General features: G+C 40.7%; 1 protein-coding gene across 2 annotated transcripts; it reads right to left on the bottom strand.

The window, feature by feature from the left end:
- Positions 1-10,634: 10,634 nt before the first annotated feature.
- On the bottom strand, positions 10,635-52,697 carry LOC115255110 (leucine-rich repeats and immunoglobulin-like domains protein 2). 2 transcript variants are annotated; one of them, XM_062850213.1, is made up of 7 exons: positions 51,877-52,697; positions 51,311-51,800; positions 25,845-25,919; positions 25,074-25,355; positions 24,349-25,000; positions 24,118-24,286; positions 10,635-15,028 (listed from the first exon to the last, which is right to left on the bottom strand). In XM_062850213.1, the coding sequence occupies exons 2-7, from the start codon at positions 51,568-51,570 to the stop codon at positions 13,107-13,109; spliced, it is 3,360 nt and encodes a 1,119-aa protein (XP_062706197.1). In that variant the 5' UTR covers positions 51,571-51,800; positions 51,877-52,697; the 3' UTR covers positions 10,635-13,106. The 2 variants fall into 2 exon arrangements, with proteins under 2 accessions (XP_062706197.1, XP_062706196.1); XM_062850212.1 differs by having other exon boundaries at positions 51,311-52,697.
- Between the last annotated feature and the right edge of the window lie 15,452 nt (positions 52,698-68,149).

Genomic DNA, 68,149 nt, shown 5'->3' with positions numbered 1-68,149 from the left:
ACTATCCTTTCCTATTCCTCAGCAGTCGCAAGGACGTGGCCAGGACAGTGCTCGACCATTGGAGGATTGTGTCAGTCTTGTCTAAGAGTCAGAGATTAGTCCCAAATCTTTGTGCTTTGGTTCAGACGGGAAGGAGGCAACCCTCATAACAGCGGTCTAGGACTGTACCACCTACGAATTTGTGCGACTCGCTTAATGCTAATGCTAATGCTAATGCTAATTTGAACATAACTTAAGCACACCCGGAATTACTTATATTCCTGTTGTACGTTTTGGCGTTTTGGATATTGGTAAGGACAATCAGACTTCTTCATGGATTCCTCCAGAAATACCTCTATCTATTAATACAGTGATTTCTCTATGCTTTCTTTTTGGATTCCTATTAATAATAAGATACTTCTTGGAATTCTTCTAAGGATTCCTGGTGAGATTATTCAAGACAATCTTCCTGGGACCCTTTAAGAAGTTCCTCCAGTTATTCTTCCTGGAATTCCTTCAGAGATGTTATTCAGAGATTCTTTTAGAAATTCCCATGGAATTCCTCCAGGAGCTTATATTGGCCTTCCTCCGGGAGTTGTGACTAGGATTCCTCAAGCAACTCCTGCTGCGATTCTTTCAGCATTTTCTCTCCTCCAAAAGTCCTCACTGTGATACCTTCAGGAATTCTACTAGGGCAGTTCTTCTGGAAATTTTTCCGGAAAATTTCCTAGGATTTAAAGAAAAATCCCTTCGGTGATTCTTACATAAATTTCTTCAAGGTTATATCCAGGACTTCCTCCAGAGGTTCTTCCAGAAATTCCACAAGGTATTCCTCCAAGATCTTCTATTGGCTTTATGAATTCCAGCTGGAATTCTTCAAGCAATTTCCATAAGACTCCTTTAGAATTACTTTCGGGAAATCTTGCTGAAATTCCTCCAGAAATTCCAGCTGCGAGTCCATTAGGTATTCCTTCAGTATATTTCTACTGATTCTTTCAATGAGAATTGTAGGTACTCCTTCAGGCATTTGTTAGAGGAACTTCTCTTAGGATACCCCCGGCATTCCTGATTCTAGGATTTCTCTAGAAATTACTTCTATGATACCGTGATTTCGGGTTAAATTAATCACTTTTCGCAGTTTTTGGCGCCTAACTTTTGAATGTTTGTCGATAAGGTTAAATTCAATGCTTTAAAACATGGTTTTCATCAGTCAGCGTGGTTGAACATTTTACAGCAAAACATTTTATAATAATAAATAACATTTTAAATATAAAATCAAAAATTATACTTTCGGGGTGGAATTGATCAGTCAGTGAAATGCCTTTGTAAGTGCTGAAAATATTTTTTCTATCCGAATTAACCACCCTAGAATGCGAAAAGCTATGCAAAACTGTTACAAATTTTCTAAATGTTTAATTATTTAAGTTTAAAGTTTATTAAATTTGAAGAAAACGCCTGAAAGTATGCAAATTCCTCATTGTTATGTGTATCAATATTGTACTTCCAGAAAAGTACAATTTTATACATAACTTACAATTTTGATGACGTTATCGGGTTTAGCAAATGATTTGCAGCTATAAACATTCAATAGAATATTGTGTGATACAACTACGGTAACAATAGTTTGAAAGTGTCTTTGAACATGCCTAACATGCAGTTCCGGAAAATATTGAATTTCATACCGAAATATGTGACTAATTGGCTGTCAAACATGTTAACTCATCATTCAATAACTCTTGAGCCAGATGATGGTCATTTTCCACAAATTGTTTTAAATTTAAAGCGTTATTTTCAACAAATAAAAATTGCCCTCTCGTTGATCAATTTCATCCCACTGATCAATATCACTTGAAATCACGGTACCTCCCGAGATTCTAGGAATTCCTCCAAATATTCCAGCTGAGATTCCTTGAGAAATTCCTGCAGTTCTTCCAGCTATTCTTCCTCCAGAAATTCTTTTCTGAAGTACCACCAGAAATTATGCTACAGATTCTTCTAGAGCTTCTTCCTGTTTTTTTGCAGGGATCTTTCCATGGACAATCTTTCAGGAATTCTTGCAGATTTTTTTTTTGGTTGCTCTACCACGGGTTTCTCCAAGGACTCAACCAGGAATTCCTCCAGAGATTTTATCCAAAGATTCCTCCAGAAATTCCTCATTGAATTCCTGCAGAAACTCCTTTTCGCCTTATTTCAAACAACTTCTGCGGTTCTTCTTGCTATTCCTCCAGAAATTCTTACTATGATACAAAAGAAATTCTTCTAGTGATCCCTTTACGAATTTATCCTAGCATTGTGACTGGAATTCTTTCGGGCAATCTTCCTGAGATTCATTCAGAAATTCCTCCTGCGGTTCCTTTAGGGCTTACTCTATAGATTCTTCAAGAATATCTCTACCGGTTCTTACAGGGACTACTCTAGGTATTCCAAGGATTTTTTTATTCCTCCATGCATTCCTGATGGGGTTTCTCTAAAAAATTCCTGTATAGTTTCGTCCAGCAATTCCTCCTTGGATTTCTGCTGAGATTTCAACAATGATACATCCCATAATCCTTCTAAGAATACCTCCTGATATTTTTTTCTGTGGCTTCTTCAGAAGCTCTCCGGTGATTCCTCGAGGAATTTTTATCCAAGGATTCTCTCATAAATTTCTCAATGGATTCCTCCAGGAACTCCTATTGACTTTCATCCAGGAACTTCCCCTGGTATTCCATAAGCGATTCCTGCTACTTCTTTTTAATGTTTCAGGAATGTATCCTCCAGAAACTCTTATTGTGATAGCTGCAGGAATCCCTCTAGGGATTTCTCCTTGCATTCTTGCTGGGATTCTTTTAGGCAGTTTTCCAATGATACTTCCAGAAATGCCTGTGATTCTTCTAGAGATTTTTTAAAAAACTGATCCAGAAATTCCTCCTTATTCATGGTTTACTCTTGAAATTAATCATGGTATTACTCCTGGAACACCTCTTGACCTTCTCAAAAGAATTCCAGCTGAAGGAATCCCAATAGAAACCTCTAGAGGAATCCCTAAACGAGTTTCAGGAATAGTTGGAATTTCCAGAGAAATCCTAGAATGTATTACTAGAGAAAAACTTGTAATTAATTAGAAGGCACAGAATGTTGCTAACTGACAAATTGAGAGATGAATTTATGTAAAAAAAACCGCGTTCTGGTGGCATTCAAACCCACAACTCCGTATTCGCTAGACCGCATGGCCATTTTTTGAGGGTTCCTTGGGCATGGTTGTTTTTTAATTGAAGATTACTGCAGTTGTGGAAATAAATCAGCAATTTCCTTGGATTTTTATCTATAATTTCAAAGGCTTTTCCTCTGAAATTGTTCTTGCAATTTTTTTCAGTTATTTTGCAAATTTCTCAGGCAATTTTATTGTGGTTACTTTTGTAATTCTTTATAATTTAATTGTATTTATATTTATTGCTTCCGATTTTATTTTTAATTTTTATTTACGTGTATTTTAACATATGCTAATTCTACACTACTTCCGAAAATTGCTGAACTGGAAATCCAAAAATTCTCTACTGGGCTTGGTCAAAGAAAATCCTATGAAATTCATGAAAAACTTCCTGACAAATTCCCAAATAAATTGCCGGAAAAATTTCCATCAAAATTACCTTCGAACTTTCAAAGTAGTTGGCAATAGAATTCATACAAGAATTACCAGGAGAATTCCTGAAGAAAATCTTAAGGCTTTTTTTTAGGGAATTGCTCAAATCCAATCTCAAAATAAATTGCCGAAATATATTCTATAAGAATTTCCATAAACATTCACAAAAAAAATCTAAAAAATTCTCAAAGAATCTTCCGAAATCATCAAAGGAATTCTGAAGAAAATTTTGTAAGAATTCCTAAAAATAATTGCCGTAGAATCACCGTGACAAAGATTTTTTTTTAAATAAATTGCCGAACAAAATCGCTAAGACATTTGCCGAATCAATTTTCAATGGAATTACAGAAGAAGTTCCCAAAATAATAATCGAAGTTTCCAAAATTTTCCAAGGAATTGGTGTTTGATATTCCTAAACAAATTTTCAATGCAAGTAACATGGGAGTTGCCAAATGTATTCCGAAATCAGCTGCTGCAGGAATTCCGAATTATTGAAGAAAACTAGAAGAAATTGTCAAAAGAGTTTTCACGGTTTACATAAGAATTTCCGAAGAATTTTTCGAAGGAATTGGCGAAGGAATACCGAATAGCATACTTAGATAATAAAAGTCCAAAAAATCTACGAAAATCCCAAAAAAAGAAGAATGACTGTAGAATAAAAAAAATGTGAGGAAGATCCCAGAGCCATTGTCGAATGCATTACCAAAAGCTTAACTAAAAGAATTCCTAAATGAATTGCCTGAAGAGTAATTGGAGAATTTCAAAAACTAAATATTAATAGAACTGCTGACATTAAAAAAAAACATGCTTGAAACACCACTAAAAAATTGGCGAATGATCTCCCGAGAAAACATTTTAAAAGATTTGCCAAAGAAATAAAATAAAAAAAATCCTAGTCCTAATGGAATTGCCGATGAAATTTTCAAAGGATACGCGAAAGCTGTTTAGTATCAAATTCCAAACATATTGCCAAAAAAAAAAATCTTAAAGAAATTGCTGAAATGGATCCAAATATATTATCGAAGAAATTTGCCAAATCCAAGGAATTACTGAGAAATTTCCAAAAAAATGAAATAAATTGCAAAATAATTTCCAAATAAATTGCCGGGAATATTCCCTGAGGAATAACCGAGTGAATGTTTTGCCGAAAACACAAATTTCTTATATTATACGTACAAACCAGACTCAATACAATGTTGGTTCTACGTAAGTCAAAATTTGCGGGCTAATTTTTCCAGCGACGCAGTATATCATTATACTTGGTAGTTGAGGGTGGATCGGTATTTCCCTTTACCAAAAAAAAAAACACAGCAAAACTACCTGAAGCCTTTGAAACTGGCACCCTCTAGGCACCCCCTAGGAAAAAATCCTAGATACGCCAATGAAGGAGTCCCTAATAAATTTCAATATGGCTTTCTTCGGATATTCTTGCTATGTTTCTTTCACAAAATCTTTCAAAAACTCTTTCAGAAATTCATCTATGGGGTTCTTAAAACGTTCTCAAAGATTTTTTCTTAAATACTTACGGAAACTTCTTCAGAAATCCTTTGACAAAATCAAATCAAAAATTCTTCTGGAGATTTATTACGAAATTTCTCGAGGGATTCTCTCAGAAATTCCTCTAAGGCGGCTATCAGGAAGTAATCTAGGAATTATTAAGAAATATTAAAAAATTATCCCTCCGGATGTTTCTCCAAGAATTTTATTAGATTATCTTTCACAAAAAATAAGAAATTTTGATGATGATCAACCTGGACGAGAAATTTCTGCAGATATTCTTTCAAAAGATAATTTTCTTTAAGGATTCCTTCAGAAATTTCTCCCCAGATTCATTCAAAAACCTTCTAGGGGTTGATACTTCTATTTCTCAATACTTATTTCACTATTTTCCTGTGTATCTCCTGGATAATCTTTATTGAATCTCTAAACAAAATTTTCCAAAGTTTTCTTCAGACATTCCTGTAGAGATTCCTGCAAACATATATTTCAGGATTACGGATTAGGATCTGCCATGAATTCCTATAGAAACTCCTGTAGAGATTCGTTTAGAAATCTTTCCAGCGATTCCTTAATAAATTTCTCTGTGAATTCCTTCACAAATTCTTCCAGGATTTTTTTTAAGAAAATCATCTATAGATTATTTTAAAAATTCGACCAGTTTCCTTCAGAAAGTCTTCTACTGCTTTCTTTAGAAAGAAGAAATCTCTCATATCGCTTAAAAAACCTTCCATAGATCCCTTCTCAAATTGGTTCATGTTCATTAGAGATTACTCCATAAATTTCTGCTAGAACTCATCCTCAAAACTTTTCATCCTCTTCAACTCTTCCAAAACATCAATAATTTGGAATCATTTCAGAATTTTCCAGGTATTCCGTTAGAAAATCTGTCATTGGATTCCTACAGGGATTTCTTCATAACACCTTCTAGGGATTTGTTTTAGAAAATCCTCCAGAGATTTCTTAAGAAACTTTTTCAAGGATTACTTCAGAAATTCTTCTTTCAAAAAATCTTCCAATGGTTTCCACAAATTTTTACAGGCAATTTCAGGAATTTCTTCAGAAGTGCCCCAGGAATTCTTGCATGAATTTCATCAGAAATTCTTGCAGAAATGTTTCCCGAGGTTTCATCAGATACACCTCCGGATCTTCCTACAGAAATTACTACAGAAATTCTAGCATAATTTTATTCAGTGATTCAGCAGGATTTTTCCCAGAGATTACAACAATAAGTCATATAGAGATTTCTTCAAGATTTCCTCCTATTATTTCTCCATGTCTATGATTCGTCTAATGTTTACTGAAAATTTTATCTAAGTAATATTTTGATTAAACTTCAGAACAGACCTTTTGTAAAGTTAATGAAAAATGCTGTTAAAACCATGTGAATAAACCATCGAAAATTCGTAAAATAGATCGTTTGATGATCCCTGAAAACCTCTGAAACTCTGTCAAGTGAAAAAACACAGAAAATTAAACAAAATCGAGAGGAATTTGTTTCTTCGAAACAGCAAAATCCAACTAAAGAAACTTAAAAAGAAAAGAACATCATCACATTTTATTGCAAATTGACAATGTTCAATTGTCGTGGGGAGTCAATGGGGATGCTTGCCAAGGGCGCCATTGGACCACGCTACGGCTCTGCTCGTAGGCGTTAGGTAGATTGACACTGTGCTGTGAAAGTTGGAAGGTATGGTAACGGTTTTTTTTAACCCGTTTCAAAAAGTGGGTTCGTTAAACGGAAATGGTGCAAAAAAGTCATAGGATATGATGCCATTTACGCCAAGCGATCTATTAAGAGGTCAGATGCCTCAAAAGTCCAGTACTCTATTTATCAGTAACTTTGCGGTTACGGTGGAGAAATGGATGACTAGTGTCTTCAGCGAAGTTTTTTTCCTCCCGGAAATGCTTCGTAGATGCTTCCTGCAACTTTTTTGGAGATTCCGCTTGGAATTTCTTCGGGGAGTCTTCTTGAAATTCCTTCTGAAATTCCTATAAAATTTGCAATCAGTGATTTCTCTGAGAGAGACTCTTGGTCCACCAGGAATTCCTGTAGAAGCTCCACGAGTTCTTTCAAAGATTCCTTCAGGTGTGTCTTCAGGGATCCCTCCTACAGTTTCTGCAAGGGTTTCTCCCGGAAATCCTTCGGGGCTTTCTCCTTGAGTTTCTTTGGTGATTCTTGCTAGAATTTGTTGCTGGATCTTTTTTCGGGGATTCCTGCTGTATTCTTCCGAGGATTCCTACTGGAATTTTCTCAGGGATTTCTCCTGGGATTTCTTTGGGGACACTTCCTGGAATTTCTTCGGATATTCCTCCTTGATTTCCTTTGGAGATTCCTTTTGGAATTCCTTCGGGGAATCTCCTGCAGTTCCTTTGGGTATTCCTCCTGGATCTTCTTCAAGGATTCCTCCCGGAATTCCTTCAGAGATTCCTCCAGCAACACCTTGGGGGATCCCTCTTGCAAATTCTTCAGGGATTCCTCCTGGAAACTCATTGGGATCATTAGCGTGCGCAGCTTTTCTTTTTTCTCACTCACTTTCGTAAACAAACACAAAAAAGAAACAGATGAAAGAGGGGGCATTTTGCCCCCTCTTTTATCTCACTCTTTCTTTCCTGTATCAAAGAGAACGAGCGAGAAAAATAAGAAGCTGCGCGCGCAAGTGATTGGGATCTCTTTTTGAATTCCTTTGGGGATTGCTGCTTAAAATCCATCGGGGATTCCTGCTGGAATTCTTTCGGGAATTTCTTTGAGGATACTTCCTGGCAATCTTTCGGTGATTCTTTCTGAAATTCCTTTGAGTGTATCTCCTGGAAATCCTTCGGGGATTCCTTTTGAAAATTCCGCGAGGATTTCTTCTTAATTTTCCCCTGCAATTCCTTCGGGGATTTCTCCTGTCATTTCATTGAGGATTACTGTAATTTCTTCAACGACTGCTGGAAATCCTTCGGGGAGTCCTTTTTGAAGTCCTTCGGAGTTTCCTACCGGAAAACCTTTGTAGATTCCTCCTACAAGTCTTTGGGAGAACCCGCTTGGAACCGCATCGAGGATTCTTCCTAGAATTCCTTCGGGGACTCCTCCTGGAATTCTTTCGGGGTTTCTTCCTAGAACTCCTTCTGAAATTCCTTCTTTTTCTTCTTCTTTATGGCTCGACGTTCGCATTGAAACTTTACCTGCCTCTCTTCAACTTAGTGTTCTTGGAGCACTTCCATAGTTATTAATAGAAGGGCTTTCTTTGCCAGCCATTGCATGAATTTGAACATTGTGTGGCAAGTACAATAATACACTATGCCCAGGGAGTCGAGAAAAGTTTCCCGCTCTGATCTGGGAATCGAAATGTTTTTATTTTTCTTCTTAACATAATCATTGTGACAAAGCCTGCTTCACAGCTTAGTGTTCTATGAGCACTTCAAGAGCTATTGACTGAAAGATTCCTCTGCCAATAACCATTAAAAAAGACACTTCACCGTCTTCAACCAGAAGTTGTACAGACTGAATAAACACTAACATAAGACAACGGACAAAACATAGTGACCCAGTGGAGAATTTTCCGTTTGTCGCAAAGTTTTTATCGATTGGAGCAGGAATCGAACCCACACTCCAAGACATACGAAACGCCTAGATGACTGACACCTCTAGCCGCACGGCCACGGCCACACGAATCGTGTGGCAGACACGAAGCTACTCTCAAATAAAATTCAAATAAATGTCCATTACAAGAGATACCGGGCCGACCGGGAATCGAACCCATCACTCTCAGCATGATCAATGGTCAATGGTCATGCTGAATACCTACGCCTTCGCAGCAGTCGCTAATTTATGCAAACATTCTGTGCTGGTTATTAAAATAAACTGATTAGATCACTTTCTCATTCTTTCATCATTCATTCATCAGCTGGTCGTCGGCAACATTCATCATTGAGATCTGAAAAATTCAATTTGACTTTGACCCTATGACTTGATCTATGTGAGAATGCTCTACAAACGCGGAGAACCTTTTTTGAAAATTCTCCATAGTAATTTCCATACCCATTTTGCTCTCTTGGGCCACCATTAAATCACCACCGAAATGGCTGAAAATTTGACAGGACTCTAGTTTTGCACCAAGGATTGCAATGAACATATGGGAGCTCTCAATTTCTAACATGTTTGAAGTCTGAACTGCCCTAGTGTACGTGTAATAAGGTGAGTATACGAACCTCTACTACAAGTAGCCTTCCATAAAACAATATCTTACAGTATTAGACCAAACATTCTGTAGTTCTGATTCTCTTACATTCTTTTTTTTCTTATTCTTCTTGGCGTAACGTTCTCACTGTGACACAGCCTGCTTCTCTGCTTAGTGTTCTATCAGCAGTCGCTTTCACAGTTATTAACAGAGAGCTTCCACTGCCAATGACAATTTTACATGTGTGTATCGTATGGCAGGCAAGAATTTCAAGGAAATTTCCTTAACGAAAAGTCCCTGAACTGAACCCGATCCCGTCATCTTCAGCATGGTCATGCTGAATTCCAACGCCTTCGCTGCTGGGACTATGTTGACCATATTATCTTACATATTTTTTTTTTATTGGAGCACTTTTAGGAATAGCGCTGGAAACTCCAGACCACATTTCAACAGTCATTATAAAAAAAAATGGAAAAATATATAAACATAGCAATACGGATCACTACAGGGCGTTTCGGATAAATCAACTATTTCAAGATCGAAAATTTCGAAGTATTTAATTACTATTTTGTTTTATTTATGTCATTTCCAAGTTACAGTCGACATTTTTATTTTATTTTCAAGACGATTCGAAGAGTAAAACAACTCATTACAGTTAGTTTGTAGCGAATGCTCATCCTTTTCTTCGAACGAACGGTTTGTACAATGTATCTATTTACAAGTAAAGTTTGCTTCCTCTCAATAAATAGTCCTATCAACACACGCAACACGTCATTCAATATTGTATCTTCCATAGTGGATTTTTTGTAATAGTAATAGTTATTAAAAGTTTATCGATTTTTTATAGTAATAGTTTTGGGGGTCGTGCACGAGTGAACAATTGTTGGATACATTTATTTGACTTTTTTGTTTTGTTCAGTTATTGTTCTCTGGTATTTTCATATACTGTTTAGGTATTTTTCTTTATTGTAGTGACTGCTATTTGCTAACTGAAATAAATTACTAAATAAATAGTAGAAAGCTTTGGACAAGTAGAAAACACTGCTATAACTGTTGTACTGAATGGTTTGTGAATGAGATTATTATGTAACCTCTGCTGATTTTTTTTATGTTATTGTTAAGGTTGTAAATTTTAAAACGGACCTTCTATTCTTAAGTAAATGGTCAATACTGATTGTTCCTCAAATTTAAGTGATGCTGCTCCAAAAGGCAAATGTGTGACTTTTAACTGTGTGAAAAGAAGGCAACGTTCCTATAACAGTATGATTTTCAATCAGTCAGCCAATTCTTAACATATATTACGGCACTTTCATGTTTCTGTTTAACAATATAATATTTTCTAAATGATTCTAGCGAATAAAATTTTTGTCAAAAATTTTCTTCAATTCCGAGTTATTAAAAACAACTTAATCAAAGTTGAAACGATGACACTTTAAAGAGAAAAAGCCTCATAGTTAAACCTAGCTTTAGTACATGACTCAGATTTAGAATTAGATTATTTTACAAGGAGAAATCTCTTTGGTTTGAGCCAAGCCTCTGGGAAAATAAGGTGCGAGTTTATAAAAAATCATCTTCATCACTGGGCACTTCGTTACGCTATTACTGATTAGTCTGGTCATTAGGAAGAAAATTGAAATATCTGGTCGAAAAATGTGTTTAAAATTCCGCGTCACCGTTTCCTTTCTGCAAATCATAATAACAACATTTTGGAAAAAAAGAAACTTAAAACTAAACAAGCTTAAGATCTAATTATATAAATCGCTAAAACAAGAAAACAAAATCACAGAGTCAATTCGCATTCGCTTACGAGCTACAGTTTTAGTGAAGAGCGGAGGCATATTTTAGTGGCGTTTGGATTAATCCTTAGTAAAGATTGGTTCGTTTTGCTAGGAAGATGCACTTGTTTGCTTAGAAGCTATAAGGTTTTTTGGGAGCATTTAAAGGGAATTTCACACATACACGCGTAAGGTCTTTCGTTTTTTTTTAACGAGGCACACAGCAAAATATTTTCAGTCCTTTCCCATAAGGCTGTCAGCGACGTTTACCGTCAGTGTACCAGTGGCCGCTCACAAACGTTGAATTGATGTTTATTTGCAAAAATACAATCGTTTTCTCATAGATATTCACAACACTATTGGTGAAGAATATCCGTGTGAAGTAAATTGGACATAATGGTGCCAGAATAGTTTTTTTTAAATGGTGAGCGGCTAATAGTCCCCTGACGGTATTTAAATGGATGGTTTTCATTAGAATGATCCTAATCAAAAAAACTGGCAACTCTTGAAGAATATAAAAAGCAAAGGCACATCATCAGCCTAGATAAGAATCTTCGCCATTCTTCACTGTTACGTCAAGGTTGACAAATATGGATCCAGTATTACTACGATACCGATGAGTATTTGAAAAGTGTTGCCAGCCTTCTCGACATTGACTGTTTCCGAAATATTTATGCATTACCAAATACAATTCTTGAGTTTCCGTACTTTTACTAGTATAAAAATCAAGTCACTATTTATCTACTTGACAATCGATTATCGATTAGAAATCACCTGTTTAAATTTACGGAATAACTACACCATAGTATCGTCAAAAGTTCTTTATCCAAACCTTTCCTAGGGAAAACCGATTTCCATAAAGTATTAAAATATCATACTGCATTGAAACTTTTTTCCACGAGAAAATAATGAGCTTTTCTAGGTTAATCTAGTTACCAAACAATAAACAATACTTCCCGAAAGTACATACCTATTCTAGTATTTGTTTTCGGTTCACACTAACACGCGCACAAAATCACTGCTAAAACTTTTCCCTATGAACGAACACTATGAAACGCATTGACGACGATGACGATGGCGCTTGACCGGGGTGGATCACTTTCAAAATGCTAAATTTTGCATCCGGCTCTTCTCCGTCTCCTTGCAAAATGACTGAAACTGTAGAATGGAAGGTTTGAATCCAATTCTTTCCTGATGAAGACGATACAGGAATTGGCAGCTTGCCGTTCATGTGGTGAGTGTCGAATGAGTTACGTTCAATGGATCACTGAACGTAGTTCATTTGGCACTCATCATATTGAAACAGTGACGTGTCATGACGCTCATCGAACATTTCAAAGTACGGAGAAACGTTTCGTTGCGACGATGAATGGCCAACTGCAGATCACCGTTGTCAATGGTTCAAGTAGTGTTGGGACAAGATCTAACTTCCTGTATAACTCTACTATAGGTTTTAAGAAGGAACTGGTCTTTGTTTGAGACTAACACTAATGCTATGGAAAATTTACACTACTTCTAACTGGGATGGATTTTGGTGATTAAAGACAGAAATCTTGTCTCTGCATTCAGAGCTGTGTCGGTTGTATCGGCGATGAACATAGGTCCATAGTATTATTTTGTTCTTTGACTTATTTCAAAAGGTTGACAGTTTGGAAAAGCTGTGACTGGGTTACCCTTGACCTGATGTTCAAAATATATGGGAGGGTTAGATGAAGTTTCGTATGCATACAAAAGTATTTAAACAAAAATCAATTAGGTATTCCGTATTACCACAAAAGCTCAACTTATTAATCGCAGTGGTTTAATTCTCCCAACAGCGGGGATAAAACAAGTCCGTTAAATTGTGAAAAAGAACTTGCCACACTGGCAAAGAACACCGTAACTATTGAGTTCTTGAAGAAAGTCCCAAACGAACCGAAGCGATGAACAAAATAAAATTAGAGAGTTTTGATTCTGTCAAGACTGAGAAGCCTCCACAAAAATAATGTTATTTCAACAGACCAGCTGTTCCAACTAAACACGTTAACACCGAAACTCCACCTCAATTGCATCCGTTTCATCCTTCATTTACATCACAGCTTCCCGCAAATCTGTCTCACCTACCGACACCTTCTCCCCTTGTACTTCCCTCCCCCGTTCCTCTCCCAATTCCCTATTCAGCGTACTACTACTGCCCCCCGACGCCCCTGGATGCCTTTGCTGCTGCTCCAAAAGTGCCGGGTTCTCGATCAACAGCTGGTACAGCTTGTTGACCTGAATTTGACTAGGCTGCTGCTGGGGTTCGGCATGCTGCTGACCCCCGCTAACCGACGCTTCCATCGAAGACGCCGCCACCAGCGACGAGGCCGACGCCACCGACGACGGATGCACAAAGGTGGGGAACGTCTGCGAGTTGGCCATCCGGGAGATGATCGGCGGTGGCAGATCGTCGCTGAACACGATCTTGTTCGGATCCGTGTTGACCAGAACGGCCGTAGTGGCATTGATGGGAGGAATATGGGGTGGCGGTTCTATCCGCGGGTCCGAGTCCGGATCATGTTCGTCGTAGGGATACGCACTTCCCAGTTCGGCCGTCTTGCGATTGAGCGTTTGGAAGAGACACTTGAGATCGTCGTGGCTGCCGCGATGAGCGTTGGTGGTAGATCCGGTCGCGGAACCACAGTCGCCGCCGGTGCCGGAGTCTTTGGAAGAGAGATCATCATCCATGTCATCGGATTCCGCTCCATTACGACGCGTTTTGGGAGGAACCTTTGGGACAACCGTGTAGTAGCAGCGATTGGAAGGAGGGTTCTGCTCCTCATCGTCTACGTTAGTGGTTTGTTCGTTCTGTACCATGGGGATAAGAAATTCAAAGTATCCAGCTGGTGCCGATCCAATGCCGCTACGAACAATCAGGTTTTGTTGATTAGCCTGTAGATTGTCTGGGTATCCACCGTAATCTTCATTATTCCTCTTCTTTATCCGGAACATGACGACTAACCAAATCAAGGATGTCAGAATACAACAGCATACAAACGTGATCAGGACTATCGCTACAATGTCTCGATCGTTCAACACATGACCATTTACAACCGTCTTCGTGTTGCTGTTTGGAAGATCATCGTGAACCAACTCCGGACCTTCCACAACCGACAATTTCATCAAACCTCTCTGACTTCCAAACTCATTCTCCACCTGACATTCGTAGTCCCCTGCGTCGTCGAAGTCCGTCTTCGCTATTATCATCAACTGGCCTTCGGCTATTATGAAATGTCTTTCAGTATTCACCAGAAGCTCACCAGCTTTAAACCATTGGATCAAAGGCTTCGGATACCCGGATGCGGAACAATCCAACACAATCGAAGTTCCCAACTCCGCCACCTTCGTTTCCAAAGGTTTCAGCAAAATTGGCGATTCCAAGACCAGCACCGAAGCACTAGCTTTGATCACCCCAGCCGCATTCTCCGCCGAGCACGTGTACACTCCCATGTCCACTATTTGCGCGTTCATGATGAAGAAAGCATCCTCGTCGGCCGAGATGTGCATCCGTCGGTCCTTCGCCGCCGGGAAGTCATTGCCTCCATCCTTTTCCCAGGAAATCTGCGGTTTGGGATCCCCGGCAGCTGCGCAATCCAGCCGAGCCATTTTGCCGGCCTGAACGTTGATGTCGGTAGGAGTCTTTTTGAAGAACGGGAAAGTGCCCACCGTCACCTTGATCTTCTGGGAATAGACCACCCCATAGGTGTTGGTGATGATGCACTGGTACTTGCCGGCAGCCCCGTTCTGGATGTAGGGGATGGTGAGTTGGGTTGTTCCTACGGTTCCATTGTCATTGTTGAGCTGCGTCACGACGGAGTCGGAATCGGGCAGTTCTTGATTGTCGTGCTTCCATTTGAAAGTCATGACATCCGGGGCTGTTGAAGTTGCCGTGCATACTAGCGTGACGTTGGTGCCACGGATTCCGAACTGTGTTTTGGGTTCATCAATGAGGTGCGGTTTTGGAGAGTCATCTGGAACGAGAGTAGAATGACATTAGTAGAATAAGTTGTATGAGAAAACTTAAAAGAAATTGGAGTCTAGATTGGAGTAAGTAAAAAAGGAGAGGCCATACGTCAACTCTTCCTTCAAATACAACATCTACCCATAGCGGCGGCGATAAGGCAGCACACGGAGTTGGGTTTAAAGTGATCAGGAGACAGATAAAACGAGTTATTATCAATTTAGTTGAAATCCAGAATTATCGTCGACCGAGATAAGGGCAAGCAAAAATTCCTGCCTAGAGGGTCTCTGTCAAAATGCCAATGAAAATCCGTGGAATGATTCTTACAGGATTGTGATGACCAAGACAGGAGGTGTAATGGCTCCTATACAGAGCAGTTTGCAGAGATGTTGGAGGGTATCTACGAGGGGCTCTTTTCACGTCCTAGTCCTTGGCCTCCTTTTGTAGGACAGCTAGAAAGTGGGGCTGACGATGAGGAGAGAGTCACCGATAAGGGGAGCATTTAGTGTTTTTGAACGTAAGGTACTATGAACAATTCTCAGAAGAAAACGCCTTCAAGCGGTTCCGTATAAATCACGAGCTATACCAATTGTATAAAAAAAAAGGATATTGTCAACCCGTCAGGCTGAGCTGGGAAGGTTACGTCGCAAGGATGTTGGAAGAACCACAAGCGAAGATAATATTCAAAAGGGAATCAGAGAGAGGACCTCAACGTCCAAGAGGGCTGGAAACCTTGGCCCAGGACCGAGTCCAACGGAGAAGGATGCTTCATTCGACTGTCATTGTTCCGGCTTCGTTCATTGCAGGACACTAAATATCAAAGTGCATGCCATCAAACACGTAATAAATACAATCGTTGGATAAACCAGGAATATTTCCATAAATTCTTGTACGAATTCCCATACTCTCTCTCTCTCTTCTTGGTGTAACGTCCTCACTGGGACAAAGCCTGCTTCTCAGCTTAGTGTTCTATGAGCACTTCCACAGTTATTAACTGAGAGCTTCCTCTGCCAATGACCATTTTGCATGTGTATATCTTGTGGCAGGCACGAAGATACCCTATGCCCAAGGAAGTCAAGGAAATTTCCTTTACGAAAAGATCCTGGACTGACCGGGAATCGAACTCGTCACCCTCAGCATGGTCATGCTGAATACCCGTGCGTTTACCGCCTCGGCTATATGGGCCCCGAATTCCCGTACTATTTCTTTTTAGAATACCGTTAAGCATGTTTTCGAAGTACACTAAAACGGTTCCGGGTCATTTGGCCGAATGTCATTTGGCTGAACGTCATTTGGCCGAAAGGGTCATTTGTGTGAACACCGTTTTGCCGCAGTTTGGATCATGCATAAATATTCAAACTTCAACGCCTACCAATCCCTTAATAGTTAAACTAAGGACTGTATCGTTAATTATGAGTACACCTGAAAATTGCTGTATTTGAAAATGTTTTATTTATTTTGTAAATTAAATTCAATTACATTGTTTATAGACTATCAGGAAAGCCCATGACGTCATTGTATATTTAATTATTCGTGGATCTTGCCACCTCTCGCACTTTCTTCTTGGTGTTCTTCATAAGGTTTTGGACAACCGTTCCGACGATGGTTTTGCTTGGGTAGACCCAGTTTTTCTTGAATTTGGTGACGTCCTCTGCTCCTCAATCCTATTTCCGTAGCTTTCCTTTCATAAAAGTTAACTATTTGTCAACGGGCCTTATTTGCGGGCAATTTAGAGGATACATTGCCTTTTCCACAAATTGAACATTGTTTTCTTCATACCAGTCTAAGGTGTCACGCGCATAGTGGCAGGATGCCAAATCCGGCCAAAATAATGTAGGACCTTTGTGCTTTCAGATGAGTGGCAGGATAAGTTTCTGGAGACATTCCTTCCGGTATATTTCGACGTTCATACTAGGGACTGTGAAGAAAGGTGACGATTTCATACCACATTGTCAAATTGCTTGCCAAACCAACACATTTTCCCAATTTTTTCGCAAAAAATCGATTTCTCCTAATTCGGAACATCCGTGCCACGCTTCACAGTGAAAAACTGTGCCCCTGAAAGTGTCTTGCAGTCCAATTGGACATACGTTTCATCATCCATGGTTATGCACATGTAATTTTTGCTCAAAACAGTACAGTTTCCAAGACCGAGTTTTCACATAATCCGTCAGAATTTGACTCCGTTTTGGACATTTCTGTTTTGGATAGTGTACGCGCCAAACGCGTGCAGAAGAGAGAGTTACCACTCATCATCATCAGCCAGCGATGTGACTCCAACGACGTGCTTTGGGTTGTCTTGTGCTCCGAATGGGCGGAGACTATGCTGCAGTCTGCTGTGCGTTGACCGGCTGCCAACCCGAAGGAGAGATATATTTAAGTTCATTCTTTCATGTCATTTCATTCAGTTTCAAATATACCGCCGACGTAAACGGACCAACGGAGCAAAGTGTTTTTCTGAGACGTGTGCCGAAGAGTAGCGATATTGGTGGCTAGCCCGATCAGTGCGAGGATCGGCTGGCATTTTCCTTCTTCCTTCCACCCAGAGCCGGTGGCAAGTGTGCGTGTGTGCCCCTTTGAGTCGGCCTGCGCGTCCAAGGAGACGTGTTGCGTCTTGTTCGTCGTTGTTTTGCGTTGCGGTTCGTTTCGATTGATCGAGGCGATTGGTGCGGCGGTGCAGCTGCATTGAAGCAGAGCTGTTGGGAGCTGTCGTGTATGCCGGTTGTGTGGTGCCCGGAAAGTGACACAAAGAAAGAGTTATTCTTTAATTTTCCTGTTTTTCCTCATTCGGTGTCACTTCCGGCATCCGGTGGCAGTGGCAAGCGAGGCACGACGGTTACGAAAGCAGAATTAGGCGTGTTCGGCATTTGCCGTGGTCCTTCGAGGAGAGAACGCGCTGGTGGCCGTGCGGTGAACGGCTGTCGGCGGTGCAGGAGTAGTAGTCGGTGTCCGGGGCGTGCACGGCTGTCGGGAACCAGAGCCTCCGGTGGTAGCTGCAACGAGCGCAGCTGACGCCCCCCCCTTTTGCTGATGGCTGTTGAGTGAACAGCTGTTGGTGGCTCGATAGCGGGTAAGTTCGACGTGCTAAGGTAAGTGCTACGAACCAACCTCCATTGAGTGTGTACCCAACAGGTAGGTCTTCAGGGAATTACGCTCCTTGGCGCGCTGAACCATACCATGATTCCCGAGACATTTCAGGAATCCCTTCAGTGAGCTTTAGAAGCGTGTCAGGTGCGTAACATGGGGTCTATTTGGGTTTTAGGGCGATTTCAAAGGCATTTCAGAATGTTTCACAAGATTTTCAAAGACTTATTTCAGAGAATTAAACGTGTTCTTGAAAACCTCCTGACCTGAAATTCCTCGAAACGCCCCTGAAACCTCCGTAATCCCATTGAACCGCCTTTTAAATCATCATAATCAATTTTAAAATGCACCTGAGACGCCTTGGGAAACCTTTAATAGGCTCAAGAAACCCCCTGGGCCCATATAGCCGAGGCGGTAAACGCACGGGTATTCAGCATGACCATGCTGAGGGTGACGGGTTCGATTCCCGGTCGGTCCAGGATCTTTTCGTAAAGGAAATTTCCTTGACTTCCTTGGGCATAGAGTATCTTCGTGCCTGCCACACGATATACGCATGCAAAATGGTCATTGGCAGAGGAAGCTCTCAGTTAATAACTGTGGAAGTGCTCATAGAACACTAAGCTGAGAAGCAGGCTTTGTCCCAATGAGGACGTTACGCCAAGAAGAGAGAGAGAGAAACCCCCTGAAACGCACTTGAAACCCCCTTGAAACACCCCTGAAATGCTTTCAAATTCTCTTGCGTCGCCCTTAAAACGTTCCTGAAACCCCCTGAAATGACTCTGAAATGCCTTGAAATGCCCCTGAAACCCCTTGAAACGCCCCTTTACAGGTTCCTGACACCCCCTGAATTGTCCTTAAAGCCCCTTCAAATGTGCCTAATATCCCCTAATACTATTAAAATGCCCCTGAATTCCCCGTAGTCTTATTGCAACTTAACTCCAAAAACTAGACTTTACAAATACTGGCGTGAGTGAGAAACTCACGACTCCTAAACAGTTCGAGTCTCACCGAGAGGACGAGTAACTTTTTCGCAGATTTCACCTCAATTTGTCCATTTCTCTCTCACGCAAGTATGTGTAAAGTCTAGCTTTTGGAATTAAGTAATACTTCCATTCGGCTAATTAGGCCGCAAAAATCGATATTTAATTTATTTAATTATCTCATCGAAGCGTCAACGAAACGCCCTTATAAGGCTCCTGAAAGCTCCTGCAACAACCCCCTGAAATTCCCCTGAAGCCCCTTGAAACCCTCTTTTTGGACTCTTTGGAAACTATTTGAAACTCCCCTTGGCCCCATTTCGAATGCCCAGGAGCAAGACTTGTTCTCACGAACTAGAATCCCTCATTGAAGCCCTAACTCAAATTTCCCTATGCACATTTTTTAATTATGCTCCCCATGGCATGAAAAGAGGTTCCAGTGTATTTGCTGGAACTTTGCATAAAGATTTCATTTACTTGTTCTGACTGAAATTATGCATTGGAACCTCTTTCTATGCCATGGGCTTGGGGTGTATAAATTCAAAAGTGCACAAAAAGATAGAATTCGGTGCATAAATTGTAGAATTCCCTAAAGAAGGTGTAATAAACACCGAAACATCGGATACAGTGTGATAAATAGTCAGTTGATTGCGTTCGGTGACTGCAAAGCCGAAAAACATCCCCGGTTATTAAGCCAGGGCTTTAATGAGGAAACTTAGTTCAAATGCTCCTGGGATTTCGAGATAGGGTCGAAGGTGTTTCCACACAGTTCTCAGAGAGCCTAAAAAAGGAACGTTACGCTTTGAGTGAAAAGGAGTGGGACATATACAAAACGTGTAACATATGAAGAGGGGGGGGGGGGTTAATAAGTCATTTTTTGCGTGGCGTTATTCATGGGCTTTAAGCGTTTTTTCACCGAAAATAATCAACAATCGTAATATATATGTTATTTATGGGCGTTCGCAGATGGGGCTCATGGGGCTTCAGTGGCGTTCCAAAGAGAGGTTTCAAGGGGATTCCGACAGGCTTCTGTGACGTTTTGATGGGACTACGGGGATTTCGGGAGCTTTCAATAGTATTACGGAGGTTTCAGGGATGCTTTCAGGAAGTCTCAGAAATCTTTAAAGAGCGTTACAACAGGTTGCAGAGGCATTTCAAACCATTCTAAAGACGATTCAGAGAGTTTCAGGGAGTTACAGGAACGTTTTAGACGGGTTTCAGGAGCGTTCAGGCGTTCCTAGAAGTTTTCAGTGCTTCAAGGGGTTTCAGGTGTGTTTCAAGCCTTTAAAAGGCATTTTTTTTTTACTATTTCTTTATTTGACAGGCCCATACGCCCGAAGACTTTACGGGGCCAATAGAACCTTTTTTCATTTTGAATTAGACAAACTAACAGAATCACAGGCACTCTGTGACTCTTGAATCCCACACAATTTCTTCTTTTCCTTTCCGCGCTTCGTTGACAGCCACCGTTTATTGGTTCCACAATTGGTCTCACATGGTGAAGATGAGCTATCGGTCTCGCCGTTGTCGCCGTCGTCGTCGTCGTCGTCGCTTCCATTCGTACTCTGTTGATCTGCCTTGTTGGCTTGATTTGTAGGTAGGGGAAAGTGGGGCAATATGCCATTTTTCAAACTTTCATCGTTTTCAATGATATATAGCCTCATTTGTTAGACATTCAAAGTGGTAACAGCAACTAGACAATATTTGCTCGATGCTTCAACAAAAATATTCACTAAATTATTGCATTTTCATCGATTTTTTGCGATTTCAAAAACTGGTTCGTAAAACGGAAGTGGTGCAAAAAGCCCATCTGCCATGGGGTAAGATGCCACTTCATAAAAACATTCAAAAATTACGTCCATCTGTTTTCTGGCATTTTCGACTTACTTTCACCCCTCTGTCACGTTTTTTCGTATACTCAATACAAGGAGTGTCACCCCCTTCCCCGCTAAACGATGGTCGTCATATTTGAATGACCCCCAACATGGATAGCGTAGACTTCAACAACCATGCGCCTCCATGGGTGCCTCAATCTACTTGGAAACACTTGGCTGGTAATAAAATCACCCGAAAACCTTAATTGCAAGCACGAAAAACCGGAAGTTGACAATTTTCATTGGGAAATCAAAAGATTTTCCGTGGGTTTGGCGGCCTAGCTTCTAGAAGAATGTTTAATGCAAACATATCTTGACACCATTCACCTATAGCAATGATCAAGTCCCATTCAGGAATGATTTTATGCGTTGGGCCATTTTACCCCATCTTGGCATTTTGGGCTCTGTTCCCCTACGGTATTGTTTTCGCGTTCGATAATCGCACGCTTACTTCTCGCCACTATTTCGATGAATGTTTCAGGGGAAAATGGGGTCGATTGACTGCTACACATCGGCGGGAAATCGGCGTCGGAGAAAATTTGTTCATTTGATTGAGATGGTGCTGCCACTGTTGCTGCTGCTGTTGCTGCTCTTGTTTCGGGTACGGTCTCTTCCAAGCACCTCTGCTTGGGATGAACCGGCCTGGAGCACCGCCTACAAGTTCGAATTTGGTTTATGTGCTCCACATAACAAATCTCGTCTGCTATAGTGACATATGAAGGGATCGGGTGTTTGATCCTCATCAATAGCACTCGAACACCGTTCGGTATACCGACAAAGTAATTCTTCCAACGTTCTGTTTGTATTGAAAACACATCCCCGTACTTCATCATGAAGTTAGCGACGGTGGTGTGGGGTACAGAAGGGGGCAGGTCATGTACTCGTACAGACACCGCTTCGCTATCCACATACACCGGGATTTTGAACTGCTTGTCCTTCCAAACAAAAGCCCGCTTGATATTGTGCGCTTTTTCATAGCGCAGCGTCGTATCATGATCCACCATTTCGATGTATACACAGTTACGCGTGTTGTGTAACTGGATACTTTTAACATCCGAAAGATTTAACTTGAGATCATCTTGAAGAAATTGCTCAACTTTTCGCACATCGGGTCGCCCGGGAACTACACTTAAATCAACTATTAAGGTGTTTTTGCGAAAACCACTCATTTTACCGATATGAAACACGGGGGATCTGGTGAAAACGTCTGGAGGCTACGAGTGCAGACTGTCAACTCTTAAAGGCATTTCGACAGGCTTCTTTGTCGATTTCAGGAGCGTTTCAATAGTATTACGGGGGTTTCAGGGACGCTTTCCGGGGATCTCCGGAGCCTTTAAAGGCCGTTACAAGGGGTTTCAGAGGCGTTTCAAACCATTCTAGAGACAATTCAGAGAGTTTCAGGAACGTTTAAAGCGGGTTTCTGGAATGCTCAGGCGTTCCTAGAAGTTGTCAGCGTTTCAAGGGGTTTCTGGAGGCTTTTAACACTTCGGAGACAGATAGGTCACGTTAGTCCAGCCGTGAAAACCGACCTTAACAAACCTATTCTAGACTAGCGAGGTTGCCATCTTCAAATGGTTAAAGGCGTTCCAAAGGGTTTTATTTAAGAGAATTTCAAATTTATTACGGGGACATCAAGGGCGCTGCAATGGGATTATGGAGGATTAAGTTGCATTTCGAGACATTTCAGAAGCTCTTTAAGGGGCTTTCAGGGACGTGGCAGGGGGATCTCAGGAATCTCTTAAAGGTGTTCCAAAGGGCGTTTCAAGAGGTTTTAATGGTTTTTGTAGGGATCTCAAGAGTTTAAGGACGTTCAGGGGCATTTCAAATGGATTACGAAGATTTCAAAAGCGCCAAAATACTATAAAGCGACCCAGAGGCCCCATAGATCCCCTTTAAGCCCCGTAAGACCCCCTGAAACCTCTTGAGACCCATTGAAACGCCCCTGAAACCTCCAGGTACTACCCTTTGAGACTCTCTGAAACACTTTTGAGACCTCGAACTACTCCTCTAAAACCTCCCAAACCACTCCTGAGATACCACAAAACGCGCCTGAAACCTCCTAAAGTGCCCCCGAGACTCCCGGAACCCCCTGAAACCCCCAATGACTCCTTAAAAAACCCTGAGACCCCCTGCAGTGACCCTGTGATCCCCTGGAACTACCCCTGAGTTCCGCTAGGACCCTCTGAAACGCTCCTGAGACCCCCAGAAACGCCCCTGTACCCCTATAACCTCCTGGGGCCCCCTGAAATACCGATGAGATTTGCTGAAACTAAAACTCAAGCTATGAAAGTAACTCCTTATATGACTCCTTATATGACAAAACTCAAGCTATGAAAGCAACTACACTGCGAACAAAAAGGCAACCTGCCAGAGAAACCACGAAGGACCAACAACAATTATTCAAACCTCGTCATCCTTCGAATGAGTGTAATCAGTTTCGTACCTTTTAATTCCGCCCTAATTGCTTATCCTTTGACAGATACGCGTATTTCGACTACCACTTGTAATCTTCCTCAGTTTCCGTTATCCACTGTGGATGAGCAATTAGGGAATTAAAAGGTACGAAACTGATTCTATTAGAATCGAACAGTATTCTGTTCGAACAGTATTTCGTTCAGTTCGAGTTTTCAGTTCGGTTCAGTTCAGTTCAGAGTTCAGTTCAGTTTCGTTTCAGTTCGAACAGTATTCTGCTTAGAGGGTTCGAAAAGTCGGTACAAGATCTCGTCATCCTGTTAATGCAATTAACCCTCCTTTGGCATTAGGGTCATATTTGATCCAAACCGTACACTATGCCAGCGAGCTGCTGCCAACATGATGCAAAAGGAAGGTTAAGGACATAAATTTTCACTTGAGCCGGGCTCAACATCCGAGGCACGATTTTTACGAAATCCTCACGGTGAACGCGTCGAAAACGAACTACATGATGGCAGGCGGAACAACGAATGACTGGGCAAGCCAAGGCAGCAGCGTTATGATAGACGGGGACACTTTCGAGGTGGTAGAGGACTTCGTCCACCTTGGATGGGTCTAATGGCAGACAACAGCGTTAGCCGTAAAATACGGAGGCGCAGCATAAGAAGAAGTCGGGCCTACTATGGGTGTAGTGTAGTGGTAGTGTAGTGTTTTAAAAAATAAATGAAACTAATGAACAAATTATTACTTACAGCAGGAGAAATTAGAAGCACTCAGTTCCCGGATCAGTTGACCTCGCAGCCATATTGGGTAACTACATTCGGCGTCCAGCTGGAAAACATCCTTCCGTTCTTTCATCCAGTGGTAAAACCAAACGAGATTACAATCACACAACAGGTTGGTGGAGTTCATGATCAAAGTCTAAAAGAGTTCAATCGGTTAGTTTTGGAAAAATAAATACGTGCGCCCAAACCCCAATTCACCTTTAACCGCACCGTATCCTTGAAGGCATTGTTCTGGATGGACGAAATGTTATTCTGACTCAGCTCCAGCAGCATCAACGACTTGAGTCCAATGAATGCATTCCTGCTGACGGATTTGATTTCGTTCGAATTGAGATACAGCCGTTCCAGTTTGTTCAGGCCGTAGAATGGTCCCTTCATGTCTTCGATGGTCCAGGAGATTTTGTTCATTCCCAAGTAGAGCACCTCCAAGTTTTTCGTATTGTTAAACGTTCCCTCACCAATAGCCGAGATCTGATTGCCCTCCAAATTCAAAGTTTTAAGCTGCGACAGTTCTTCGAACGTATACTTGTCCAGCGATTCTAGTCGATTGTAGGACAGGTCCAGTGTGAACAGTCGCGGAGAAAACTCCCACCCGTCCTGTTCGATCTCGACGATCGCATTCCTCGATAAGGCCAAATTTGTAAGGCTTGTTAGATTGAACAGTCCTCCCTTACGGATGCTGGTAATACTGTTGTTGTTAAGCTCCAGAGTCTGAATTGTGGTTAGCCCATGGAAAACGCCATCCATGAGACTGGAGATACGGTTGTTGTTCATCTTCAGACTCTTCAGTTGATTCAAGTTTTGGAAGGTTAGACTTTGCACTTCTTCCAGCGCATTGCTGTTGATTTCCCTGTTGAAGAGAAAGTAAAAAACAGAATGTCAACTTTCATGCTTATAAAATATCTCCTAAATTGGATACTTACAATCGTTTCAGGGACTGTAACCGCTGGAACGTTCCCTTCCCCAGCGTGGTCAACTTGTTGAAGTTAAGATTCAAATACTGTAAACTATTTTTCGCCGGAAATGATCCGTAGTTGACGTCCTTGATATTATTTCGGGATAAATCCAGGAACTTGAGACCCGTCAATGCTTGTAAAGCTTCAACTTCGATAGCCTCGATTCCATTATTGGCCAACTGTAACCGGATCAAGCTGAGCAGTCCGGAAAACCTCGGTATCCGGCCCAAGTTGTTGTGATTGAGGTTGCTGTGGAGAATTGAAATAGGAAATCAATTATACGATTTTGTCTAAAAACACCTATTGTGATTTATGTACTGTAGACTAAAATACTATATTTGGGTGACCTCAAATTATCGTTCAATGACATCAATAGTGCATTTAATAAATAATGTAGTTCGGGAAAAGGCGAGCTAGTAGAAAACAAGTTATAGAACCGCTCTTATCTTAAATTTTTTGCGGCACAATTCCCATCGGCTTTGATTAATATTTCAGAAAATATTGCAGCTCTAAGTATAGTTTTCAAATAAAATTGTTTTGACAACATCATGGCAGCATTAACCGCTGTGACTGTAGTATGGGCTCAAAACAAACAAAAAACTATAATTCTTGTTGCTGAATGCATTTTTATTATAAAAAGAAGGCAAACTGATTATCAGAGAAAAAAAACATTGCTTAGGCCACATGACTGATTTCTTTCTCAATCAATTACCACATAGTCAATTACATTATACTTACAGAACTTGTAGTTTGCTGAGGTTGACCACCTGCGCCTGAACTGCGTCATACCCAAGCCGATTCGACGATAACTCTCTGCAAATGAAGATTAATCGAAAGCGAAAAAAATAAGAATGAGTACCCTCTTATCACCATCGGATCGTTTTATCGGTGCGCGAAAGCGATTGATCGTCGTCCGTCACCACACCTTAGGGCTGAACGTGGTGAACACGTTCTAATAAAGCGTAAGCTTCGGAATGAAATCATCAATTTTGAGGAAAGAAATGGATCGCCATAATTTGGTAATCGATATCGGGCATTTATCGGTTGGGATGAAGCGTTCGATTTGGAAGCAATCGGTAGCCTCCGTCCATCCGTCCGTCCCCGGCGGCACAATCCGGTTGGCATGCATCATCATTCATTATAATTGACCCTTCTCCTCCGGTACCGAGCCCCAACCGCGGACTCGACTCCCCGTCCGAAAGCGGGAAATTCCATCCGCTGCGGAGTGATGATGATAGAACACGATCGGTGAGTAATAACAGTTTACGGTCGAGTACAGGTAGAACGTTTATGTAATGAGACGTATTCATCGCGAATGAAATTGAATGCCGAACCTCTGGTGGTATACGGTATCGAACGCAACGCACAGCCAGCAACGGATGTAGCGCATTAGGGCATGCGAGAGTAATGTAGGTAGGTACTGCACCCGCGCTCATTGAACTTCAAGTGCGTCAATAGGCTCCGGGACGGGACAGGAAGTGAATGCTGAGAACGGGTAGGTAAGTGCGCAGCAATTTTTCAAATCTTGTAATGTTGAGTGATTTGCTGTGCTGATGTCCTATGGTGTAAGAAACATGTCGGTCTGAGTGTAAACAGCAGGGTTTATTGAACTTTAGTTACCACTAAAATGGTAGCCAAAATAAGTAAAAAATTGAAAAAAAACTTGCAGTAACCTCTAGGTATAAGGTAATTGTAAGTAATAATGAAATGACAATAGGTGTTGTCTTTTTCAAGATATTCTAGGTCCTCCAAGCTGTTCTTGAGATTAAAACACAAGGTTCACTGTTATCATAGAAACTTTTTCCATTCAACTTATCATATTCAATGAATTTACGTCCATTCGACATATTCTAGGTCATATGCCGAGACGTGTATTGCCAAGGCCCTGTTCATCATTTTCGCCGCGATTAGTCGACACGTATTCATAGTCTCTGTACATCGACGTGTATCGCCGTATCGTGCCTTTCCACTGCCGATATTCCGACACTTCTTGAAGGTGCTCGTTTCATGACTTGTAGTGCCCTAAGGAAAACTATACCGGGACGTGTACCATCGAAGACAAGTATTATTTTACCATCCGAAACCTATCAACGACAAGTTTGACTGGTTCTGACCCTAAAAGTAAATGAAAGCATCATCCCTCAACTATCGCACACCATCAGGATGTGTACTATAGAGAAAGAAATCTACCGACACCCTTTAAGAGTCTGCTTCATTCCCGCCGATATTCGATGCTCTAACTAAATCAACAATTTTTCAACTCACCACGTTTCATACAGTTTCGCATTGACGAACAGCCTGCTTGTTCAGGTAGCCTTTAAAGCCGTAAAGATGGACCGACATAACGCTGTCTTGCACGGCCAAGACACTGACGGATTGGAGATCATCCATTGATCCTCTCGTATCTCTCAAACCAATTAGAACCGCCTACGTCGAGTTTAATGCCATGCATAACCAGCTGATCACGATCGTTCCCGAGGACGACCTACGAGAACTAGAAGAAGCGTGGAGCGATACAATCTCGTACGCTCGACCTTCGATAGTCTGTCATTGTCAACGAAACAAATTTAGCTACAGGTCAACTTCCTCCGCTGCAATCATTGAGTGGTCCGATGCTGACTATTACCTGCTGCTACAGAATCAACTGGCCAAACTTCTACTATCCAACACTCGCAGCGGACAAACCAACAAGCACATCTACAGGAGCGCCGCGCAGCTAACACAAAGTCTAATATGATGTTGAATAGGATGCTAAAGTATTTAGAGGCGTCTTTGCAAACGCAATCAACCAGCCTAGACAATGCCAAACACCAGATTCGCTTCTGACAATGAAAACGTGCTCCAGTTAGCCTACCCAGACAACCAGGAATCGCATAAGGATGCACGCTGTACATCGTATAAAGTACTGTTTTAAGTCACTATCGCATATATGTACGGCTGAGGGACAATTTCCATCGCATATGATGTTATTTTTTGAACTTACTGCGATGTATCTGGTAAAATCATATAAGAGTGCAAATAAACTTTTATAATGTATGACTACATCGTAGTAGACGATATTCCGATGTTTTGTTGCGACGAACTTTGCTTATTCGCAAAAGCGTTCGAGTGAACTCGCAAAGTGTCAATTGAATTCGCATAATTGCGTACTGCGATGATTATACGACTTCGCTTGGTGCTTTTCTAATTATGTCAGTTTAACTCGCATTGGTGTACAAACTAAATCGCATAAAAGTGAAAATAAACTCGTTCAAATGTACATACAAACTCGCATAAGCTAGAATCGTTAACGTTGGCATATTGCGATGTGATATGTGATAACAATGAAAGAGGTGCTGTTGGAGTGCCAAAAAGTTAAAAGAAAGTCATCTTTATGGTTACAACACAAGTCACAAAGTCATCATTTTTGTTTTGTTGACCTTATAATTAACAATGGGTGGTGCTAGCAAGAGTGGAGTAGTGGTAACTGTGCGGGAAATCATGCTACATCATTTTGATTTCCAAAGAGCCTGCCGAACACGTACAGCGCACGGAAACCAAGTGCATTCCAACAAGCACTGAGGTGAGTTAGAATGTCATGACATTTAATCAGTGTGATTCATAAGTAGTGTTTGGTGCTAAGTGTGAAGTGCGACTCGATAATCCTCGATAAATGTTCGATACTTAGGTGACAAGATTTTTTTATTTCGAATATTTTAAGTCGCATAAGGTGCTATATTACGTCGCAATAGTGCATACCGTACATCGCATAAGATATCGCTTCAAGTCATATAGCGTCATTATTTTCCCGTCAATGCACGTATAGCGCCTCCACTTTTGTACGCATAAGGCACTTTTACTGCATCTTATGCGATGTAACTTTACTGCATAAAAGTACGTATAACATGAACATAAACTTCATTATACGTGCAAATTGGTTGTCTGGGTAGTGGTTAAGGCTATGGATTATTATTATTATTAGCTTTATTAGTGAGAGTTTCAGCCCGAAGCTGGTTCATCTCCAACGGCTATGGATCACCAATCCAGAGACGGCGGGTTCGATGCCCGTTTCGGTCTGGAAAATTTGCATAGTGTAACGTTGTACTAGCCACACAATGTATAAATTCATGCAATGTCAGGCAAAGAAAACCCTTCGAATAATAACAGTGGAAGTTCTCTAAGAACCGGCCGGCCAAGTTCCAATGCGAACTTCGAGCCATAAAGAAGAAGAGCCAAAAACAAATTTGAAGCTAATTTCGATCTCGCCGACGTCCTGCAGATTGTTCGAGTATCGACTCCAACATAGCTCTTTTCGCATGCATAACAGTTGCAAAATGACCTTGAGAACGACCACAACCTAGAAGAGAGACACTTACGATCTGTCGTTTCTTCCTACCCAGGTACCATTGTCCAATGAGATAGATCGTAGGATGTAAGAGGTGGCTTTCCATATCCGACCATGTGCTGTTGAAACTCCATTTCATCCGGGGGAAGTATGTTCCGTACTGTGAGTTACTGGATGAACACCATGAGTTTCACAGCAGCTGAAAGATGACTTGAGAAAATTCTCCGACATTATCGACTTCAGGACCTATCGTGGCGCTGACAACGACTCGCCATCATCAACAATGTACAATATGGCCGCCTCGGCACGACCTGAAGCGACTGGCAATGTTACTAGCGGAAGACGCAGATACACCTCTTTCAGAATGAGAAACGCCACCTGGCAGAAGGCAGAAGTGCAGTGTGAGGAAACAGAACTACTGTACCGTTCTCGAATATTCCTGTTCTACAAAAAGCTTAACGCATCCCACAACAGCTTCATGATGTGAGCCAAAATGTGCCAAGATAAGAACGGGAGACTCTTGACGGTGATTGAGGTGATTGAAAGATGGAAGCAGTATTTTGACGAACACCAGAATTTGAATGGTAGAGAGAACGCAAGCATTGAGGATCAAAGCAGCGGGAGGCAGCACGGCCGTCGATGGGAAGCAACCTCTTAAATTCATGCTGCAATGAATCGGCGTCGTAGGAATACAATTAGTTATGGGGAATCGGAACGAGTAGTAATTGTTGGTTCTATGAAAACCATCAAGTCAGTTTGCCCTATGTTCAGTTTTGCCATCATAAGCTGTCCCATGTTAATTTTTTTCTGAAAAACTGTCTTATGACCAGTTTATACGTATAAAAAACTACTCTTAAATCATAAAGAGTGAGAAGCGAGCAATGTAGAATGTGGAGGGAGAAGTTTGAGTAAGTTGTAAGGACCTATGAAGAGGGCAAAATGTAGGACAGTGATAAGTGAGCAGTGCTGAGAGATCAATAAGGAGTTTGGCAGGCTAAGTGAAGAGTGAGCTGTGATTAGTGAGCGATTGGCAGTGAATAAAGAAGAGTATGAAGCAATAAGCGATGAGTGTGATGCAATGAAGACCGAGTAATGGGCAGTAATTTCTGAGTATTGTGCAGTGAAGAGTGAAAAATAAGCTGTGAGCAATACAAAGTGATGAGTGAGATGCGAGCAATGCAAAGTGAGGAGTGAGCCATGAAGAGTGAGAAGTGAGGATGAGTAGTTAAAGCTGAAAGTAAACGTTGAAGAATGAACATTAAAGAGAGTTCACCAGTAGAGTGAGCAGTAAAGAGTGAGAATAGAAAAGGGCCTGTCCATAAACTACGTAGACTCTTAGGGGGGGGGCGGGGGGATCTTGCCAAAGTCTACGCTCCATACAAATTTCGAAAATTTTGTATGAACAAAAGTCTACGAGGGGGGAGGGGGGGTCTGAGATGGCCGAAAAAAAGTCTACGTAGTTTATGGACAGCGCCAAAGTGAACAGTGAAAAACGAAAAGTGAGCTGTAAGGGTAGACAGTGAAGGAGTAAGGAGTGAGAAGTGAAGAATTAAGAGTGTGGAATGATGAGGGAGCAGTGAAAAGTGAGGGGTGAGATTTGGATGAAAATGAGGAGCGGAAAATAAGTAGTGCTGAGTGAGGAGTAAGCAGTGAAGAGTGAGAATTGAGCAGTGATGACTGAGTAATGAGGAGAGTAGAGCAACAAGAAGTAAGTAGTGATAGATGATCAGTGAAAAGTATGAGGATTGTGATGAAGTGTGGAGTGAGAAGCGAGGAAAAAAGAGTGAAAGATGAGTGAATAAGAAGTAAGCAGGAGTGTGCATTGAAAATAGAATGCATACAAAAGTGAATCACTCTGGAGCGAGGAGTGAGAAAAGAGCAGTGAATAATCAGAAGTGAGTAGTAATCAGTGGAGAATAAGAAATGAAAAATGAAGAACACATGCACCAAGTACGCAAGCACAGAAAAAAACTATTAATATTCATCTGATAAGTAAGTTTATGTACAGATTAGTATGTGTTTCTATTTAGCATAAAATTAAAAATGGCGTCTCCGAAGACGGCCTTACAGTTGTGGTCAAAATCCGTATCTGTCAGAGAATGCAAAAACATAGTTGGCTTTCAATATTAAAAGGTACAGTATTTAATGCGATTTTCTTTTACTTATGATTGATAATGTAATGTTGCTCAGTACCATTTTTTGTGTTTGATTATGTGAAAACATTTTTTTCTATTTAGATTTGAAGCACTGAGTGTTTGAAGTACTGAGCTCCAAAACAATTTGGAAGATTCAAATTCAAGAACATCTGAAGATATTGAAAACTATTTTATGCAATTCAGTATCATAATTTTAATTTAATCTTACTCATTTCAATATCATAATGGCCTACTTTTCTAAAATGGGTTGCATAATAAAAAATAGTTGTATAATGTTCATAATGGCACTCATTTGAGTTGCATTATAAATGATATGCAACTTAAATGAGTTGTATAGTGAAAAAAATCGTTGCGATTCATAATTTCAATTTAATACTACTCATTTCAATATCATAATGGCCAACTTTTCTAAAATGGGTTGCATCATGAAAAAATAGTTGTATAATGTTCATAATGGCAGTCATTTGAGTTGCATTATGAATTTTATGCAACTCATATGAGTTGTACAGTGAAAAAAGTCGTTGCTATAACTGTTATATTTATGTAACAATTGCTATAACTATTATATTTATGTAACAAGTTGCAAAAGTTGATTTTTTCAACACGAGTCGTAAATTTATGGATAGATACGAAGAGTGCTGAAAAAATCGAGTTTAGCAACAAGTCATACAAAATTCATACAAAATTGTTTGCAATGATTTATTAATTATACAACTCATTTAAGTTGCATAATGTTCATATTGCAACTCAAATAGGTTGCATTATGAACATTATGCGACTATTTTTCATTATGCAACGCATTTCAGTTGCATAATGAACCAGTTCGGAAAAAATGTCCATTATAATACCGAAATGAGTTATATAAAATAGAAATTATGATACTGAATTGCATAAAATTTTGTATGGTATACGTTGCAAAAGTCGATTTTTCAGTACTATTAAATGTACGACTCGTGCTGAAAAAATCAACTTTTTGCAACTCGTTACATAAATAACTATTATATTTATTGAGAATGAATTGATGCTATCGTACTCTGAAATGGAAATGTCCTTAACCTCGCTCGTCCATGCAGCGCGAGCGCCGTGCAGTTTTGGGCTCAAATAGCCACGCGTCTTGAGAGTTTAAATTATTTGATCACAGCACCACTCCGTTGATGAGTAAGCATCACTCAATGCTGTCAGTTAACCGACAAGATACATCTTTGCTGGCTGACCATTCAATGATCGACGAACGTCCCAAATTTCAAACAAACCTTACCGTTTGCAGTTTTTGCACTCACATTCAAATTTATTTTTAGCATAAGTTTCCGATTTTCCCTCCTTCCCCAAAACCCCCTCGAATCCGCGATTGACGCGCGTTCTTTCCCTGACTGACTGCAGATCGAGATCATGTGGTCGAAGCCGTGCATAGGAAAATAAAAATCACGTAACACCCGATTAAATCGCTCGTCTAAAGGTACGAGAATCGCTGCAGCTTGCGCCGTCCATCAGTCTAGGCTAGCTAGCTGGGCCCCTGTTGCACCGCTACCGCCGCCCGCACCCTGGTTGACGGGTTGGATGCAAAACTGCGACTTGAATAAAGAATCCGCGAGGCACCAAACTGGCTGGCGGCCCCCGGCTTGAATGTGTTGTCTGTCGATGTGCTGCTGCTGCTGCTGCTAGCAGTAGCGATGAGTGTTATTATATTGTGCGAGGGAGCAACCAGCTAGCCAGCCAGCCAGCGACAAGCTGGCTGACAGAGACTGACTGACTGGGATAGGTGAGGTGAGTTGCTATGCGTATTACTCATCAGGCCGCGTGGTGCACCTCCGCGCGTGCCGACCTGCAGCAAGCGACTGTAAAAGTGCAAGTTTTGTTTATTGTAAATTCCTACCCGTTGCCTCCATCGCCGAAACGAGCGTCCCGGTTTAGTACCAGTCCGCTCCGCACATGCCAGCGCACCCCAATGGGTGCGCGACGGGCAGACAGCGTGGGGATTAAGTTCTTATCACACACGGGCGGACAACTCGCCGGAGGTAGCTTTTAAGCAGCGCAATCAAATTGATTCTCTTTGGATTATGTGGTGCGGTTGTCATAGGTGGAGAAGGTAGTTGTAGGTAGACATTGATATTCAAATCGAAACGCTCACGCGTTTGACACTAATCTGATTGGTGGAAAGTCAACCGACAGTCGCCCAGTATGTGGAGGAAGACTACAGTTTTGCAGCAACGCAAAGGAAGGTTTTGCGCTGATCGACCACCCAAGTGGATACCAGAAACCTTTAGTATTTGTAAGAATTGCGAAGCTAATTCGCTATGACAAACATGACCGCAGCGGAATGTTATGTTACACCTATTTCCTATACAAGAACGTTGCTGCTGCTAATTAGTAATCTATACACAGCACTTGTTGCAACTACGACATTTCCTTCGGTGTGCACATGCGGAAAGTGAGAATGATTAACATGAGGCGGAATATCTTAGCTTAGCAAAAGTGAGTAAGCACAGCGCACTGCCAATCCGGTTGAGCCCCAGCTGGAGGTGCAGCTAGATGCGGATTATATTAGTAGTTTTTTTTTTCTTTTCATTCGAACGTTGTTGCTAATTAGAGCAACTTCTGGTGAATCGCTCATTAGTCAGGTGATGCGAGTTGCGATCACGCGGAATGACGATGGCTGACGCAAGTTGTGTTGCATTGGCTAGCGCAAGTGACGCGTCGTCGTCGGTCATGAGTGAGATTTCCGCTCAAGCGATGAATGATGAATGAGTTTAGGAATTTGGATAATCCTAGAGTACGACGGGAATAGAAATTGACTTATTTTGATCGTCTTTCAGTTGGGAAGATGCATCAGTTTGACGTGGAGTGAATGACCTCCGTGCCGTGTTAGTGCTTAAACAGGAAAAAAACAAAATATCGAAATATGTAATTTGTGTTAGCCTTCCTATTGCATCACGTTGAGAACAGCTCGCCAAGTAGTGTACGGTGTGGGTAAAAAATGACCCTTATGCAAAAAAGGGTTAATAGTCTTAAGTTAAGACGAATGAAAAACGTCTTTGATCAATGCACTGTGTGTTTGATTGGCAAAACCAAATTTAGACATCATTGTGGAATAAACGCAAAGCTGACATCCGGCTAGGGCTGCAAAACGGTGAATCGAAAAGGAGAGCGTTCATCATAGCTCTGGTCCTCACAAGTTCCTACCTCATGCTCCCACGGGTCAAGCGATGACAAGGCCGTCTGCTAAGAGTTCCGTACTTAGCTGGTAGAGCAGCCTGGGCACTGTTGTCCTTCTGACTACAGCTAGATTGAGGAGGTACGTCTCGAGCGTCTGTTCACCATGGAGATGCGACTCAAACAGCGTCTGTTCTGGCATCCAGCGGCTGAGTATGAAATGCTTCTCCATCGGAAGCTATACCTAAATTGGCAGCCCCACCACGGTGGATAGAGGACCTTAGGCCAACAACCTACTGTTTCCGAAACCCAAAAAACCGTTACAGAGACCGAAAATGAAAGATTCCGAAGTGAGTCAACGGCAACGACTTATAACGCGAAATAACGGACAAGAATTGGAACTTTGAATGTATTAACCCTAGCCCAGCAGGGTAAACTGGCACAACTAGCCAATGAAGCGTATGAAACTTGAGATCCTAGGACTGAGCGAAGTCCGTTGGCCGAACTTTGGAGAACACAGATTGGCGTCGGGTCAAATTCTGATATACTCTGGCCTACGAGGTGAACACGCTCCTCACCACCATGGAGTTGGTTTTCTGCTCAGCACTCACGCCCACGCTGCGCTCATGTAGTGGGAACCTATTAATGAGAGTATAATTGTAGCCAGATTCAGAACACGGGTTCGAATCCTTACCATGATCCAATGTTACGCGCCAACCGATGCTGCCGAATTGCAAGATAAAGAGAACTTCTACAGTCAACCGAATGCTGTCGTGGACAAGATCCTCATGGGCGACTTCAACGCGAAGATTGGTTCCGACAACTCGGACTATGAGAACGTCATGGGACGCCATTGTCTCGGAAAAATGAGCGAAAACGGAGAGCTGTTTGCAGAGTTTTGTGGCAACAATGACATTGTGACCATCGACCAGTGCACAAAGTGACATGGGTTTCCCGTGATGGCGACACGGAAAATCAAATCGACCATATCTGCATCTGCGGAACAAACGTAGCGCCGACATTGCGCCTGACCATCATCTCCTAATCGGTGAGATCCCACTGAGCATTACTAGGATCCATCGACAGGAGGAGAAAATCGGGCGCCGGTTCAACACACGCCGACTGGAAGACGCTGCGGTGAAAAGGGCCTTCGTCGAGGAGCTAGAGAACCGAGCTGCGAATATTCCAGAAGGTGGAAGCGTAAAGGATCAATGGAGCGCCATCAAGAACGCCTTCATCGCCACCGACGAGAATAATTTGGGTAAGCTACGCACCCGAAGAAAGCAGATGATACCTGGAGGAAGACAGAGGAGCGAAGGAACGCCAAAGCCGCGATAGAGCGGGCGAAAACACGGGGAGCCAAAGCCGTACCCCTTAGCCGTACCCCTCGGCTCTCGAGAAGGAAGTGAAACGCTCATGTAGATGGGACAAAAAAGCGTGGGCGGACTCCCTAGCCGAAGAAGGCGAGATGTCTCACGTCGCCTTAGTGGGACCAAGTTGAATGCTACGATGCCCGTGACAGACACGTCTGGACAGTTACTTATCGACCCAGCTGAAAAGTTGAAACGCCGGTTCAAGCTCCTTGAAAACCTTTTTCAAGTGTCGGTCACGTCACCAACAACTCATGATCCGCCAAGGGTTCGACGCATTACCCGTGTCAACACCGAATCTCCATCAGTGCAGGAGATAGAAACAGCCATCCGTAGCATGAAATCGAACAGGGCCCCAGGGGCCGATCGCATATCAGCTGAGATGCTAAAAGCTGACCTCGTAGTTTCCGCACAACTACTGCATCAGTTAGTCTGCAACATATGGGAAACCACGACATTTCCGGCCGACTGGATGCAAGGCGTCTTAGTAAAGGTACCCAAGAAGGGTGACCTGACTGTACGCGATAAATGGCGGGGCATCATGTTACTGTGTATCGTTCTCAAAGTCCTCTGCAAAGTGATCCTTAACCGGATACAGGAGAAGATTGACGCAACTCTCCGACGGCAGCAAACAGGATTCCTTGCCGGTCGATCCTGTGTGGACCATATTGTCACGCTCCGTATCATTCTGGAGCAAATCAATGAATTCCAAGAGTCTCTCTACCTGGTGTTCATTAATTACGACCGTCTCAATCACGGAAACATGTGGGAAGCCCAAAGGCGCAAAGGTCTCCCTGAGAAAATCATCGGCCTCATTGAAGTACAGTACAGGGCATTTTCGTGCAGAGCACTGCACAACGGTCCCGAATAACACATATGTTGTAGATGAGTCTATATGACTCCTATATGACCAAATTTGGTCACATTAGAGTCATACCGACTCATGTATGACATGTGTGCTACTAGGGGTGTTTTGTCCGATCCCATCTGGGTCGATGCTGGAGAGAGGCAAGGATGTATACTATCACCGCTACTGTTTCTCATCGTAATCGATGAGATCCAGGTAGCTGCGATTGGCCGTGAACCAAATCGTGGATTGCTGTTGCAGCCCATTAACATGGAGCACCTAAATGACTTCGAATTGCCTGATGACGCTGCTGTCCTAGCCCAACGGCGCTCTGATATGCAGAGCAGGCTCGATGATCTTGCTAATCGCGCCTCAGCGGCAGGTCTTACCATCAACGTCAACAAGACCAAATCGTTGGACGTAAACACGGTCAACTCTTCCACCTTACCGTAGCTGGGCAATCAGAGGAGAGTGTTGAAAGCTTCCAATATCTTGGTAAGCCAAATGGCGGCCGATGGCGGTACCAAGATCGACATAGGTGGACGGATCAAGAAGGTAAGGGCTGCTTTTGCGAGCTAAAGAAATGTATGGTAAAACAACCAGATCAGTCGACGCACCAAAATCCGAATTTTTATCTCGAACGTGAAATCTGTGCTGCTATACGCCAGTGAAACCTGGTGTGTATCAGTGGTGAACACGCAACGGCTGCAGGTTTTCATCAATAGATGCCTTCGGTTTATAATTCGTGCATGGTGGCCTCACAATTGGATCCCAACGTGGAGCTCCATCGTCGATGTCATCAAAAGCCGATAGCGACAGAAATTCTGGAGCGAAAGTGGAGGTGAGTCGACCACATTCTACGCAGGGGCGGAAACAAAATTTGCAAACAAGCGTTAGACTGGAACCTAGCAGGATATCGCAGCAGACCCAGAGGCTCATGGCGGCGCAGCCTCAACAACGAAATCAAGCAAGTCGACAGAAATGTGACCTGGCTAGAGGGTAAGGCAATGGTGTTCAGTTACTGGAAGAAGTAAAAAACAAGGCAAAGAAGCAAAGGGATAGTGAAAAATCGATGGCAGTACATCATCCGAATCCAAGAAGCAGTGGCGGTAGTGCTGAAAGTCATCAAGCAGTGTGTTTTACGACGACGACAAACGAAAGTAACAAATCAAAGGACGAAAGGTGGATCTTCGACTCCGGTTGCACGAAGCACATGGCTAGTTCAACAACAATTTTGAGCTGGTGGAATCCATGTGCTGAGAAAGTTTCATTAGCCGATAGAAAAACTGTAACGGCCAGAGGAATCGGAAAAGGAAGGATAACCAGACGTGGACTGCAAGGTATTGCGGTGGAAATAAAAGTGAAGGAGCTGTTGTTCGTTCCTGGGTTATCCGCCAATGTGCTGTTGGTAAGTCGGATTACCGATGAAGATTATAGTCAAGATTATAGTGTGCGTTTTGGCCCGAACAATTGCTCCATATTGGATGGTGATACGATGTTTGCTGTTGAAGAGAAGCATGACGGACTGTACTATTTGAAGCAATCGGTAAAGGGCTAGGATCCAAGAGGAGAAAATTATTGGTAGAAACGAAGTGGTAAGCTCAGGTGGGCTGTACTAAGGAGGAGTAGAGTAGTTTAGTGGAGTAGCCCCCTGGACCGGCGAGGACAGCTATCCACGAGTGTCCATGAATGTATGTGTGTGTTAGAGTAAAACCAACGAAGCGTAGGAGTTAATATGTATTATAACGAAGAAAGTTTGTTGATGTTTTTTACTCCGTACTAGTCCTCCATTGCAAATAGACTTTCTTTAATATCACGCGAGTCCCGGGACGGGTTTATGTCCGGTCGATACTGCGCTGGGATTCCATCAAAATCTGCAAACAAGCGCTGAATTTAGAATCCGGTAGTACATCGTAGCAAAGGCAGATCCAAAAGCTCGTGTGACGTAACCTGAACAATGAAATCAAGGAAGTCGATGGGATTCTGACCTGGACACAGGTCAAGGCTAAAGCGAGCTGGGTGGCTGGAGATCTTTAATGTTCGCTATATGCACCTACAGGGAGACTAGAACAAATGTAATTGCATCAAGAACTAACAAACAGTGCTTGATAGTAACCTGAAACTCTCAGATAGTAACTAATGTGAACCAAGTTCAATGACCAACGAACATCTTCAAGGAATCCTAAATTGATCAAGTTCAGTACGAGAGCAGTTTTCAGATACTCTCATAGGTATCCAGAAACATTTTCTGGAATTAGAGCAATTATTCAAATGAGAGTTGATTGGTAAATAAACAAATGTCAAAACTCGGCTCTTTCGTACAAAACTGTCAAGATTTGTGGCGTTCTCTGCTGAGGCTAACTTATCTATATCGTGAACATCACAACGCAGAATCATCAAATCATCAAATCTGGCACTTGTTGTTCTTCTTCACAAAGCTTCTGCAAACCAGAGCGTTTATTCTCTAGAAGCAGCGGTTCACAACTGTATCTATCCCCAATATTAGAAGCGACTGATTGAAGGAAAGGACAGTTGCAAAAGAATTGCAACGGAAAATCAACTACAGAATAATACGAATCGACACCAAGGGCAACAGCGCCGAAACATGTATTTTAATAGGAAACTCGGTGCGTGCAATTGCCAATCTCCGAATTTCATCGGGAGCACCCGCATGCTCTTCAATTTACTGAAGAACCACTGATTCGGCATTGTATATCTGTAGGAGGTATGTTTGACAAGATCCATGACGAACATTAGAGGTAATAAAATCATCTACCAGAGCTGCGGAAATACACTCGAGCTGGGAACAGCTCTCCCCGTGATGGGCGATATGCAGTGGCACGTAATCGATTGGTGGCCGATCGACGGAAGAATGCGCTGATTGAAGATCAAGGGCTGAACCTTCAACTTCGGAGGCCCACACTCCGGAAACACTCACGATGACAAGAATGCGTTCTAAGCGCAGCTCGAACACGAGTACGATCGCTGCTGAAGACACGACATCAAGATCATCATAGGAGACCTAAACGCTCAGGTAGCCCAGGAGGAGGAATTCAGACCAGACCATTGTTCAGAAGTTCAGAGCCTATCAGCTGACGAATCGAAACAGCCCACGACTCATCAATATCACAGCTTCCGAGACATGGCCATTTGTAGAACCATTTTCTTCACAGCCCTCTAATCGTTACACCTGCTGGAGATCTTCACAGCACACGCTATGCCCAAAAGGAAGTATTATGAAAAGTGAATGTACCTCAAAGTTTTTTCGCTAGAACCGTATTTTTGGACCTCTAGATTCAGAATATGTGCGATTCAAAATAATCCATCTTGGGTTTTTTTCCCATACATTTTTATATGGGATGAAATCAACCTTAAAATGACTTTTTTCGCCGATTGTATGGGAAAATAGGAAAAAATCAGAAAAATCGAAAAAAATCGAAAAACCCAAGATGAAATATTTTTAACCGCACAGATTCTGAAACTAGAGGTCCAAACCTACAATCCTATGAAATAACATTTGAGGTACATTCGATTTTCATAATACTTCCCTTTGGACATAGCGTGCAGCAGACGGAATCACAAATATGATCTGGTCGCTGGATGGCACTTCCAACACATTATCAACATCAGGACATATCGTGGCGCTAATATCGATTCTAATCACTACCTGGTGATGATCAAACTGTGCCCAAAACTTTCCGTCATCAATAAAATACGGTACCGACGGCCGCCTCAGTACGACCTAGTGCAACTGACACAACCAGATGTCGCTTGAGCATACGCGCAAAATCTGGCAGACGAGAGGAAACTTCATGAGGCGCTCCTAGAAGATTGCTGGAGTACAGCTAAAGCAGCCACCAACGACGCAACCATCGCCAAAAGCATCGTCGGGTACATGGAACGTAGTCGAAGAAGCAACTATTGGGTTCAACGAGGAATGTAGAACAATTTTGGAGGAGGAGAACGCATCGTGGGCGGTCGTGAGACTTGCCAGAACGTGCAATGTTACAAACGGAAGTAGATATTGAAGACCCGTCTATTTCAGGAGAAGAAACTGTGCCTGGTAGAAGCGTAGCGGCATACTCAAGAATTACGAAAGTTTTACTAGAAGCTCAACGATAAGGCCGGCAGCATTTTGATGGAAGGACGTAAGGAGATTAAATGGTGAAAGCGGCACATCGATGGGCTGGGCACCTGTATGGCGTTGATAACGTAGGCACCAGCATCGACGGTGAGGTGACGGACTCTCGTGGCAATCTTTGGTAATGCGGCAGCAAAGGATAATTCACGAGCTCACTGCACTCTCTCATCAGCTTAGTATTATGAACGTTTTTGAGCATGGAACGATGCGATGAAATGAGCATGAAAATAAAAGCACAAGAATGCGTGCAATGATTTTTCGTTACGCTTTAATAAAAAAAAAAGATGTATCAATATATCTTAGTTCTTGTTACATTTTATCCTTTCTCAAAAGTAATTATCACAAAGCTCCCACGCTGATGTTTGTGCTGGGTGTAAAATTTATCTAGATATCTCTTCAGTCTACCCCTACTGATTTGAACAACGTCTCATGCAAGCAAACGGGGTTTATTCTTAATTTGAACCTCTGGGGTCGTACACAAATTTTGTCACGCTTTTAGGGGGGAGGGGGTTTTGCAGAACGTGACGACCCTTACAAAAATATTGAGGTCCCATACAAGAAGTGTGTCATAGGGGGGAGGGGGGGTTTAAAAAGGTTGATTTTTGTGTGACATAATTTGTGTATCACCCCCTAGTAACCTGCTGTTTTGTCTTGATTCTGCGTTCCTTTTTATCTCATTTCATGAGCAGAATGACATTTGAACGTTGTGCAAATTTGCGGAGGTCAAAATTAAAGTGTTCCGATTAGAAACGCTCAAACCAACGGAGGTAGACGCTATTTTATGACTGACTGACGTAATATATCGTATGGCAGCGTTAGTGTTGCCAACGTATTTCAATTTGAATTCTTACATAAACTTTATTCTAGCTTAGGTTTCTGTTCTCTGTAACGAAAGCAACACGCACCACCATCATCGCGTTATCGATGATATTCGATATGCCTATTTCCTCTCCTTTGAGAAATCGAATCACACAGCTAGAGTGCTGGGTTGCGTTTTCGGCATTTTTGGGACGCACTTCTGACGTCCGTACGACGGACGGCCGGCGTGCCGATACGGCTTCCTTCTGTTTACACAGCAATAGACGACATATGACACTAATAGAAACTTCAAATTGTTTTTGAGTCGTTTTGTTCAAACTTGGCTTTTATCTGAAAGACTTAGTCGAGATGTTCTCTGAAACAGATGTTTCCTAGCAATCTACCGACTGCATCGTAATTTGCTAATGGTATTTTAAAATCGTCTTGTTTATCTGACCCAGAATGTGGTTTTGTTTGCTGATCGATATACAACGGAAAACAAATCGCAAATTACATCACCGTTTATGTGCTGATGATAGCTGTGTCAAAATTTATGACATTATTTCATGCTTTTAAAAGCCCGATCCGTTTGTTGTTAAATTGAACTCCTTGCCCGATGGGCGATGTTAGCGATAAGTATAAAGTTCGCCCGAAGGTACTTATAGATAAGGTGAAATTAAGATTGCAATGGCGATACGATGAAAACGGGACTCTCAGATGATTTTTTCGCTTGAGTGGTTTCCGGAATAGGTGGAGCAAATGGTTTCATGGAAATCCTCTATGTGATATAGTATTATAGCACCTAATCGTCAACAATTCGGCCCGTCTTGAGCTTGCTATCAATTCTTTGAATTAGAATACAATGCCTTCATATTGAGTAAAATCTATTGGCTGCCAATAATAATGCCTAGAAGAGTAGAACTCTTATCAACCGAACCGTCGATAATAATCAGGTAAATAAACCGTTGGCTGGTTCCATATCGTACCATATTCAACCGCATTTTTATGACCGTTGCGACTTTCAACCGAAGAGGTTCGGTCTTAGCAGATTACTTGAATTGGATTAGGCGAAGAGATTGAACCATCTGTGGAAGTGCCGATAAAGACACCCACTTAACAACTTCATCAAGTGCGTTTTAAAGCGTTTCTTGGAAAACTTAAGCCGAAAACTTTAAACTAAACGTTGTCATAAAAGAATGCAGAGAAGACGTTGGAAGATATTGAGACGACCACATATCGACACCACGGGGTGGGTAATAAAGCGAACAGCTTATCACCTTTTGTACGATGCGTGTGGAGACACATTTTGAAGTGTTTACCGGGTACATAGTCGTAAAAAGATGTCGATGAGGTGAGGAAATCATATCGCTATGGAGTGCTTGAATACGCATCATATCTTCGGCTGTGGTTTGTGCTCGTTGTAGGCCTGGGCCCACGCGGGGTCCGAGAAGCAGGAGAACACAAAAACGAGGCCAATTGATGATAAGGATGAACAAGTCAAACAAACAATAATGATAAATACCAACCGAGGTGAAAAGCGAGAGGTTAAACAGAAGATAATGACTTCAAGTGGTGTTAGGATAACCAGACAGTTAGGGATCCTGAGAATGAAGAAAATACTGTCTACCCTAGTTGGTTTGATCGCTTCTTATGTAAACACATTGAACTTCGAGCAGGCAGCCAAACGATGCCGTCTGAAATACTTCTCTCCAGATAACCACTCTTCCCGGGAAGGGAATTTCGTGGAAAATGTCCTATATGGTCGGCAATAAGTCAGAAAGGACCATGTGTCTTTTACTTAATTTATAGAAAAACGACTTTAAAGTTTGCAACTCTATAATTCTTGAGTTTTTCAACAAATGTTCTTGAATTTTTGCCATAAATCTTAATAACTATTCATCACAGCATCGCTCTGTATTGATCGCGAAAAAACGAAAAATAAAGCTTGAAACCGAGAAATTGCTAAGTAATTGATTGTACTTAGTCCGCTCTGACTGAACGGTTTTTTTTTTCAAAAATCTTCAACCAACTACTGGTCACACTCAAGTTTTTACATATTTGTTGAAAAAATAATGCACAAGTAGGACAACAGTAAACAGGAGTACAGTGTATAATGTGAACAGAAAGTTTGAAATTTGATATTTCTGTTATTACACTGTTGATTACCATTTTCAATTTTTATGTTCAGTCAGAGTGGACCAAGTACAATAGTTCAATATCACATAAAGGGCAGTCAATTAATGAGCTATTTAAGAATTCTTAACTTGAACATTTTGAAATATTGTAGTTACACAGTTCATAATAATTTATTCAGAGGACTGACATTTTTCAAAAATTCATTCAGACAGAGTGAACCAAGTACACAATTCTTAAATAATCGGTTAAATCAATTTCTTCATAAAACGGGTATTGGTACATTTTAATATGATGCCCAACAGCTACTAAACAAACATATTTAGATTTGGAAAGGATTACGAAGAATAAGGTAATTTCAACTATTTATCTTAGAGACACATGGTCCTCTGTCTGCACGCGAAATGCCACAAAATATGCTTCAACACGATGATCTGTAAAATACGATATTGACCATAATAAAATGGAATTTTATGTGCTTTCTTGATCAATAATCATCAGAAAATGCGTTAGGGAGTCATACGATTTGGAAACGTATCACATTTGGATGCTAAACTATTTTATTTATAGGATTTTAACCAATACACATTTTTTCAACTCTCTTGACATCAAGCATATGGTCCACTCTGGCTGCACACTATTATCGATTTTTGCAGTTCAATCAAAAGAAAAGTGTGCTATAACTCTCTTTAATTGTAACATCAAGAAAATTGGGTAAATTTTCCAAGTTGCTTAAATAATTCCTAATCAAATGCCCTAACAATCTAATTTTCGTATATTTTCTTACTTGGTCCCCTCTGACTTAACGCCGACCATATGGAAAATTACAAGCAACTGTAAGATTACTTGGAGCAAGGCCAACTGTTTCCCAATCCATCAAAACTGGAGACAACAGGGTGTGTGTTGATCTGCGGTTCACAGGATGTTACGGTAGCAAAGAGGCGATTTCGCCGAATTCTCGGTAGCAGGACGCAAACTCCGGGATGTGGGTGCAAGCAAGCTTTAAGCTATAAGTTTTATTGAAATTAGATTGGAATTTTTACATATGATTCTTTTACTTACAATTTTCGGTCTGAAGCATGTTTTATGAGCTTTTTTGCCTCGTTGTTCTCGTAACTTGTGTATGTCTGTTTTACAATAAATGTTAATTTTAAGGTTAGATAAGTAACACTAAATTCTAGTCCAAACTTACTGTGATAACTTGTGATAACTATTAGTTTAGGTTCGTTTGTAATTCATTGTGTTTGTTATCATTTTAACGGAAATATAGATATAAGAAAACTAGAGAAATCAGATCATGGTTACTATTTAAGACTGAAACACTTCACTTGATATTACTTCTGCTTTTCTCCCGGTGTGACATTTCAGATCGAATTGACATTACTATCGTCAGTTGCATACGAACACAAAGTGGGCAGTGCTGGCAGCAACACAGGAGTTTCCTCTAGTAAACCGAGTATCTATAGATATATATAGGCGTTATGGTGCAAGAAAGTGCTTCTTGTTTAAGATGAATATGTATTGAGACAAAGTCAAAGAAAACTTCGAGCGCTGCCATGGGAGTTGAAGGAGCACTCCAGATATCGCCATTAAGCACATCCTTTGGAGATGACCTAATTTTGATTGGATTGTTCTCACTTAACGCTTCTGCCACCACATAAGACATCCAAAGGACAATATTGGTCAAACAACAGTAGTATAGATCTGTTTTAAATACTTGGTTTCGCCGGCATATCCCGAAGGCCAAACAAGCTTTCTTGATTCTGTACTCAATATGACGTGTCCACGAAAGCTAGGAATCAAGAATAATACAAACGTACTTTACCTGTTCAGTCACATTGAGCGGACCTGGTGTGATGGTTAGAACACTTGACTATCACGCCGAGGACCTGGGATTGAATCCCACTCCCGACAAACTCGAAAAATGTGAGTTCTTCCTTCGGAAGGGAAGTAAAGCGTGGTTCCCGAGATGAACTAGCCCAGGGCTAAAAATCTCGTTAATACAGATAAAAAAACATTGATTTCAGAATCAAAGAGACGCAAAGGTCGAGCGCCATTACGGTTCCGCCTTTCCGTGAAAAGAACAATAGGTGTTTTACTCTGATTAACCAAAAAGCCATATTGGCAACACCAATCCTCAACTGGATTGGGAGGGTTCGACCGAATGGGATAGTTATGCTACGGAAACGGCTAAGCAGTCTTGAGGAAATCAAACGATACTATTTGATTTTACCTTTTCTTAAACGTTTCGATAATTTTTTTGGTCTTCTTCAGGGGTTCTGAAAGGTTTATTGTAGTTTTTTTGCAGAAAATTTGACGAAAAACGATAATAGCGATTGTAAGTAAGATTGATCAATTTTAAAGTACAAAAAAATACACAATAAACCTTCCATAACCCCTGAAAAAGATCAAAAAAGTGGTCGAAAAGAAAACATAACCAACCCTCAACTACCTGAAGAGCGCTTTGCATCAGGTCGAAAAGGGTACTGACGAAAATACCGCCTTATAATGTTAGGTGGTCGTTGGCAAAATTGTAAGTAGGAAAACCGCTATTATTGAGTTGCCTCAATAGCGTATCTGCCACGAGATTCCACAAAAGTGGAAATAAGACTCCCCCTTGGGGGTATCCACAACCACTCATTTTTTTATCACTTCATTACTACAACAAAATACATCATCAGGTTCATCCGAAGATGTAATATCCACACATCCGGGGAAGCGTGTGATGGATAAGCATTTCAGAACTTCCTCATCAGAGGAAGTGAAATCACCATTTGACAAACGATATTAGTTCTTCCGGAAATCTTAAGATTTCGCAAAGATTTTGTTTAACTGACTGACTTCACTCAAACTGGCAACATTTGTATAAAGGTTTTTTCCAGCCGGATCGTTCAGCAGATCGAAGAGCTTTCCTGTAGGCCTTGCGGGCCGACCTGAAAGCCTCTGAACCAGCCCAACATCCTCTGTTCTAATTCTTTCTACATTGTTTCCTGAGCTTAGCCAGATCAGAGTTCCACCAAGGGGTTCCTCTTGTGATCTTTACAGACCGTAGGGGGCAAGCTTCTTCAAAAGTTTCAACGATGAAGGTCGTTCTAGTATCTGCGGCATCGTTTAAGTCACTTGGAGTGTTAATGGATGGTGAGTATGCATGAAATTTGGCCGCAACCAAATCAGTAAAGAGATCCCAGTTGGTTGACCGGGGATACCTGAAACGCAAAGTTTGCGAAGTAGCATTTATGTGTTCAAAAAAGATGTAGCGATGCTCAGACAAAAAATCTTCATCTGACACATGCCAATTGGTCAGCTCGTAACTAATTCTACTAGAGCAAACACTTTATCTCTATCAGATACCATGAAGGTTGGGCGGTTTCCTATAATCCAAGATTTGTACTACTTACACTCCCGATCAAAAGTTTGGGGTTACCCCGTCAAAAACATGTCATTTTTTTAGGCCCATATCTCCGCCAATTTGCGTCCGATTTCAAAACCCCAGGTCTCATTCAAAAGATAATAAGTCAAAGTAACTTTTAACATGATCTATATGAAAATCTATCAAAAAGATTTGTATGTAAACTTAAGCTAAAGTTGCCCAATTTTTGTAAAAAATGAAAATAAACTTACGGCAGTGTCGCTGGAAATTGGGTCGACCAAATTTTAAGATGAAAGCGGTAATATAACCTATTTTCTATTAGCCTTCAACTGCTTTTTACCGAACTTAGCTAAAAAATCTAGAAAAAAGGCTATCAAGTAAATTAATTCTTGATGTCATCGGCCAAAAGTTTGGGGTCACTATCGTAAAACATGGAAAAATGATTCGTTGATATCTTCGTTATCTATAATTAAATTTAAATTCTTTGTGGTCCATTTCAAAGATAATTAATTAAATTTACGTTTGACGTTTTTAATTTAACGTATGTGTTCAACGATTTTTCTATATAAAAATGTTATGTAAAGTTAAGGTGAAGGTTGCTGGAGTAAATGAAAATAATTTTCCCACCCACTAGAACCACCTTCCAAATCACCCCACAAAGCAACCCCCCCGACGGCGCACAATGTAATATACTATGGACAAATAAATAAATGATTGAAATTCATATTTGAGTCGTATGAACAATACAGTATAATTTTATAAATGTTCGAAATTAGTTTCATAAACATAATTGGTAAGACAAGCTTATTAGGAATAATTGGAAACTATGAGAATCAATTTTTGATTGGGTTTTTCAATTTTGTCCTACTATCTACACATTCAATACACTGTGCGCCGTTTTATTTACATTTCTGACATTCCTCTCCGCTCTTCTCTCAACACTCTCTGAACGAACAAGTTGCCATCCATGATCATTTTTCTTAACACAACTAAATGTAAAGTGTAACATCATGTATTTGATTGTGTTGTTCAACTGATTTTGTTTGGGTTTTCAACGCCAAAAAAACTATCAACGGTAGCTGTTATTAAATGGACTCATTTCAAAGCTGCGAACCCGTTTAATTTGCGGTGAAACAATCCCATAAATAATCAGTCAAAGTAGACCCTATTTATGAATCTTGGCATCACTTCAATAGAAATACACTAGAACTCCAATGGCGCTGTAGTCACTTTTCTTAATTAATTATTTTAATAACTTCAATTGCAAAAATTAACTATTTTTAAGTGTCCTTCATGTAGAGTACCTTTTGTTTTGGTAAACAAATTTAACTTGACACTTCTAGTACCGCTGCTGACGCTGTAAGGGCGTGGCAAACTAGATGTTAGTCACACGAACAGTCGCGGCATTGAACTTCTGTGGCTAGTTATTCTACTATCACTTCTGACTAGTGAGCGTATCGAAAACAACTGTTTCTCAGTAAGTTTGCGATTTGATTCAAACTTTTTCGGCACGAATCTGATTAAATCAGTAAAAGTTTCAAGTGAAACCCGCGGTGAGTGATAGTTCATAGTGTTATTGGAGCTGGTATAACTTTTTACAGTGCTACAGTGTGGAAAAGTTAGTGAAATAGTAAACGAAAAAATCGACAAGGGAAAACGAGAACACCAACAACACAGAGCAGGAAGAAGAAATGAGTTTGAAGTGAAGTTTATTTTTGCACAAAAATGTGCATTTACGGCGTATTTGGATCCAAAAACCAATAAATTATGGAGAATACAGTACGCGCCACCTTGAGTAGCATAATCATCGCTCTACGGTCAGGTTAGTTGGTATAAAATGTGTTTTTCTTGGTTGCTCTCTGAAATTTTGTGAAGATGTGGACGAGGGGGAGAAGGTGAAGGAAGGAAAATTTTAGGAAAAGCAGGGTGCCATATTTGCTGCCATTTGTGTACTGCAGCAACTATGTCCTTAACACATTTCACCAACTTTCAAAAAATGAGGCAATTTTACATTAAGTTTAAGTATGTAAAGTTTAACAATTATGTGTGGTTCAATGTCTATGCAGTAAGTACCATTCATTATGTTTCAAATAAGCCAAGAAGAATAAAATTGAATGAAAGATGACAAAGATATCAACAAATCACTTTTCCATGTTTTACGATAGTGACCCCAAACTTTTGGCCGATACAACATTTTGAAGGGTGACCCCAAACTTTTGATCGGGAGTGTAAGTGCTCCATCAAACTGGAGCCTCTCAAGTTAATATCTGAGCTGCCCCAGATGACATGGTGAGCATTAGCATTACTGTCAACAATTAGCGGAAGGCCTTTTGAAGTGCAGTATAGTATATGACTTGTTTGAAAGCATCCGTAGATAATGGATCATCATGCGGTAACTAAACCGAACCATTACCGTATTTCCTGTTGAGGTTTCCAACAGACACATCAATTGTGATAGCACATACATCTCTAGTGATTAATTCAGAAATGAGTATAGCGACGATTGCGTTGTTGACAAGCACACAGGTTCGAGGCATGACACGCAAGTTTCCCATTTCATGTTTACTGGAAGTAGCAAACACCGGGTCAACAAGATTCCCAGATAGAAATTTTCCTTACCAAAGTAAGGTTCAAGGACTAAGGCCACATGGGCTGTTGCATTTTGCATAAGTCTGCAAAGGTTGATCGTTGCTAAACTAGACCAGATTAAACTCTTTACAATCACAGAGCAACGAAGAACAGCTTCATCGAAACCAGATCGGTATCGGTTGGTAAACGCCAAAGGCAAGGATACACAGAACACACTGTGTAAATCGCATAATGCGAAACTACGTGTTCGGTCATATGGCCAAATGCCGCTTGCCCGAATGCCGTTTGGCCGAACGCCATTTGGCCGAATGCCATCTGGTCGAATGCCGTTTGACCGAATCGTGATCAAAAGAATTCAGAAGAAGTTTTTGACATTCTAACTGCCAATATGATCTTCAGAAATATTTCCTTCTTTTAATCATAGGCTATTCTTTCTAATTTTGATATTCAGGGACTAGTTGGCGTTGAAACTGCCTATATTTTATCAAAGATTTTTCCTTCGTTGACTTATAGGCTGTTCTTTCAGCTGGAAACAATGGTATGGTCACTTAAGTTCATCATTCATTTTCGGCCAAACGGCATTCGGCCAAATGACCCTTTCGGCCAAATGGCGTTCGGCCAAATGACCCGGAACCGCGAAACCATATAGTTGAAAATATGAACTAATCAATAGCATCTTCATAATCCCGCCCTTATTTAGCCTCAATTTTGAGATATATTAGCCAGATAAACATCATGGATGTGATGATAGGTTTCAAACTCCTTGTTACGGTGCTTGATCCTTTTTAGAAATAAACTTAACAGTAATATCCCGCTAAGATTTCGAAATACACCATGAAGAAAAATTCCATACAAGAAGTTTATTTACAAACATGTTTGATTTAATCATTTGTTGATTTGTTGTATTTTGTTAAAGGTAAAGGAAATCCGCATAGAAAACGTATGTTTCAAATGGGGAGATGACTGTAATTCTTTTGTTCAACCTTTTAAGCTAGATGAATGTATGTAACATTGAAGGACGTACACACTACAGACAAAAACCATAGCTCTACTTGATAGGTATACAAAACAATCCTACTCGCGCCGATTTATGCCATTTCCTTGTCCCACTTTGTGGGGTAAGTACACCTAGACCACACATATAAGCGCTCCTCCGCACACCACATGGGGGGAAGCCATATGTGAAACCATTCGATAAGCGATAAACTGAATACAAAGTTTAGCTCAGTTTTCAATTCAAAAGCTTCAAAAACAATTCCCAATTGTATGATGATTTCATTCCAAACCTAACAATTCTCTAAACTAAGCCGTTCGTTTTTTACTTACAGATTTTCCACCCACAGTGGAATGTAGAATAGCTGCTTCAAGCTCTTCTCCGAGCAGTCGATGACATTTCCAAGGCACGAACAGAGCCGGGGACAGTCGCCACTGGCGACAATCCCAGTAACGTCCTGGTCCCAATCCGTCCCGAAGTGGCCATCGATCGGCAACGACGAGGACGACGCTGAGTGCACCACCGCCGCCGGCAGCGACAGCAGCAGCATCCAAATGCCGACGACGACGTCGACGGCAATTAATCTGGGCATTTTATTTTTAATCACGTCGCTCTGATATTTACACACTAATTTCTTGCCTCACTCGCTCGCTCTACGGCACCATACACGGGGAGTAGTTTTTCCTTGGCTGATTTTCACCCGAAATTAATTGCTTGTTTTATTTGCCGAGTGTCGTCTCACTTTGCCCAAGCGAATCGAAGCAGGAATTTGCCGATGATAATTCTTCATGTTGGAAACTGTCTCCGCGCAGCAAGCACTCACTGATGTAGAATTATTTTCGTTTTCAATGAATTTATTTTTATGTTTCTGTGTACTTATATAAACACATCTCATTACCTCGCGCGAGAGAGCAACCGACGACGGAGTTGACGGCGGTGGCGGACGCAATAATACAGCCCGCGCACTAATATGTCGCGCATTTACAGCTACAATTCACTGAGCACGGACGGACGACGGACGGTACCCAGAATAGTGTTCTATATGGGATCATGCCTCGAGCAGCAGAGTGTGCGGTATGTTTGCACACTAGCGCGAACGAGCGCAACGGGACGATGCTTCTAAATACAGCTAACCGTCGTCATCAGCCAGCGCGGGCATTCGAACAGCAGGCCAAAACGTCGTATCGTAACATACACTCTCTATGCCCTGATGGTCCAACGCTGTTGTGGTAGTGTTTTGGGCCGCTGATATTGAACTGCCTACTCTCTGTATGTCTAAATCCGTGTCAAAATAGCACGCAAAGAATCACTTTTTTCAGGCACTTCCGGTCGGATTCTCCCCTCGTTTTAGCGGAAAATTCAAATTTTCCACCCTTCACTTTCGATTCACACTCTAACCATCGCGAAACAATCGCCCAAACCCTCAAAATCTCACTTCTAAATCACACTTTTTCCAATATTTTCATTTGATTTCTGCTCACTTGTGTGCTCTCTTATTTCTTGCGGTTTGCTCCGTTGAACGCGCGCGCACTGAGCGACAGAAAGCCGCCTCCAACCAGCGAAAAGTCCGAGAACAAACTGTTCAAGCGCAACCAAGCCCACTGCCGTCGAAGTAGCACATCGCATCAGCAGCAAGCAACCAGCGCTCTCACGCGCGCTCTTCCCAAGTCCCGCACATAATATTCTCATTTTGTTGTGTTTTGCTTGCTCGTTTGTTGGGCTCGAATTTAAAAACTGAACGGAGCATACGAGATATAAACTATACTATTCTGGTGATACCTACGTTTGGATAAGGCCTGCAAGTACAGCAGGGGTGCCCAACCTTTGGTGATAGGTGTGTCCGACGCTGTTGAACATTATTTAAACATACTCCCTCTGATTACCTAATAGTTAGCGACTACATAATTGGTACCTCGTATTTGATTACCACAACAATAAAAATCACAATAAAATAATAACTAACTATGCGTTTTCATCATCTCCTTGCGCATTGTCACCCAACATGCGAGTTTCCATCATCTTGAAGACATATGGAGACGCATGATCACTAGTAGTTTTACGAAAGGGAAGCAAGCCACGTCATGTAGTTACTACACAACTACCCACCGCAAGTAACCTGTTTCCTACAAACTTTAATACACTGGCCCTTTTTAAGGAATAATCCTTTCCTGGATAATAAGGTAACATCCCTCAAATGAAATTTAGTTGTATTCTGAGCAGTGGGGGAAGTTCTTATGGAAAAACGGGGAAGAACTGAAGGTTGTTCAAGACAAGCTTTAGTTGAAGGGATGAAGCAGGCATGGAGATCTAAAATTTTATTAAAAATAATAACCATTTTTTTTCTTCACTAAATATTTTGTTTAAGGAGTAAATTATTAGAATATGGTATCACACATGTAGAAATTTGCAAATAATGGACGAATTGGCTTCTTTAGCGGTGTTGAGATAATTCCATATTCAGAATTTGCATGCAAAACTGAGCCGAAATCCAAATTTTCATGAATTTTGGTGCCCGGGAACCTATATAAAAATCAGTTTTAAGTTTGTATGAGAGAGATTTGTCGAATCACCCCTCGTCGCACTTTGTACTGGGCGGAGCTGTCAATCAGTTGACCAGCTGTCAAAAGGTGATTTCGAAAAATCTCTTCGAAAGCGGTTTTAGGTACCAAAATGAAGTTCCAAACATCTGAAAAAAATCATGCTGGTTCAGAAAAAGGTGCTCTTTCGTATAAAATTAAAAAATCAATACATTTTTCTTAGTTTAAAAACCCAATTGACCTTAATTACGATTAGCTCAGTTTTACATCAGATCATATTGTTTGCATGATTTTTGCTATTTTTTCTCATTTTAAAGTGGTTTACATAGTTAATTTTTAAGTCCAATAGCAGCAGAAATACAATGATTTATGTTGTTGCATAGAACTCAATCGTTAAAATATGGAAAAATAGCCTAAATGCAGTAAAACACCACCTTGTTCATTTTACCCCCCCGTTCATTTAACCCATAATTTCCCTACACATTCTTTAGGATGTGGAGGTGGTAGTAGGGGTATTGAAATTCAAGATGGCGGCTTAGGTTCAAAGATGACGACCAAAACTTCAGAATGTATGCTATTTAACGGCAATGCTGCTTCACATGAGTATCTATCGATCGGGCTTCATGAGTCGTATATTCAAAAATGAATATACGACGCCATTTTTAAATCCAAGATGGCGGACTATATCCAACATGGAAGTCATGTAAGGGGTCGTCCATAAATGACGTAGCTTTTTGGGGGGGCGGGGGGTGGTTTGGGGGTGTTTGTGATTTTGTGACGAAGTGTGACGATAGGGGGGTAGGGGTATCATAAACGTACGTAGCTTTCTACTAGGCCTATTGAAAAAAAATATTTCAAAATTAAGAAAAATTTTAATTGCATTAAGCAACATTATCCAGTAACTAAAAAAAAATATTGCATGATTTTTCTTCCATTCACATTAGTGTAAATAACAAATAATGGATATAAATGCCGGCTCCATCTCATAAGACATGCAGCTATCGGACGCAATAACTGTATCTGAGAAATCGGTTTTGAAATTCTGCGTATGGAATAATATATCTATTGTGTTTGCAGACAAAAATCAATTTCGCTGAAATGCTTATCAGTGCTGATTGCTATAGGGCACTGCATGCCGCTAAGGTTGCAAAGGTTTTTTTTTATTTTTGGCATTATAGCATTATTTCAGGAGTTACTTATATAGTTTCTACAGGACTTCCTCCAACAATTTCTTAAAGAGCTCCTTTAGCATCTTTGTAAGGAATTTCTCATTGTGTTATTTATAAGTTTCCCTAACTGGAGAAGGATAACATTTCCACAGGAATTCCTTCTGGGGATCCCAGAAAAAAGCTTCTGAAATCGTTCCACAAGCATCTGGATGAATCTCAGAAGGAATCCATGAAGGAACTTCCACAAGAATTTCAGAAGGGACTCTTGGAACAATCTTGAAGGGAAATAGAGAAATTTCAAAAGAAACTCTGGAAATTTCAAAAGAAAGTATCTGGAGCAATCCTAAATGCAGCTATCGGAGCAATCTTGAATCAACTTCTGGAAGAATCTTAGAAGGAGATATTTGTAGATTGTCAGAAGGAACTCCGGGTGAAATCTAAGAAAGACAAACCTGGAGGAATTCCAGAAGCAACTATGGGAGGAATCCGTAAAGAGATTCCTTGCAGAATTCTAAGATATCCTGGGGGAATCCTGGATGGAGTGAATGGTGGGATGCCGGAAAAAGTTACTGAAGGAGTCCCGGGAAAAAATCCTGGATAATTTCTGAAGGAAGTCCTCGAGGAATCCCAGAAGCATCCAGGAAGGAATTCCTGAAGGAATCCAAAAAAGAACACCTAGAGGAATCCCCGAAGCAACTCATGGGAGGGTTTTGAAAGAATGCCGGAGGGGTTACCTGCCGAGATCTTGGAATGAATATCAGAGTGAATTCCTGAAATCGCTGTAGAGATGTCCAAAGAAACTGCTGGTGGAAGAGAGGAGAAGAAAACCTTGAAAGAACTCCTGAAGAAAACCATGGATAAACTTTTAGAAAAACCTATTTTATTTTATTTCTTTTAGTATTTTTAGCTTTTCCATTGTATTTTTTATTTGTTTTTTTTTGCTTGACCCGATTTTAAGCTAAAGCTAACAGGTTATCGTATTGCTAATAAATTACAATTACAATAACAATTACAACCTTAGGAAAAAAAAACTCCTGAAGAAATCTCAGAAGAAGCTTTTGGAGGAATCTAAAAAGGAACTCCGGAAGTCTCTAATGGAATCCCAAAGAAAATTCATGGAGAAATCCCTGATGGAAATGCTGGAGGAACTAAAAAGGGAAACATTCTCAAAAATGGGAATCCCATAGAAAGAACTTCTCGAGGAATTCCAAAATTAACTGCTGTAGGAATTTTAGAAGAAACTACTGCAGGGTCCTTCATCACGACATATTTTATTCCAATAAAACCAATTTGATATTTGTTCTTGTAGAACTGAGGCAACGAATGATTGCTTCTTTAGCTCTTCTAGCCACTCTCGTGCTCGGTTAGACCTTTGCCTGCTACAGCAAGAGATATTTATAAAGTGTAGCGATTTGGTATCGACTAGTTCTGCACAAGCTAAATCAAAGCTAGCGATTCGAATTAAATTCAATAATTAGTTCAGAAATATATGTTTAGATCACTACTCGGTAAGTAACTACTCCAAGAAATCACGTTTTAATGGGTTTTTTTTCCTCCGATGACAGCGCAGTGTGACATGGCATGGTGAAGTTGGTTGCAATGTTGTTGGTTGAGGTCAGGGTTGCCAGTTGCGGTGCTCTTGTAGCAACAATATTGGTTGACCAATTTGATATTCTTAGTAGATTTATTAGTGAGCAAACTAATATCTTCGGAAGAGCTAATATGGTATTGTGAGCATCAATTTCTGGTTCTTCGGCATCATGCAGAACGATGGGTGGTTTACATGAAAATTTTGATGAGGGGGGTGTTTTACCAGCTACGTCATTTATAAACGGGGGTATCTGAATTTGTGACGAAATGCTACGAGGAGGGAGGGGGGTACTAAAAATCGCTTAAAAAAGCTACGTCATTTGTGGACGCCCCCTAATGGTCGTTTGAGCTATAATACCATGCAGTATGGGATTCTATCGATCGGGCTTGATGAGTAGAAGTCAAAAATCGATATTTAACGCCATTTTGAAATCTAAGATGGCGGACCATATCCAAGATGGCGGCCAAGGAATTGTAGTTTGAGCTATGATACCATGCAATATGGGTATCTATCGATCGGGCTTCATGAGTAGAACTCAAAAATGTATATCCAACGTTTTTTAAAATCGTTTTTTATTAAAGATGGCGGACAATATCCAAGTTGGTAGCCACGGAATAGTAGTTTGTGCTATAATACCATGCAATATGAGTATTAGTATGGGACAAACATCAAATTCTCGCTCCAGTTGACTTTTTCGATTACATTTATGTCTCATATGAACTGTGCAAAATTTCAGCGCAATCAGTGGAACTATAATTTAGCGCAAGCGGTTGAAAGTTTTCATAGGATTTACTATGGGAAAAGTTACACTTTCAGATAAAAATTCCCAGAGGTCACCCGTTGTCTCGTTAATTCAAATCGATCAACGCTTCTTGTAGAAAAATCATTTATGAAACTTTCCTTCGAAGACCGCAAAACAATTGCACGCTTGTGGAAAAAGTTATTGATTTATTACCGATTAATGATCCAACGAACAGCTTTTTGTTTTGTTTTATCAGCAGCACTGCTGCTGCCGTTGCTGCATGGGGTGGCGGGTGGCATCAACACCCCCAGAAACAGCAGCGGCCAAGGCAGCAGCTACACGATTGGGGGTCCATTATAAGTTGCGTTCGCCGATGTCCAAGTATCCGGGTTCATTTGAGCCATGGGCTCAGAAGAGGGTCAGTGTCAGCTGCTCTCAGGGAAAAAGACTTGGAAAAAGAGCAACTGACGAAAGTGCCGGGGCTGGGTTCGAACCCATGACCATCTGCTTATGAAGCAAACGTGTAGCCACTACGCCACGGGCCCCGTCTTTCTACCAGATATGCCTCCCAGAATTCCTTCAGTAAATCCTACCGGGATTCCTTCACGAATTTCTGCCAGGAAAGGTTTCTTTCAAGTGTTCTAGTCAGCATTCCTTTAGGGATTACTGCTGGTGTTCCTTCAAAGATCCCTTCTGGGATTTCTTAACCCTTATGTGGCCGACAGGGTACCCGGGTACCCAGCGCCCATTTAAAAAGCACGGTGTAGAAAAAAGCAAAAAGTTTGTCGGACACATAACGGTTAAAGGATTCCTTTAGAGGTACCTGCTAGGAATGCTCCAGAAATTCCAACTTGTATTCTTTCAAAGATTTCTGTGAATCTTGCGGGACTTTTTTAGGTATTCGTGCCAGGATTCCTGCCGAGGTTCCTCCAACGATTTTTTCCGTTTTTTTTTTTTGGCATTCCTTCCGGGATTTCTTCAATTACAAGGGTCATGCATACTTTTAGGCGTTTATCGGGTAAGATATCTGTCCCAATCAGGAATTGGCGGCATGCACCGTGCGGTGCGAAAAAAGCGTGTGCTTCACACAATCTCAAATGCTTTTCTCCCGTTTTGCCGAGAGACAGAGACGTATGAGTGAAAGCTTTCGTAATTGTGCGAGAGACAAATCGCATCACTAGCTCTTTGGCGCAGGGAGTAATGCACGGTGCTTGGGACCGTGCTTGTTACCAAATAGAAAAAAATCACTTAATAAATTTATGGAAGAGTTTGTGTTTTCGGCAAAGTTGTTAAGCTTGTCAAGGGTTGACAAGTGATGGGTCGTTTGATTCGAAATTTTCCCAATCATGCGTAGTATCAAACCAAGTGCAAAGCACGGAGACAAGCACCGAGAGAGTATACCACAGAACGTGAGAGACAGGAGAGCTCCAGCGCGGGGCAAAGTAAGCGAGCAACACACAGCCGATTGCACGTGCTCGTCTCCTTCTGGTTTGTTGTGCTGTCTCGTAGCAGCGTGTGCGGCACGCAAAGAGTTTTGAGTCGCACCCTATCCCTGGTCCCAATTTATAAGTCCTATTTTCTATTCTTTTTGAGTGGTTATCATCTCTCTCACTTGTTTAGAGCTGTATTGTATCTATACGGATCAGAATATAACGATAGCGTAGAAGTTGTGCTGAAATAGAACTTGAGAAAATTATCAGATATTGAAGACCTACAATGAAGATTTTTGTTGGAACTACACCATAGACTTTCATTTTTTTCATCAAATCATGTTTATTTTATAAGCTCCAATAACCTTTGATAACAAATTTATTTAAAGATTTAAAATGTTAGATACCTTGGGCGTTAAAGGGTTAAATATCTTTTAAAATGCATGACCAGAACACAAAACTCATTGTGTTACCACTTTGGTAAAATGTATAGGGGAGAATTTCAAATCTGTTGACAGTCGCGCAAACAATCTCTAGAGACAGTATCAGAGGCAGCACTAAAACTATATTTCAAAACAAGTAAACATGTCGAATATTTCAAATAAGATATTTATTTTTTAACCCAGGTCGTGCATTGTGGTCATTATGACCCAGACAGTCATACTGAGCATGCACTACTTTAGCGCGGTGAGCGTCAGCTAATGCACGAAAAAGGTTAAGTTAAAAATGAGGTTATTTTCGTACTTTTAACCTACTTTTGTGGAGCGGACCTGGTGTGATGGTTAGAACACTTGACTATCACGCCGAGGACCTGGGATCGAATCCCACTCCCGACAAACTCGCAAAAATGTGAGTTCTTCCTTCGGAAGGGAAGTAAAGCGTGGGTCCCGAGATGAACTAGCCTAGGGCTAAAAATCTCGTTAATACAGAGAAAAAAAAACCTACTTTTATACTAAAACTAATCAAGCTATGTAAGTTTTGATGCTAGAAATAGATACAACGCACCAAAATTATCTAAATATGTAAATTTCAGCGCTACTGAACAAGGTTCTGTCTGGCATTTATATGGAGCCCCGCCACTGAGGTCCAAAAATCTCTGTATCTCTACGATTGTCTTAGGAAGGACTTTTTGTTAGAAGGGAAGGGTACTTTGTTGATCTATGAGTCTCCTTTGGTTGGTGATGCGATCTGACAACTGATCAATCGATATTGATCACCGCGCATTATCGACCACTATTCCACCTGAAAATAAGCCAACAAATCCTATCGAGCGTCATTTCTCCACGAGAGATAGAAGCCTTTAGTTCCTTCCACACAATAATTAACTGAATGGTACCATCACCATGAGTATGAGTATGAGCATTGGTGACCGTACACTTCGTAGTTTCTACTCCGTGATTGACCTGAGCTAGTGATATTGCACAGAGAACCAATAGGCTTGGAGCTTGGGATTTGCCACCATCCTAAATGTATACGTTTCGAGAACTCAAACTTTATTTGGTCAATAACGGCTCTGACCACGTCCTTACTGATCGTAAGGACCGTAACGGAGAAGGGAGGGAATGTTAGTTTGACAACCGTTGCTGCTAGATTTCTTACGGGGACTGACTGAATTTACGGAAACTTTATGTTTTTTCGTCTTTCAGTCACAGGAAAAGCGTTCATTATTCTTAATCATTGCCGGCTGAAATATTATCGACACATAAAAAGTGATTATTCTTTTTTCTGGAAACTTTAAACTTTTGATTTATTTATGCATTTTTTTTATTTGTTTGTGAAACTCTTGTTATCTTTCACTGATTACACCCCTATTTCTTCACTGGGACTTTTTTGGAATTATTTATACGAATTTCTTTATTTATTTTGGAACGTTTAATTGTCTGCCATCATTGCCTACTTTTCGATCGCGTGGTTGGGATCTTCATCAGGGCTCGATATGATTCAACTGGTAAAGATCGTGTTGATCATACGGAGGATTGTCATTTTCATGAGGGTTGGGCACCGCACTGTAACATTGGACCAACCAGCACCCTGGTTGAGATGATGGGTGGGTGGTACGTTTAACCGTTTGAGTTGCAACACATGAAACTTTGCTTGCAGTTTTCTGTTGATTTTGTTATTAACAATTTGTTTTCAAGGAGATTCAGGAACACATGGAGGCGCATGGTTGTGGGTTCCTGCCTATGTTATCCTTGTTCAGTGGCATCTTACCACATGGCAGCTGGCATTTTGCACCACTGCCGGTTTACGACCCAACTTTCAAAATCAAACCTTGATGACAATGTAAAAATTTTATAAATGTTTCCCTGTTTAGTTGTTGTTGGTAATCTCTTGTTGGTACTACCTACTGTAGGAATCTCACCTACACCTCTTTCCCACGTACACTGCAGATGGATCGAAAACACGTTGTCTGACCTAACTGAACTAACTATGGAATAAAAACTAAAAACTATCATGCGCCTCCATTGCACAATGGTCTAACATCTAGAATTACAAGAAAAAGATACATTTTGAAAATTTGATTTAGACAGATGATTTTTTAGATAAATTTGGTTCTTCTACAAAGCTGTTCCTCCAATCAATCAAATTCAATGTATTTCCCATCTGTAATTCAGATTCACTTTCAATAAATACATTTACTTTGAAAATCTGAATTGCAGATGTAAAATTAATTCAAGTTAATTTTGTATCCGAACTTATTGAACACCGTGTAAAGTATGTCTGAAAAATAAAGTTTTCGGCAGTACCATGATTCCTTTTCCAGAAAAGCTATGGGCTTTGCCATGATGTTCCCTACACACATAATACTAATAACTGCCACAAAAGTTCAGTTTATTGAACGCAGTGGATTAATTTCCCCAACAGCGGGAAAAAAATTTTAACGTCTTCTTCTTCTTCTTATTCTTCTTGTGGCTCGACGTTCGCATTGGAACTTGGCCTGTCTCTCTTCAACATAGTGTTCTTTGAGCTCTTCCACAGTTATTAATTGAAGGGCTTTATTTGCCTGCCATTGCATGACTTTTTACAAAATTGGCAAATACAATGAGCCGAGAAAATTTTCCCGACCGGAACGGGAATCAAAACCACCGTCTTCGGATTGGCGATCCATAGCCTTAACCACTAGGCTAACTGGAGAGCCTCAATTCAGTCTGGTAATTTATTTTAAAAAAAAATCATTTTGGTCATTTATCAAACAAATTTGAAAACCTCTGCTCAACTCCACATCTCAGAATCTCAGTTTACAACAACGGCTCAGCGGGCAGCCAGCAAGTCAGCCAAACCTATGCTGAGCAGATAGCAAGAGAATCGACACACCACCGGGAGAGACAGACAGACAAAGCGTAGAACCTCTGTAGACATCTTGGCACTATCTGGTTGTGTGTTGTCGGTCGAACGACGGTTTCGTCTCACAAAATCTGAGAACCAACGCAACAACGGTGCTGTGTGGGAAGGAAACCTTAGAGCGGTCGTCGGGTCGGTCCGTATCGAAATGTAAAAACAAGCCAGCAGCAGCAGAAAATAGAAGCTTACCCCACGCTTCACTGTGCGCGGAGGAAGACCGAAACCGAAAGAAAGAAAACAACAACAGCTCGCCACAAATACTGTGGCACAGCAACGTGTGTTTGATTTAAGACTTCGACTACAACAACGAAACGACAAAGCCAACCGACGGACGAGGATTCCCTGAATCTCTCTGAAGGATAGAGCGAACCCCCTTTGCTGCAGCCAGCATATTGAGCACATGAGTGGGAGTATATTTTGTGTGAGCTAGCTGTATGTTTTCGAACGTTTCGTCGAGCATCGGCCGAGCAGAGGCGGAGGTGGTTGAATGCTATGCTATGTTTAAAGTTTCAAGCATGGCTAAAGGGAACGAACTATAAGAGTGGAAAGTCACTGCCAGGCCTTAATGGCTGTAGTTTAAGTAAATTGGGGTGGGCCGTGCCCCCACGCACTTTGTTCAGATGACTATTGGGATGGTGAGTTATGATATTTGCTTTACAAACATGACGGAATCATAGATACACTCAACGCGTGATGAATAATTTTCTGTTGATGAAGCATGTTCTATTGAATGCTTGTAGGAAACAAAAGAATTTTAAATTTCTATTAGTTCTCTCTCATTGTGGTGCGTAGACTATTTTTTCAAACAATCTGAAAACTCTGAACACGATGAGGTCCGAAAAAATAATTTAAGGCAATTATTGAGCAGCTGAATATTGCTCTTACTTGTCTTGAAATGTTCTAGTTTGGACAAATTCGTCCTTTAAATCTTCAGCATTTTTGAAATCTTTTTATTAAAGCCTAAAACTTTGACAATAAAAGTAGTTGTTTTAACAATGAGCATTCTAGCTGAAGCGGTAATCTTGCTGAACCATGCTGAGGTTAACGGGTTCGATTCCCGATTGGTGCAAAAACTTCTCGTAATGGAAACTTTCATGATTACATTGGGCATAGAGAGCAGTAGGCTTTGCCCCAGCTGGGACGTTACACCTACAGCGGAATTATCGAGATCTCCAGTGCCACTCCTGGACAGTTTCAAAAAATACGAGTTCAAAGAAGAAGAAGTAAAAGAAGAAGAAGTTTGCTACACTGAGAAACATACTTACTACTACTTTCAGTCCTGAGCACCCATGGTGGTACAGAGGGCCGAATTGAAAGATCTCCATCCTGGACGACTGCTCGCCATCGTCTTGACCTGTAGTCGGGTAAAATTTCTGTCAAATTCCTTTATTTTTTGGGGAAGCTGCGCCGCCATGACGCCCAGACTCTGGGCCACAGAGGCTGCCTCTGCTGCGATATCCTGATGGGTTCCAATCCAACGCTTGCTTGCAGATTTCCGCCCCTGCGTAGAGTGTGGCCGACTCACCTCCAATTTTTCTCCCGAATTTCTATCGCTATCGGCTTTTAATGACATCTGATGTTTTGTGGCTTCTCAGTCTTGACAAAATCAAAACGCTGTTATTTTATTTTGTCCGACGTTTCGGTCCGTTTGGGACCTTCTTCAGGGACTCTGGAATTTTTTTGTTATTGGTTTTAATTTTTCATAATCTCCTTTAAAAACTTTTGAAAAATGATTTTTACCAATAGTTTTAGTGTTCCCGTCCAGTGTGGTTCGGCAGATCCTGTCGAATGGATCGAGTTTCTGTATGATGGCATCGACGATGGAGCTCCATCGAGCGCATTTGTTTACGAATTTTCAAGATTGGTGCTCATAAAAACGTGAGTAGGGGTCCAAGTCGGCCATTGTGGCAGCCATATTTGTATTCTCTGAAGTTTCTCCTTAAGGAACACATGGGAAATTTTCTAAAAAAAAATCTCTTGAGAAATCCCAAGAGGAATCCCTAGAGTTATTTCTGAAAAAAAAAACGGGATCAAAGTGTAAGAAATATTTCTGGAGGAATTTCTGAACAAGTTTCTGCAGGATTGAAAAACTCTGTTAGAATTTCAGCAGGAATCTCTGAAGAATTTCCTAAATCCCTTGAGCAAATTTTCTATATAGTACTCAAAAAAGTTTCTGGACGAATCTCTGCAAGAATTTCTGAAAGAATCACAGGAATATGTTCTTTAGGGAATCCGTAGAAAGTTTTCTAATGGGACACTTGTAGAAATTTCTGCGGCAATCTCTTGATTTCTTAACAAATCTCTGGAAATCTTCTTGAACGTTGCTCTGGAGGAATTTCGGAAGAAATCCATAAAAGGTGTTCCAAATCCTTAGGGTAACTTCTAGAAGAAACTGTAGAATTACCCAGGTAACCAATAAGCAGTTAAAATGTAATTAACTCGGCACTATATGCGCCTTTACAGCAGGTCATTAAATGCTAATCTGCCGTATATGTGCCATTAATGCTAATTAAATGCAGGTTTTGGCCCAATATACGGCTGAATAAATGCATATATCTCCTATCCCCCAGATTGTCGAAAATAAAAACAAATATTTTCCCCTGCCCATTTTACGACTTCCCGTTCTCTTCATTTTTCTCACTCTCCTGTGGAACTTTTGAGGCTGGGGGCACGTTCTGAACTGCTGTTGCTGTTTTTTTGCTGCTTTCGGCCAAATTGGGATTCGATCCCTCGATCCTCGGGTTGACGATGGTGCTGAACCGCGCTACAGGGTAAGTTATAGATGATCAGATAAAGCGCGTTGATTTTTTGATCTATTTAAGGCATGACTAAATATTACACCAGCAATTGCTTCGTAATGTTATGAGCTCGGCAGGTGCTGATAATAAAATCAATCATAGGAAACCAACCATGGAACTAATTTGTCAAAGCATGTTTCACATTTATATTATTTGTTGTTACCTATGATTGACTAGACATGCCAATAATGATGGCTTCTATAGCCGTGGCACGTAAGTTAGAAAGTGGAAATGTGTTGTGGTTTTAGCATCACTCATCTCTCATAGCAGTTTCATGGCAATAAATTGGCAGTTATGATGCCTGTTGACCAAAACATACTGTGCATTTGAAATGCTACGAAACTGCTGTCAGATTTTAAGTAGCATTTGAATTGTTAATGTAGGGCAGTTTAGCAGTCGAACTGCTATGATACTGCAGTAAGCAGGCCGAATGCAGATATGAAACAGAAATACGGTTTATTCAAATGCTTATTGGTTACCTGGGTATGTTTAAAGTAATTGAATAGTTAGATTTTTTTCGGAAGAAGTCGTGAAAATTTTCCGAGGAAAACTTTGGGAGTATTCTGGAGCAGATTTTTTGGAGATTTACTGAACATTCCTCGTAATAATTTCTGAAAGAAATTCGATTTGAATTCCTAAAAAAGTTTCGAAATAAATCAGTGAATGATTTTTGACTAAATTCATAAAATAATTCCTGGAGGAATATCTGGAGAATGTTCTGAAACAATTCATGGAAGAAGAATCCCTGGAAGAATTTTCATACGAACCCTGGATAAAATTGCTGAAAAATACGTGGTTTTTTTTAAATCAATGAACAAACTATTTAATAATTCGTCGAAGAAATTTGAAAGAATCCCTATAGAAATGTCAAAAGGGGTCTTTGAAAGATTTTGAATTAAATGTGAAATAATCTGTGAAGGATCCAATCGGGGAAAACTTTTCGTCAAACGGAAAATTCTTCACTGTGTTGTCCGTTGTCAAATGTTAGTAATGTTCAGTCTGTAGAAGCCGCAATTTCTAAAGGAATTTTCGAAAAAAAAAATAATTCAATTTATAATCCTCTGGGTTAGTTTCCAATTCAATCTTTGGATGATTTTTCTGAGAATCCCTCAAATAATTCCAGTGAAAATATCTTATTTGATTTCCAAAAATTAAAATAGGAACAATTTCCGAGGGAACCTCTGAAGGATTTTCAAAGAGTTATAGGGAAGAAATTTCTAAATAAATATCTTGAGGAATGTTTAATTTCTGAAGGAGTTCCTGAAGAATTTCATGAAGTTATCCATGGAAGGTTAAAGAAAATGTCAGTTGTTGAAACTCCTCCAATGATTAGTGCAGTAGCTTAGTTAAGGACACCACCAGACTCCATTCAAGTCTTGTTTCGGAAATTCCTGCAAGGATTCCATCGAGAATTGGGTTCTTTAGGGGTATGCAGATTATTTCAGAATCGGAATTTCCGTCCAAAAATTAGTTGAAATCCACAATTTCATCATTTTTAGTGCCCGAGAACTATTTTTAAAATGCATTTGAAGTTTGTATGTTTTTTTTTTTGTTCGGGATGAACTGTCATTTTATTGATTGAACTGTCATTCTATCCACAAAAATAAAAATTGTTTTGTTTATTAACCCTTAAAACAAAGGTTTTGGAACGCAATAAAATCATGTTATACTCAGAAAAATGAGCTTTTTCTATTAGGATATAGAAAATAGCAATATTGTGTTCACTAAACAACCCAATTCCGCAGAAGTCTGCTTCAGGAATTTTTCCAAAGATTATTAAATGAGCTCCTCCAAGAATTCATTTCAGATCTCCCCAAGGGTTGCTTTAGTTATTCCTTCAAGGAATAGAAAACTCCACCAAAAGTTTCCTCTTAAGTTCGTCAGACTTTCATCCGAGGATTTTTTTCAGGTATTCCTCCGATGATCCCAACTAATATTTTTGCTGTATAAGAGCTAAATAAACCACTTTTACATATAAGCGTTTGTTCCATAAGCTCTTATGCAACTACTTTTGTTGGTTGGGATTCCCCCGGGGTTTTTTTTTTAAGAAATTTTGAAGCCTTCTCGCAGATTTTCCTACAACTTTAAGAATTCTTCCAAAGCATCTTCATGAATTTTCAGAAGCATTATAGCAAGAACTTCTCCCAATTATCTTTTGAAATTGTGTATTTTCGGCAGATTTGTTCTTTTTGTCATGGTTTTTTGTAAAGCTGTTAAACTCAGAGTTGGCCTCAAATCCTTTGCAACCAAGCTGAGTTATATTACCAAGTTTCAGGAAATTTGACCGGCCCCCCATGACGAAGCGAACAAACCTGCGATAATATCCCAGGTAACCAATAAGCATTTGAATAAACCGTATTTATTTACCGTATTTGGTTACCTGGGTAGATTAGTTCTTTGTATAATTAACCCTCTAATATCCAAATTTTTGATTTTGATCTAAACATAATTTTTCGTCATCTAAAATCGATTTAAACATGTTTTGGAAGATGATTCTTTTTAATTCTCGATTTCGTGAATTTCAGTTTTCGATTTTTCTAATTTTTATTATTGAACATTCCCACAGTTTAATATTTTTCCTGGAAGCCTATTTGGGATACGGATTTTTTGAGATGAAAACATTTTGAGATTTTTTGATTATTAGGTATTAAAATATTTTTATTTTTGTTTTTTTTCATAGAAAATTATATTTTCCGTGTAATTTAAAAGAAAATAATTTTAGAGTGTATTCGATTCCCTTAAACCAGTGCTTCCCAAACTGTGCGCCGCGGCGCCCTGGTGCGCCGTGAACATTTCACTGGTGCGCCGCAGGGTTTTGAGCCAAAACAATATAATTCAATATCGGACTTTTTTCTATTTGATGGATGTTCGAAGTGTTGCTGCACGGCATTTTTCCAAAAAATATAACAACCTTCGAATATTCTTGGAATTCTGGTATCCTCTTAACACATTTTGATTTTTATCATATTTTTCAATTCAGGGATTTTTGAGAAATTCTAGGTTAAGATTCAAAAATAGATTATTGGATTTCCTATACTCCAGATCAGTTTTCGATTCTGTCAACAGTTGGTAATTGAAAGTAAATATTCGAAAAATTCTATTACAGTTCTTTCCAGAATATTTTCCGTCAGTCTCCCGGTCTTTATGTTGTATTCTGCTTTTCGGGACGACATTTTTTACTAACGTCACTATCATAGAATACTTCTGAAAATTTTCTGTTTTCATCTCGAAAATGATTTTATTGGAGCTACCCAGCCAACTAGTGATCGTATGCGATGTTATGTAAGATGTTAAAGTGGAGGCGATATGCGTACATTTTACATGCGCCTAAATGGAGGCATGCACGCATATGGCCTCCACTTTATCATCTTATACAACATCGTATACGATCACTGATTGACTGGGTATGTATTTCAAATACCTTGTTTTTAATGGAACATCATGAAAAAATAAGTAACTTTTGAACGACATTCAGACATTCTTTTATACAGTTTTTCTGAAAGTCTCTCTAATAAAGACAAATCAATCAATTATACAGTTTTTGCACCAAAGGCACTTCTTT

The sequence above is a fragment of the Aedes albopictus genome, chromosome 2 (assembly GCF_035046485.1).
Source record: "Aedes albopictus strain Foshan chromosome 2, AalbF5, whole genome shotgun sequence".
NCBI classification, from domain to species: Eukaryota; Metazoa; Arthropoda; class Insecta; order Diptera; family Culicidae; genus Aedes; species Aedes albopictus.
Note: the sequence above shows the minus strand (reverse complement) of the source record. Positions and strands in the feature narration are given on the sequence as shown.

Bases quoted from the DNA above. Each gene is read 5' to 3' on its own strand.
- LOC115255110 (XM_062850212.1), bottom strand. From the start codon at position 51,570: ATGCCCAGATTAATTGCCGTCGACGTCGTCGTCGGCATTTGGATGCTG. The intron at 25,001-25,073 runs GTAAGTATCCAA...TCTCTTCAACAG, and splicing joins TTACAGTCCCTGAAACGATT to GGAAATCAACAGCAATGCGC. The intron at 24,287-24,348 runs GTGAATTGGGGT...GAACTCTTTTAG, and splicing joins AGGATACGGTGCGGTTAAAG to ACTTTGATCATGAACTCCAC.